Genomic DNA, 72,089 nt, shown 5'->3' with positions numbered 1-72,089 from the left:
CGAGTACATTTCTTGCCTAAAGTGAGCTCATAAATTATGATACATACTTTCCATTGTCACTTGGTTTAATGGTCAGTTTGGAAAAGGTTTCAGCCATAACATGTACATGTCAACTTCTTAACACCGTGACACTTAAAATCCCTTTATTTACAACAAACCTGTAGTCTCTTAGAAAGCGTACGAACCCTGACGTGAGCAACGCAATAATACTCTGAGCATCTATGCAGTGCAGAAGAATGAAAGCTACGCCTTACAGCTCTTTGCAATTGAATAATTGGACGCATATATTTAATAAACACATATATTAATTGGGATACTTGGCACTGCCTTTTGGTTACACTTTTAAAAAACAAAATTCTCATTTGACAGATTTCCGTGTTTTTGTCTAAAGATTAGGTGCAGTCACTGTAATACAACATGATTGTAACATTAAAATGAGTATTTTAGCTATTAACGTACTAAGCATGTTCAGAAAATGTAAGCTGTATTTAACTTTGTGTTCTTTTGAAAATCCAGCTTTGTTAAAGGAAGCCTTTTTTTGTTTTTATTAAAAAAAACAAAAAAAAAAACAATACGAAAGCAACTTTTATATGAAACACTAAGGAGGTTGATAAGAAGCCTTTTATCAGGCTGTGGAAGAATGCAGGGTTGGCTGTACTCGGGCCATAAGCGCCGTAGTCAGCTATTTGGTGGGTTGAAATGTTCAATATGATTGGATCTATGCTATTAAATTACGTTTTAATGGCAAGCTACAGGTTCTTGGCCACATCCCCCCTTATATATACTTTATTTAGTGTGTTTTCCCTATATGTGGTTTTGGGTCTTATTACTTTAACTTATATTTCATATTGGATACGTTTCACCTATAGTTATCTGCAGCTCACTACAGCTGCCACTTTAAATTGATGTACCATTCTTTGAGTCATTTCTTTTGTCTTAAAGGTGTTCATTTGGATGTTGCACTGTAGACGTTGTCTAATTGGAAAGTGATGCTTCAGCCAATTCATCTTTAATCAAACCTAAAATTCCCTTCGCCCTCGTATACTAGCATGGATGTTCTACAGCTAATGAGGTGGAAACGAACTTCAAATAATGGAATAAGTCTTAATCTCCAGCGGGGAGTAGTTTAATTCTTTCCTAAACGCAAACCTGCTTCCCAGCAACCCATAAAAATACTTTATACTCTCAGATAAGTCCAAGGTTTTTCCCGCAGTGCTGAGTTACGAATTACAGATGGTATATGTATTACAGATTAGATCAGTTGTTCTGTAACCAAGAAACTGTTTGTTAAGTACATAGTAAAATGTTATTCTTTCATTTCTCATGTGAGCCTCTTAAATTTGGAATTTTATATGTAAAATTTAAATGCTCTTTTTTTGCAGAATCCAATTATGACATCAGCAAAGTGTGCTATTTCACTCAATCACATCTGTACATTTTCTTTTACAACTAATATACTAGATGAAAGGTGTCTCAGGTACAAATATATAACAGCTTTTTTTGTTTTAATTTTGTATTTCTTATTGTTTGATGCATTTTTAGTCTTTTGAGTATGCAATACATTTCTGGATATCATTATTTATTTAAAATGCAATGCAATATGCTCAACCCACTTAATTTGTTTTGCTCACCCAAAGATAATTAGAAAATTATCAGTGTATATGTAATAAGAAATTGTAACCGTGATGGGTGCTAGACTGTGGATTGGTCGTATCTTGGCCCTTCTTTGGAGATGAGAACCACATTGCAGCCATGCTGCTTTTGTAGAAGTGCGACTGCCCCGCTGCAGGACAGGAGTCAGGGCTTGATCTGAGCCTAGGTGGGAGTATCTTGCTGGTGCCATACTCTAGAAATCACTATTTTTGTAGCTGGCAGCCTTTGAATTAAACAATTATTGGAAAATCCTAGGCTGTATTGGTCTAATTTTAGGACGTTTCCACCAAATATGTAAAAAAATTGCTTTCAGATTAATTTCTCCAACATTGGTTAGATAAACTGGTATTCATTTTATTCAGTGTCTTTGGGACCAAGTACCTTCTGTACAATAATTTATAATGTAATTGTATGATGTTAAAGCAATAAGTAGATTTCTTTACTTGTTCCATACATTTTTACAATTGTTCTTCTTAAAATTCCTTCCCGATATCTCTTTCCCAATTTGACCAAGCCTTTGGTTTAATATCATTTTCTTTGAGAAAACTAGAATATAAAATTTAGAGATTAATTTAGATTTTTGTAGATTATTTTATTTCTTTGCGTATAACCCATTTTTTTTCAATTTATATATGATGAATGCAAAATGTGAAATTATCCAGCACCTAATATCTGTGTTCTTCCCCTAATCACAAAAAAAATTCAATACATAATAAAAAATGGTGATATTGTGTGCTTTAGTAATATATCTGCTATGGATGGAAAAACAACCTTAAGACTTTCTTCCAAAATATATAATAAATTATAATAAATAAGAAAAATATATTGTGTTGTATTAAAAAAAAAAATCTTCTCTATTTGTGTCAGACAATTACAGCAGTTAAAGTGTTGACACTTTGTTGCAGTAATCAGTTTAACAGAGAAGCAAAGGGAGTTGCAACACCAGAATGTATTTCACAATGAATCCTTCCATGGTCTGTAACATCAATACATGTATATTTAGATCCAAAGTGTCTCTCCTGCCTCGTTAATATCATATTGCTTGAAAAAAGCCATCCATGTTCCAGCTTTCCATTATAAAGAACAATAAACAAATAAAGAAAACAAAATAGAAAGTACACCACAATTCAACAAAATACGGTACATGGTGACCACCCTGTGCCTCATAGAAGATCTGAACCTAGTTCTGTCTGAATCAGGACCCCTATTCACAGGAGTTGTTAGCGTTCCCCCATTTCACCGCCTCTAAACCACCCTAATTCCCACACCCTGTTGTGACTATATAATTAATTTGATGCTCTGTGAGCTGCGTATTCATATTATGGTATATCAAGCCTTTTTTGTTATTGCATACCAGATACCGACAGCGTAATGGGTTTCTATTCTCCTCCCAGTGGGGCAGACCACAAATTGCTCTGTCCCACTCCTCTGGGTCTATCTGGATCTACCACTTCTTCATATACAGTAATTTTGATACCAGCTTGTTCTGAGTGATAGCATGTTGAGGTAGTGTGTCTCAGATGAGTTTGTTTGTACAATGTTGTATTAATGGGTGAGAGAAGAGTTCTAATATGCCTGTAACAGTTTTAGTAAGATGTGCTTAACTCCGAGGTATAAGAATAAATCACCTGATGGGAGTTGATATTGAGCTCGAACATTTATGTGCTTGATCCCTTTATTCCTCTAGTGAGTTAGGCTTCTGTTGGGTGTAAAATAAAAAAGTGCAATGTGGTGATTGGCATGCGGCCTCTTAAGCCATTGCGAGTTTATGAGGGAAACTAGAGATGTATCCCAGATGATAAATGTGTCTTTAATTGCGGGTGTTAGGTTTGTCTTGGTTATAACACCGCATAAAAAAATAATTCTCTAATTCCATCCATGATTTGCTAATGTGGTTTGAATGGTCTGTGTCAGTCTTGCTGCATTGTGATAGTAAAGAATGCTTTCGCCCATGAGATACTGGAGCATATACTGTTGTCTTTGCAAATCTGGATTTGTGTTTTAGCCAAATAAATTTGTATTGTTTTAGGCTTTTCCTTATGTATGTCCAGTTTAAGCAAACGCCTTTTCTGCATCTAGTTATAACAGTAGTTTGGCTTTGTTGCTCTGTACCTTCAAGATTTATGTCAATAAATTTCCACATATTGTCCGGGGCCTATCGGCCCGTTTTAAACCGGATGTGGTCAGGGTCGATTATGGTCTATAGTAGCTGATTCAGCCCATTTTCTGGAATTTTGGAGTACAGTTTGATGTCTGAATTTAATAATGAGATCGGGCAAAAGTTCTCACGTTTAGTTGGCGATTTCCCTGGCTTTTGGATTGTGATGATGTGGGCATCTAGGATATCGCTATGTACTGTTCCCTGTGTTAAGCTGTAATTGAATAGTGTTTTTAGGTGTGGCTCTAACTAGAATTGCATCTTCTTATGAAAGACATTAGATACACCGTCCGGTCCATGGGATTTGCCAGTCTTAAGTATTTTAACAGCTGTTTGAATCTCTAGTAGTTCTATCGGTTTCAATAGGAAATCCTGTTTTCTTGCCTCTCCTTATGTTAACCCCTTAATGACAAAGCCCGTACATGTATGGGCTAAAAATGCATTGTTTTCAATGGGTTTTGGGACCGCCCATTGTCTTTAAGGGGTTAAGAGATGTGTGGATTTCCTCCCCTGTGGGTTGATGTGTGAACATGTCATGTTGCAGGTTTGTAAAGTTTGTGGTAGTATTTTGCAAACTCCTTCACTATGTTTCTAGTAGACTTGGGCGCATTCTTCGTGTTTGTTTTTTTTGCAGTTTTTTTTTGTAGAAGGGGTTAATATGGGGTTAACGCGGTACGGACTACGCAGCAGCTTTGGTGCCAGGAGTTTAAATGTTTGTGCAAGCAACTCTATTGGTCGCCTCCAGGGGCCACCTCTGCCATCAACCAATGACGTACACCTGTACTTCATTGGTTGATGGCAAACGAGCCCCCTGCTGGCGACCAATAGAGTCACTCGTATAGACTTTTGTTGTTTTTCGGGAATAGTTGTGTCGCTTGGCCTTGTTTCCACATTGGAGTTATGGCTTTTTGGCTGCTACTCTTCCATGAAGACCACTTCTGACCAGACTTCTCAATAGGTGGGCGTACCAGGATCAATACAAAGTGAAAAGGAAAGAGTGATACTCAGCGCTTAAAATGAAAATGCCAGATATCTGGTGTAATAACACAACTTAAACAAGTATAATACCTTGGTGCTGCAGAACCAACACACTGACCACAAGTGTGTAAAGGATAATACACAAAACAAAGAAATAAAGTGCTGCGCAAAATTTACAAACGACACCACAATATGTGCGGAAATTAAATAATACTTAAATTCATTAAAATGGATTCTTCAATAGGTTCATCGGTACAATAGGTACATCGGTACAAAGAAGAAACTCCATTCCCCAGAAGGGGCTCTATGGGGTTCTCAATAGAGGAACCTATTGAAGAATCCATTTTAATGAATTTAAGTATTATTTAATTTCCGCACATATCGGGTGTACCAGGATCCCAGTTTTCTGCCAATGTCACAGCTGGATGTTTTCTGATTACGAAGGGAAGTGAGCATGATGCATCTATGGACCTCAACATTGCATGTTTCTTTATGCTTCCTCAAAAGAGTTTGGACAGATCACCTAGAAAGCCCAGTCTGCCTTAAAATGTCTGCCTGGGAGAGGCCTGGCTAATGCAGTGTAACTACCTTGTGTGGATGTGTTCAGTCTTTTAATGGAGTATGAGTTCATTTTGTTAAATGATAAAAATTATGTATTTTTGAGAGCATTCTTACTTTACAGATCATCTGCCTACAACTTTTGCACAGTAGTGTATAAGTAAAATTGTAATTTGAATGGAATATACCTACTTAAATATAGAAATATTATCAGAATTGAAAGATTACATACCATACACTAAGCATGTTGATATTCCATTCACTTTTGGTGCTCGTTCCAGATGTATATAAAGCTGAGTTACTTGATTCCTGATTGTATTTTTTTTCTTTATACACTTTTCTGTAAATGCCTTTTTTGATAGCGAGTGCCTGATACTTTTACGGTAACCAAAGGCCATTAAAGTACAGCTTGTCTCCATTTAATCCAGTTCTATAGAACACTTCTGCAAATATATTTGCACTGAGAATATGCAGAATTTTATTTTGCGTTTCAAGGAAATTTGAGGGTAGAAAAAGTCATGTAATTGTTTAGCTATATTGTTTAAAGAAAAAGAGCGGGAAATTACATCCATGAAAGTGTTTTAGATAAATACGCATTTCTTTAATTAGAATCTAGTGTATCTTACATATGCAATTGCTGTATGGTCAGGGACCATCATTTTTATCAACCGTAATTGAGCTACATTTCACTATATGCAGAAGAGGTCATATACCTTCACACATTTTTAATATGAATAAAATAATTTTCTTAATGATATTAAATTTCAATAAATTCATTATTAATTCACCATTATTTTTAGCTTCAACGACATTCGATTTTAATTAACCTCGCTTACAAAATAATTTTTAAAAAAATCCATTGCGGAATATTGGCCTGCTTAGGTTTTATATTTCTTTAAGAATAAATGTGTTTAAATTAAGTGGATTACGTGTAATGTAGGACTTTAAAAATGTCAGGTGATACTTTTGCATAGTAATAAATACTCATTGTTTGTAAAACCCTTAAAACCAATAAAACGGAACAACTATGGAGTCCTGCTGTCTATTTCATATTAAAAAAGCAGCTGAAACTTGCCATGTCCCCTGAAGAACTTACATGGGCTTTGGCCAGCACATAAGGTATGCTGTTTAAGCCTTTTAATAAAACATTAAATAGAAACGTATATGCAATGCAATTCACGTATTATACATCCAGTAAGGATCATTCAAACAGCCATGACTGTGTGATCTTATCAGTCCTGAATTAACCCCTTCATACCATAAGGACTGGAGGTTTTATTTTTTTTTGTCATTTTTACCTTATGTTTGTTAAACCATTATTCCCCTTTTCCATATTTGATGAAACCTGCAAAAATTATACATCATTTTGTAATAGAGCCTTCTCTATCATAGAAATGCATAAACCCATAATTATCATATCATTAAAAAATCTATATTAAAATAGAAGAAAAATCAAATGTTTATTATCCAATTTTTATTAAATGTCTTCTGTACAGTAAGTGCCACTCATGAGCAATGACCCAATTTATGTTTGGCAGTATAACCTATTTTTCTAGAAGTCGATATACCCCTATAGAGTAGTATTTTTAATACTTCTGGCTTAAGGGGTTTAGCGGTAGTGAATGGGAAGGGGTTATACTTTTTAAATGTAGTGCCAGAGCAATGGGATGTCAGGGCTTTTTTCCCATTTTTTGTGCTGTTAGCGCTATATGGAGGGATCACTCATACATCTTATGTATGTCAGTGATTTTACGATGACATCACTAAGCTTACTGTATTGTTCAGTTTTTATTTTCCATTTTCTCCAATGACCTTCCGGTGGGTGTCAGGAGTAATAACTTATTTAACGGCGTACTGGCCGAAAGCCAGCGATGATCTCCAGCCTGATCTCTCGTGTAGGAAGGAGATGTCCCTGCCGCTGAAACAATCACCCCCCCCCCAAAAAAAATAGATTATACATTGGTATATATATATATATAGGTTCCTGTATCACCTAAGTACCATACAATCTGTAGTTTTAGTATTCACACCTAAGGAAATAAACCCACATAAATTACACATCAATATATATATATATGTTCATGCTGCTATGTGAGTAATTCACCAACTACACTTTCAGTATGCTCTGTTGCAAAAAACCTTCACTTTCCATAATGTTTGTCCTTTTGCATGCATTTTATTTGCCTGCTGTTTCCTAGGAAATATTATGCATTGTATATTAGGAATAAACGTATGCCAGTTCATTAATTTGGTGTTAGTCTTGTACCTAATGATAAAATAAACCTATCCACACTGCTATCTCCAGACGGTGACCACATGCCAGCTTGAGTGGATGGTTAATGAGAATCTTACCATACACATTTAACTTAATTTTAACCCTAATTAGCAGGAGATGAACCATATCACTGCATTCTTCTCTCATTGGGATAAAAAATGGAAACATTGTGGGTACCTCATCTAAATCGAGTTATTTCCCTAATTGGTGCCATCTGTCAAGATAATGAGTGGACATTTTCAAAACTGTTTGAATTCTAATGGTACATGGAAACATAATTGAGTTGAATTCATTCTTTTTGGACTTGGCAGATTTACAGAGTTCTACTTTAGTTGAAGTGAGTAGTTTTGTTTAAACTAGAGGAATATTTGAGACTTCACACTAGTACTTTACTCTTTTTGTAAAGTAAAAAAAAAAAAGAAAACTGAACATAAAGCATAATGGAGCAAATTATCAAAATTGACATAAACGAACGCAATTTTCAGTTTCAAGATAAAAAGAATCATTGTTACATTGTTTTCCCTAATATTTCACGCAATAAAGAATAAGTTCTGGAAGTGGTATAATGTCCCCTCTTACAGTTTTTCATGCTTTCTCACAGCTGTATGTTTAAGCCACTCATGGTTCATTAGGCACCCATCCTAAAAGAAAATATGTCAGAATGTTTGCTTTTTACTCCTGACAATCATTCTACAGAGGTCTGGACTGTGCAAACAAGCTACGCACTCTAAAGAAATTCTACAAGATTTGGGTAAGTGCGGTGTCATTTTTGATTATGGAAAGTGGTTTAGAAACACCTGGATCTGAGATTTATGAGCATGTGTAAATCCTGAAAGCCCTGAGGTTTTATGAGCCTTTAGAGGAAAGACAGGAACTACATTAACACTTGTTAGTGTAACAGTTAATGGATTGCTTACCTAAAGTTCAAAAGAGCTTAAATGAATGTCGAAAAATAAAAAGAGAAGAGAATATATTCAGAGTTTGATTCATATTTTATGGATCATGAATCAGTGTTCACACTTACTCATGTTATATTGTCATACGAATGCATGTATTTTATATATTATATGGGGAGTCATTTTTAACTTCCAAATGCTATGGTTAAGATTTTTATAAAATTTTAAGTTTAGTACTATTAATAGCTAAGGAGAGAAAATGTACTGTTATTTTATTTATTTCATGCATCCTTTGCCATTGAAACCAACGGCTGTTAAGGTTTTTTTTTAAACCTATGTTTTGGCGTTTGAGGCATCGACCTCTGAATTACTTGTGATGAACAATAAAATGTCCACCACATTGAAGACACCACATTGTAACGGTCCTTGTGAATCCATGTGTTCCCCAAGCTCCAGGTGTCTTCTCTTACATTTGAATAAGTGATTAGCTTGGTTTCAAAGCTGTTGATGGCAGCCATTCTAAGTAAGGAAAAGCCAACCATTCTAGGTTTGCAAGCTTTATTCTAATCTAAAAAGTAATCAGAGCCACTGTTCCCTTGGAAAATCCCCATTTGCAAAGGACATCCCCTTATTTACATTTAATACTTAATATTTACCTTTAATACATGTAAACATTAGTTTATAGGTTCATGACATATTAAGCACAGGTATATTATATTTCTTCATCAAATGGGCTATACAGCAATATAATCTGGTGTATGCTTCTCCTTCAAGGTGGCTTTTTTGAGGAAAATTCAGACATTTTTTATTTTTTACACGGCATTATAAAGCATAAAAACAGCTAATGAATTATTCATTAATTCCTCAAGTCACTTAACATGTTGGTTTGGTAATATTGTTGGAATAAATGACTGGGCCATAAACTATAAAATATTCCTTAAGATATCTAGGGACATAAAAGAGTGGATAGTATACATATGTACAAAATAATACATCCTCTGTATAAAGAATTCATTAAAGTAAGTTTAGTAAGATACATGGGTATCACAAATATTAGGGGGGGGTCAATCCTCAAAAAAAAAAAAAAAAAAACATTCAAATCAGGGAGCCCTCTGTTTTTATATGTATCATGATTTTTGGAATTTTATTTTGGCACTGGCCCCAAATAGCAACCATCGGCCTACTTGGCATTTCCCTGATGATTGTGCTTTATAAACCACAACCAACACCAGTAGCAACAATGTCAAACAATTCTTGGAACTCACAACTGGCCAAATGTAGATTTCACTATTTCCATTTGGAAATAAAAATCACATTTGCATCAAACTTTTTTTTTTTAGTATTATCACCCCCTATTCACACATCTACACAGTTATTACAGTCACAAAAGCTATCCACACGGCGGCTTATGTTTCGTAAAATGCATCTGGATCTTTTAAGTGAAACTTGTAATGGCTTACAACCCTTTTTTATTTATCCTATGCTTAGTTAATGAGTTTAGCGCAGTAAACTATAATGTAAGAGCCCAAGGCAAATATTAAGTCCTTAATATATTTGTGTCTTTTAACTTAAACACACACACAATGTAAACAAACAGTTTTTGGTAAAATAAAACCAACGCAACAGTGAGCTATATACTCTTTAAACAAAAAATATAACAATCAGTATGCGTTCGTTTTAGGCCTCAAAATCCCTGCTGCAGGCAAATTCCTTTAACAAGGTTGGTCACTGCTGCGCTGGTGGTCTTGTAGTTGGGTATTGTATAAATTATGAACCTTGTACGTTTCTGTTAGGCCTGTGCATTTCTCTAATAATCACCCCATTACTTAGTAGGCACCTCCAGGCCCATGGAACTACTTTCCGAAAAAAGGGCCAATTAGTTTAAAAGTAAGTGTATTAAAATATCTGACAAGTTGGCCCAATGGGGCTAAAACATGATGGGCTATAAAAGACAGCCTTTGATATAGCTGAGCATATTAAAGGGATGAGTGCAATTATGAGGCAGCTAATAGACCACCAACCCGGACCACGTCTATCTCAAATATGTTAACCAGATGATACTGTATATTCAGTAAAATGTATATTTATCGATAACCTTTATTCATTTAGTTCTAAATAAAGAGAAAAATTAATGGCAGTGTCTTTTTATTCGCCTCATTTGATGTTTTAAGTAAACAAAGATCACTCAAATTGTACAAAATTCTGTTTATATATAATATTTACAGGCTGCCCTATATAAATATAAATTTAAACATACTCTGGATTAGAATTAGGGGTAGTAGGTGATTCAAATAATCACATTATTTACAGATTATATAAAATTATTAGTTTTGTAAAGTATAGTTTCTGGGTTAGTATAAATTCACAGAAAGGTACAGAAAGGAGTTTAGTTTTTGAAAAAGTCCCAGTGATTTTTCCCAAACAAAATATTAATTTTACTAAAGATTTTTAAGCTGTAAACTTTGCAATACCTTCTCTTCCGGGAGTCCTCTAAAAAAAAAAAAAAAAAAAAAAAAAATAACCACCCCACATATGAGGTTTTTATATCACTAATGAGCTGCTGTGTCTCATTAAGTAGCTCAGTTGGAGCTTGGAGCTGTATTTCATGAGCGTGGGACAAATATAAACTTTCTGCTAGATAAAATGTAGCACTGCAATGTGGACAGAAGGCTTATGCGCTTACTATTCAAGAAAGTATAGATCATATGCTAAAACAACCTTATTTCATGTTTCTATGGTGATAAAATCTAACTATGGAACTCACAAAGTACTTTTGTACACATATTTATAATGTAAACAAATTTGTGTTCCAGTTCCGTTAAAAAATTAGGGAACAATGTTAGTTTTAACTTCAATGTTTCACTTACTCCATAACATTCATATCTGACTGATCCGGGTTAAAACGCTTATAATATAAACAATGTTAAATTATAGTAATATTATGAAGAGGTTCATCAGTGAGGGGAGAAAAGAGTGAGAGAGATTTATTATATATGTAGATAAATGCATTGATTTTCGTTAGGCCATAGCAAGACAATCTGAGTCAGATTAAGTCTGATTTAGAGATTTAAAAACTAATGTTTCAGTTTGATGGAGGGGTGAACATTTCTCTTGCAAGAAGGGCTAGTCTTGCTCTACATAAGGCATAGTTCAGGCAGTGAGACTTTCTAGATTTCTGGTCACTTTGACTATGCATTATGCAGGGCTCAGCCATTTCTGCTGGAGAGACTCACCGCAGTTGGACCCTCATATTTGGGCATTGGTTATTAGTGTTAGTATTTTAACACCTAAACTATTCCCTTTCCGGGAATCATGCAGAGTAGCAGAGACTGTGCCGTAGCTTTGGTCATTTTTGGCCTTTGGACTTCCAGAGAGTGAAGAGTGATTCATTACTCCATAGAACGTGTCTGCATTGCAGAGTACAGTGTGGTGTGTTTTCCATCACTCCTAATAACGCTTGGCATTGCGAATACTGATCTTTGGCATGTGTGCAGCTGATCAGCCATTGAAAACTCATTTAATTCCATGCAGTGCTGATGTTGCTTTCAGATGCAGTTATGAACTTTGTAGTTGTGCTGAGCTTTGTCCCCAAACAGCCCAACGTGAGCCATATTTGTCCCCAAACAGCCCACTCTGTACCATCTTTTGTCCATTAAACAACCTGCCTGTGTGCATCGCGCAGACGTTCACCAGCTGCCAGAGAGGAGGATCCCCAACAGTGCTGCAGGGGACCTGGATCCTCCTCTCGGGGAGCCAGTGGACGCCTGCGTGATGAGCGTGGACAACCTCCGCTGCTACCCGGCACTTCCGCTAGGGCTTCTGTGACGGAGCACATGACCTTCTATGACATTACCTTCCAGTGCTCAGTCATAGAAGCCCCGGCGGAAGTGTCGGGTAGCAGCAGAGATTGTCTACACACATCGTGCAGATGTCCGCCGGCTGCCCCCACTAGACACCAGGGAGTCTGAAGCATGGGGGACAAGTCTGGGGATGCATTGATAAGTCTGGGGGGGGGCAGAGTGGCATCTAGGGGGTATAAGGCATATCTGGGGGGGCAGAGTGGCATCTAGGGGGGTATAAGGCATATCTGGGGGGGAAGAGTGGCATCTAGGGAGGTATAAGGCATATCTGGGGGGCAGAGTGGCATATAGGGGGTATAAGGCATATCTGGGGGGCAGAGTGGTAAATAGGGGGGTATAAGGCATATCTGGGGGGTAGAGTGGCAAGCTGGGCAGCCGATATTACTGGGGGGGCCTCACAGTACCTGTAGCTCAGGGGCCTACAATGTCTTAATCCAGCCCTGCCTGCCTGCCTGTTTGTGTGTGTCTGGATATGCTATTGGTGTTTGTCTGTGTGGTTTGGGTGTCACATAATGGATGTGGGTGTAGTTTTGGTGGGCATAGTTTGGAGGTGTGGCAGCATATGATTCTTGGACCTCTGCCCTGATCACGAAATGACTAGGTGATACAGAAACAGTGGTATTACAAAATAACATGGATATACCTGTAGGGTATGCGGGGTTTGGAGCGTAGCGCAGTGAGACACCAGATGTGCAATAGAGGCAAACAGGCAATATCAGGAATATCAGCAGGTTTATTCCACAGAATAGAAAAAGGCATAAACTGTACCGTGTAGCAATCCTGAGGTCAAGGGCAGGTGAAGTATAGCAAAGTCCATTAAACAAGCCGAGATCAAGGGTAGGAGAAGTATATCAAAGTCCATAAACAAGCCGAGGTCAAAAGTCCAGTAAATCCAATAAAGGGGTATCAGCATACAAGTGCAGCACGGGTATCAGCAAAACAGGTAGGTAGAGGCTTGAACAATCAAGTAATGAGGCCTAGAAGCTGTGGGTTTAAATAGCCCTCTAGGAGTCAGCTCCTCCCCAACAATAACAGAGACCCCTCCCCTCCTCGGTATGTACAATGGAGTAGTGACTGTCAATCACCTTGGCGGGGGCGTGCACATGTGTTGCAGGTTCCCAAGTACGTTCTTCGGGATTGTATCCTTTCCAACTCACTAAGTATTCTAGCCTTCCGTACCTTATACGTGAGTCCAGGATGCTGTCTACCTCGTATTCCTCCGACCCCTGCACAGTGATTGGGGGTGGAGGAGTCTGTGGACTTCTATGATAGGGATCAGGAATCCATCGTTTGAGGAGCGACACATGAAAAGTAGGGTGTATGCGCCAAGTAGCGGGGAGTACAACGGAGCCGCGTGGTACGCGGACGAAGTCCCGGGCGTCCCGCGACCCCACCATCGGGTGGAAACCTGTGCCGTCGACGGGGGAGTGAGGTAGGACCCTGACAATACCCATTATTGCTGGATGTAAAGATATATTGCCAAATAGATGTATTTCAGCTCTTTGTAAAATGTGCTGAATTTCAATAGCGCAAATAACAATAAAATGTCCTTGAACACTAACCATATATATATAGTTGACATCTGTCCTATGACATCATATCCATCAACATACAATATTGTTATTAATGAAACAAAGTTTAACCATAATGTAATAATAATGTACTTGTTCATATACATCTGGCACATCCTGTTTACATTTAAAATTGATCAGGGTTAGTATTGCATGGATAGAAGGCAGGTAGATATTGAAGGTCATTTAATTATTCATTGTATGTCCATATTTCCACAACATGAATGTGCATGTACAATCAAAGTGGAGACATCTGGGTTTCATTTAGCATGCTTTAACCTACATATACCATGTATCACATTGTATGAGTAATAAGTGTTGTGTTCATCAACTTAAAACAGTGTAGCAGTGTAGCATTGTTGAGTGAGGGGCGTACCTAGACTATTTGGCACCCAGGGCAGATCCTGTATGTGGCACCCCACCACACACACATTCTAAAATGTAAAGACAGCCACAAAAAATGTATGTTGGCAAGAATATTTATTTATGTCAACTGGAATATGAAAAATAAATTAACTTATAAATGAATTTAAATAAATAACTGAACAGATATGGTACAGCATAACTCCTATCACTATATACTATATACTGAGCCAGATATTGTTGGTGGTACAGCATAATTGCTATCATTATTTACTGAGCCAGACATTGACAGTGGTACAGAATTACTCCTATCTGCTGCACTTTCCATCCTAGGCCCACCTCTAGTTGGGGATGCAGTTTCCGCTGCATATCTCATGCGGACCGCACCTTGATGTCAGGCATCACCCAGAGTCCCACAGACCGTAAGGCGTGGCCGCCCCCTTTAAGAGGCCTGACTGGACTTAAACTCACTATGTCATCACCTAGTTCTGTTATGGACTGAACCCCGCTCAGGGGTTTAAAAGATCTGCCTCGCCTCCAGCCCAGTATCTGGTTGCTGTTTTTGCTTCTGTATGTGCTGTGATTATATGCCTGATTTCCTGGACTTTGACCTTTGCTTTGATAGACCGTTTCTTAACCCTGTCTGCTGGCCCTGACCTCTGCTTACGTTTGACTCTGCTTCTGGATATCCCCTGTCTGTACCGCGTACCTGTTTTGTCCCCCGTGCACTCTCACTGCTCAAGTGATCTCTCCATACTGTCACTCTGAGCATTGTTATTTTGCAAGGGTGTGCGCCATCTCCCGCAACTGGGCTCCAGCTCCTGGTAAGTCCTGACACTTGATTTCCAACAGGCTGCATGTTGGATGCCCCTGCTCTCACTTATGACATCATGTGGTATCCCATAGATAACTTATTCATATCATAATCCTCATCATTGTTTGCATTATAACTAAGAGTACCGTATTTGCTCGATTATAAGACGACCCTGATTATAAGACGACCCCCCAAAAAAACAAAAAGCCTGAATATAAGACGACCCTATAGGAAAAAAGTTTTACTAGTAAATATTAATTCATGTAAACTAATTTTCATATTTAATAAAAGCTATGATTGAGAAAAATATATTTTTTATTTCCTTTTATTTGCCAACCTGCCCCCCCCCAGTTATGCACATCTGCCCCCAGGCTTGCCACTCTGCCCCCAGAAATGCCTTATACCCCCTATTTGCCACTCTGCCCCATGATGTGCCTTTTAACCCTCTATATGCCACTCTGCCTCCAGAAATGTCTTATACCCTCCTATATGCCACTGTGCCCCATGATATGCCTTTTAACCCCCTATATGCCCCTCTGCCCCATGATATGCCTTATACCCATATATGCCAGAGTGGCATATAGGGGTATAAGGCATATCATGGGGCAGAGGGGCATAAAAGGCATATCATGGGACAGAGGGGCATATAGGGGGTTAAAATGCATTTCTGGAGATGCTACCCCCCCCTTACACATCCATGCTATCACACACACACTCATTTACAAACATTTAAATACTCATTCATTCCATTAATCACACATACACACACACTCAAACCCCCCACCCCCTTACCTGAACTGCAGATCTCCCACTCGCAGACTTCTGCAGGGGCCCGGCTGTGCGAGCAACTTCTCTGGCCCCGCCCCCAGAGGAAGGAGGGGGGAGGTAGAGTTATGTGAGGACTGTGCTAGCTTCCTGTTTCCTGCTGCTAATAGCAGAGACGCTGCTCGCGATCAAAGCCCGGTAAGCAGCACGGCCGAAGCAGAATGAGGTCTGATTAGAAGACGACCTCGATTATAAGACGAGGGGTATTTTTCAGAGCATTTGCTCTGGAAAAAACCTTGTCTTATAATCGAGCAAATACGGTAATAGATATAGATGTGCAAGCTACACTGAAGAGACTGCTCTGCATGGAGTAAGAGGGAGGGAAGCTGTGTGAGATGATTCTGTTTCTCAAAGGCGCACATTGCCTTTTAATGTATGGGACATCCCGACCATGGGGACTGTGGGGTGCTGCCCTTGGTCAGGCCTAGAGCAGCCCCATAGTTAAATACAGCACTCGGTCTCTCAGTTGGTCTGCTACTTTCTTTGACCTCCTTGCCAAAGATTTGTGTAACTATGGTATTAAAGTGCGATCTATGTTTATCTATTTTGTAGAAAGGTAGCAGACATAACTGAACTCATTAGTTTGAAAAAAACAAAGTACTTTTACAGCACTTAGACTGCTCTTGAGAGGCTACAGAACAAATGCTACATGGATTCATTTCCAAAGCATTGTAATCAGGTAGGGCTCATAGAATAGCATTCTTGTTTGCCTCACTTTTTATTTTATCTACTCAAAATAGAGAAGCTTTTCATTGGAAGCTAATTGATTATGTTTAATCTTAAATAGAGCATTTTTTGTCAAATACATTTCCTTGTTACATCACTAGATGGCAGTATATCACTTCTTTATGGGAGTGAATCATTTCAACTGGCAAAATAAACAGGGACAAAAATACATGAATAATAGAATTTTACATCCATAGTTTCCCTTATGAGTGCTGTCTATTTGCATTTGGTGCCTTGTACGATATAATACTGATGAGACATACAGGGAACTGGTATAAACTTTATTACTAGAAATTACATGCATATTTACATAACAAAACAGGATATCTTATGTGTAGAGGCACGCACCCTGCTGTATGTCTGTACAAGTTCAAACAAAATGTTATCTGGGTACAGACTGACAGTTTGTACTGTTCCACCGGTATAGGCAAATTTTAAGACTCTCACATGAGATGTTATTTTGTAAAGGAAATGACTAAATATGTGTGTGTTAATTGATGTTAGAGATCTGACCCGGAAAAACATTTCTTAAAGGTTTTCAGAAGGGCTGAAATTATTAACATTACTATTAATATAATTGTAATTGAAAATGGAAGTCTAATAGATTGTAAGCCTGCAAGAACAGAGCCCTTTTTACTTCTGTACTAGTATTTCTTTAGTTGTGGTAATGTTGTCAATATGTATATCATCAATTTTAATTGTTAATTTTTGCTCTTCTCGATTTTCTCTTCTATTTTTTCTTTCTATTTCTATTTGATTAGCAGCACCTTTCTGTTTAATTCCTATGGAAGCAGTAAGACTGTACTTAGTTTTTCATACATGGCTTCTCCTTTTTGCCTTTATTTTTGTTAAATAAATAATGACACTGTGTAATATGTCATGTGTTGTTATTCATCTGAGGTTGTATTTACCAAAATGTTAGACCTGTTATATACCATGACATATTATGTCCTGATATGTAAAACCATAGAATTCAAAGAGGGTGTGGTTTAAAGTTCACTTACTATAAGAAACAATAGGATTCTGTTGAATTCAATTTTCATAAAAATATTTATGGACTTTTTTAACTATTACTTCAAATTTTGTACTGATGATGGGAGTTCATGTCATTTGTAACGTTCTTTCTTAACGTGGTGGAGGAATGCACTACAGATAATAACCATTATCAGACATGAGCACAGCTGCCGTGATGTTAAAGAATTTCATGATGTTTGTAAACATGTCTGTAGGGCAAGATAAACTCATAGTACTAACAGGAATACTGTTTTCATGCACCAAAATGAACTAAACAAAATATCCTTTAAATTCATATTTCTTAAGATGATTGACTTCTGCAAATAACTCTTGTGTCAATCAAATCATTCACCCTCTATCTCATTTCCCCTCAATGTTTTTAAGAGTAAGGGTTTCCTCCTCTCCAGTAGGTCACTTTTTTGTTATTTATGTATGTTGTGCACATTAACGATATTGGTCATTTTAGATCTCTCCTCTTGGAAGAGTGCTTGGAAATCTGCTGCCACTTAATAATTGTAATGTAAACTTAATAATGAATGTGTTGTTGACTTTGGCATTTTAGCACCCTTTTAAACATGCACTTTGAACTATAATTATGTTTATGGTGGAAACCAGTGTTAATGCTACTGTTCAGGCAAACTTTTTCTTTCGGGGGGGGGGGTTGATGGGCACTCCAGCATTTTCGACAAATTGGGACACCTGTGGTGGGTAATGTGGCTAGAGGTAGGGAGTGATGTGGTCAATGCAGAAGGGGACTTGCCCATCTTACATGAATAGTATTAAGAGGAGGCAAGGTGGGAGCTCTAATTGAGGGCTTTGCTGCTATAGCACTAGGTCAATCATGGGAGATCAAAGTATTTCCCAAACAACACAATGCCCACAATGTAATTTTTCCTACAAGCCTGTTTTTTCTATAATACCGACTACATGCTAATATGTTTGCTTGCCAATAGTATGTTGCTTAGATTATAACGTTTTTTTTTGCATTTTCTTAAAATAGTTTTTCTATCTACCCAACATTAAACCCCATAATTATAACTGATTCTGCCACAACGTTTGTGAACATCTGAAAAACTCTAGATAAAAAAATGTAACCCCACCCAAGAAAAGGTAAGAAGAAAAATGGTTATAACTCTCCACTGATCAAGACATATATGGAAAAGAAAATCGAAATACAAATTAGTTCCAAATAATTTATTGTTAATTCTGATGATTCTTATGATTCTTTTATTATTATTATTAATAATAATAAGATATTATTTACACTGGGGAATAACCCAGGATAAAGGAATGTAGGTAATGATTATTCCTCTGTGTATTTTAAAATCATAAAAGCACATTACAAATATACTGGTTCAGCTCATAATACCTATATACCCACGGAAGCCATAACAAAATGCTTGTGTGGATGTTTAGGCACCTAGATAATTGCTACCTTTTTGTTTTTAAGTTGCTAAGAATGTATTTAATTTCCCTTGTGCTTATCAGATATCAGATAGCAGAAGCACTGTGTGTTGGGAGCATCATGAAATGGGTTTCCATGGCTGAGCAGCTTCACACAAGCCAAAAAAATGACTGTGCGCAATTCCAAACGTCATCTGGACTGGTGTAGAGCACACTGGTACTGGACTCTGGAGCAGTGGAAATGTGTTCTTAGGAGTAATAAATCATGTTTCGCTATCTGGAAGTCTGATGGACGAATCTGGGTTTGGCAGGTGCCAGAACGCTACTTATTGGAATGCATAGTGCCCGCTGTAAAGTATGATGGAGGAAGCTTAATGGACTGGGACTGTTTTTCTGGGTTTGAGCCCCTTAGTTCTAGTCAGGGGTAATGTTACACATTTTAGATAATATATGCTATTGTTGCACCTGTTTGGAGAAGACACTTTACTGTTCCAGCATTACTGTACCCCTTTGCACAAAGTCCATACAGACATGGTATGACAAGTTTGGTGTGGAGGAATTTGAGGGGCTTGCACATAGCACTGACCCTATCCCCACTACACACCTCTGGGATGAATTGGAATGCCGATTACGGGCCAGGCCTTCTCGCTGAACACCAGTGTCTGACCTAACAAATGCTCTTGTAGACACACTCCCAGAAGAGTGAAGGATGTTGTAGCTGAAAAGGGGTAACCAAATCCATAGTAATGGTTTTGGAATAGGATGTCCAACAAGGTGATATAGGTGTGATGGTCAGGTGTCCACATACTTTTGGTCATATAGTGTATATATATATAAATATAAATATATTCATATGTGGGCTATAATTCACCCAGAACCTTCTACAAATATATGTTACTTCCCTTTAAGCACAAATCTCAATCTGTATGTGTAAAATTACTAGGCATTATGTAAAAGTACATATGCAATTAATTAGTTTTAATGGATGGGAAAACTTTAAATTAGGTGGAATGAAATAGTATGTAAGAACAATCAATTCCCTGAGTGCTGTAAGTCTTCATAAGAGTACAAAGCACATGACAATCAACGGACTTGCATATAATTTCACCAACCGTGCATTTTTTTCTGCTAGTGATATTCAATTCACTTCTAACGTCAAATGTTCTTTTCTCATTTAACTAAACAATGACTAGCTCACTTTAGTACGTCCTGAGCAGAATATGGACAGACTGTTCAATCAAAATGACGACAGCTGTCACACCCACTGCACACTAGAGGTTTTACTTCCAGATAAGTGTTTTCCCTGTTCATTTTCCTGACTTTCTTTGATAACAGACTGTTCTCGATCAAAAGTAAACATATAACACAAATTCAAAGAATGAAGGTCAACTCGAGGTCTCTTAAGGCAACAATTCCAAAAGTTTTATTTTAATCTGATCAAAGAGCAGTTTATAGGAGAAACCAATCCAAAAATAAGTTAAATTACTTTTTGAAACCATGGGAACACTGATGTTTATGTTCTAGATCAGCAACATAAGGAGTTACGCAATTAGCATTCAATTGCTATACAACCCTGTATGTCTAGGTTGAAAAAAGTCTAAGCTATGTATACAAACACCTTTTTTCATTCATTTTAGCATGGAGGCAGTGGGTAAAGTTTTTGTTTTGCCAAGCTTTGTATACACAAAAAGAGAGGTTGGAATGCAGCACTCAGCAGTGAAATGGTGCACGAGCCAGGGTACCACCAAGTCCCTCAATAAATCCAAAATAAAGAAGCAGAGGCTCAGCACTTCAAATAATAAGGTGAGTTTATTTCACACAGGCAACGTTTCGACGCACAGGTCTTTCTCAAGCCTTGAGAAAGACCTGTGCGTCGAAACGTTGCCTGTGTGAAATAAACTCACCTTATTATTTGAAGTGCTGAGCCTCTGCTTCTTTATTTAAGCTTTGTATACAGTCATTTATTAACCCCATTAAGGACTGGGAATTTGATAACTTAATGACCAGAGCTTTTTTAGCCATTTTTACCATATATTGGTTAAATCTAGGGTTTTTTTTCTGCGTTTGATATACCCACACAAATTTGACATTTTTTCAGCTTTCTTTTGAAACCATAAAAACACACAAAACATTATATTTATTAGTGACAATATGTAAAAAAAAAAATATATATATATACTTAAAATATATATTTTTTTCTACACAGAAATAACGGCGGCTGAACACAATTTATGTTCAGCTGCACTCCCTGATTACAGGAGTGCACTATAGACATATTGATTTTCTAGAAGGGAACATCCATCCAGGACCGTCTTTAACTTGTGGAGAAAAAGTAGCCTAGAAGTTGGCAAGGTGTCCATCACAATTGTGGTGTACGCTCAGGGCCGGCCCAAGACATAATGCCGCCTGGGGCGAAGTTTAAAATGCCCCCCCCCATTATCTACCCTTCCTCTGCCGCCCTCACCTATTATCTACCCTTCCTCTCCCTCCCTATTATCTACCCTTACTCTCCCTCCCTATTATCTACCCTTACTCTCCCTCCCGCCCTATTATCTACCCTACCCCCCCCTTTATACTTACCTTTCAGCAGTCCTGCGGCGAGTCTCCCTGCTCGGTCTCGGTGCCGGCTTGTAATGCTGAGTGCCGGAAATGACGTGACCGAGCTAGAGGGCTCGCAGAGGAGAGAGAGGGGCACCGGGCGGGTACTGACAACTTGGTAAGCGAAAACCACTCGGCGCCCTCTCTCTCTTCCGCTTTAAAAAAAAAAAAAAAAAAAAAAAAGGGGGGCTTGGGGCGGTCCATGGTATTTGTCAAAATGCAATAATTATGTCAAGCGTTTATATGAAATCATGCGAAATATTAGTTACTAATTCTAGGTTAAAACATTTACCGTGGCCGTGTTAGTGATTGAATGCATTCTGTTAGTTTGGATATGTGAGATAAATGCATGTTTTGCACCATTGAAGTCTTTTTGCTGTTGATCTATGAAAATCAGAATTGGCCAACAGGCAAAATTGCTCAAGTGAAGAGAGAACATTGAGTGCTCTGAGCAGATTAATCCGTTCACTGACTTTTCACTACAGAAGTTGCATGGATATGACAGATTTCTGTCAAATGATCTGTTTCTGACAAGCACAGTCATGTACTTTAGATGCAGTAGTAATTTCATAAAACGGTAATCTGTTATCACTTCACCAAAGGAAGTTTCATGACATTAAGCGGACATACTATATCGATTTTCAAATGGTAAACTTTGTTTGTTGTGACGCTGTAGGAAAAGTAGTTGATGGAGTTTTGCTAACTGGTGTGGGCTCAAGCTCCTCATTGTACTTGGCCCAGCTGGTCAGCATAGGAAGCCCAAGCTAAATTGGCTAAATGATTCTACTCATTCATTTAATGGGACCTATTATACAGGGCTGGACTGGCTCGCTGTGATACTGGTACATTTCCTGGTGAGCTGCCTGGCATGGGGATGGTCTGATAGCGTCCTCACAGGCTTTGGCCATAGGGACACACGACATAATGTGACCTCACAGGTTTGAAGCAGCCGCCTCCTGAGAAAGGGAGCACAGACAGTATTTTAGGAGGAGAAAGTGTATGTCTGAGTGCTATTATTTAATCTCTTTAATACTGTATTGAAAAATACCATCACCTATGGCAGTGAATTGCAAGCTTTTATATGTCTAGTCAGAAAAGGATAAGAGCCTTCTATAACATCTATAAATATATTACACATTCAGATAATGTAGACAATATATGACCATTATGTTAAAACCTTTTATTAATATAACATTTTAGATCTATATAAGTGATTGTTCTGCCCAGCAGGGTTTGAGAATCTTTACAGTTCACCTTTTTGCCACCTTAGACTTCTTTAGTAAATTATAGCTCCATCTAGCGGTGTTAAGTGGTATTACACCTTGTTTTTCTAGTTAAAGAATAATGCATTGTGGGTGATTGCAAGGCATTCTGGGAGGGAGGAGCCTCCATTTTACAGTCTTCAGTCACCAGGACTCATCATCAGAGCTGTTTCTGTAGGTCTCCTTCCAAAACTCCACCATCTGTGTAATAGCATATCTGGTGAGACATTTACTTCTGTTTCAGGGACATTATAGTATTCAGAGCTGTTCAGTTATTTGTATTATTACTCAGGAAAGTTAACTGTTAGACTGTTAGCTAGTCATGTCATTCTATGTATAGGCAGCCATTTTGCCATGTACTTAACTGTTATGTAATGTCATTATACATGCATTTCATGTGCCTTGTACTTATACATGTTATTTGTATCCTTATAGTTTTACCACATCACATTACCACATCACATTACATGTGTGTAATCCTGTTTTGCCATATATACTCAACAACCTGTTCACCAATAAACAAGTTAAACTACAAAGAACAGTCCTCTTATTTGGAAGACAGGAATGGTTTATACTGAATGTCAGACTGCACACTGAGTGAACGTGTAAGAAGACAGAACAGTAAAACAGATTGCTAGTCACCAGCGATAGTGGATCTGACTGTACGGAGCCGCCATCAGCAACGCAGTCCTATGTACAGGATTGCAGCGGCGGCCATACAGTCACAAGAAGCGAGAGTGCAGCCCCCAGCAAGCGCGACACGATCCAAATCACGTTGAAGTCCGTTCCTAGTCCTACCTAGACTGAGTCTGCACAGAGACATTAAGCAGCCAGCAAACAGGCACACCATGTCCACTAGCAAGGCATCAACATACGGGACAAGGTCACGAGCAAGCCGCTCTAGCAAGTCATCAATAAAAGAAATGGCTGCTCTCGCCCGTGCAGAAGCTGAGGCTGCAAAAGTAAGGTCTTCCTTTGCTGCACAAGAGATGCAACTAAAGAAACAGACAGCGTGTCTGCAGGCGTCACTGGAAAAACTTGCAGCGGAGAAAGAAGCGGCAGCCGCAATAGCCAAAGCAGAGTTCCTAGAAGCCACGGAGTTCGCTGAATCTGAGAAACACAGCCAAGTACTCGGGCCAGACCTAGATCAACAAGATCCAGCACAGCGCGTCTCAGAATATGTCCATCAGCATCCCAAGACAGATGACAACTATGATCCAGTACATCAACCAGCTTTTACAGAGTGCCAAAGATCCTACCTTGAACCACAGTACCTCGAGCAGGACGATATGCGACAAAGCGATGCTGACCACAACTACCGCCCTAAAGAACAAAAGCTACGTCCTTCGCTTCGACTTCAAGGGACACCCTTCGCGTCAGAACGGTATTATACAGACTTCCCTAAGCCAGAAATCTCAAAAAGGTATGGTGATACACCACACACTCAGCATAACAACAGCACACCGAGTAGTATTGACGCTAACCGGGCTGCCATGGACTTCGCTAAGTTCTTTGCTAAACGGGAGCTGGTTACCAAGGGACTTGTAAAGTTCACAGATCGCCCCGAGAACTACAGGGCATGGCGAGCCTCCTTCCAGAACGCCATTAGGGACTTAGATCTTTCCTGCAGTGAGGAGTTAGATCTCTTGGTAAAATGGCTTGGAAATGAGTCTGCTGAACACGCCAGAAGAATCAGAGACATTAACATAAACTATCCAAGCAAAGGCCTAAAGATGGTGTGGGAAAGACTTGATGAGTGTTATGGGTCAATAGAAGCTATAGAAAATGCTTTATATAAGAGAGTCGATAATTTTCCCAGAATAGTGGGTAAGGGTTACCAAAAGCTCAGGGAACTCAGTGACTTACTAATAGAGGTACAGGTTGCTCAAGCCAGGGCTAGCATTCCTGGACACCGCCCGAGGTGTTAATCCGATTGTTCTAAAACTCCCTTATAACCTACAGGAGAAATGGATCACGCATGGTTCTCATTATAAACAGGTTCATAATATACCATTTCCCCCCTTCAGGGTGTTTGTAGACTTTGTTGCTCAACAAGCAAGGATCAGAAATGATCCCAGTTTTGACTTTACATTGTCATGTCCCACTACCCCTGGTGTCAAATCTCATAAAACACCAGTGGCAGTCCACAAAACTAATGTTGCCTCCACAGGTTCTCCTTACAGGTCGTTTAAATCCTCTCAAGGGAACAAACTCGAAGATCTTACCAGACAATGCCCCCTGCACAAGAAACCACATTCTCTACTAAAATGCAGAGCCTTCAGAGAGAAGTCCTTAGAGGACCGCAAAGAATTCCTCAAAGAAAACAACATCTGCTTCAGATGCTGCAGTACAACATCGCACTACGCCAGGAACTGTAAGGTCAGTGTGACATGCACAGAATGCGGTAGCACAGAACACAACACGGCTTTACACCCTGGACCACCCTCTCAAACATCATCCCAAGGAGAGGGGCATGACAGAAAGCAGATAGACACTGACATAGACACCCCAGCAGTCACTTCTCAGTGTACAGAGATCTGTAAAGGACTTGCAGGAGGGAAGTCCTGCTCAAAAATCTGCCTTGTCAGAGTTTATCCGGTCGGTCACCGAGATACGGCGATCAAGGTATATGCAATCTTAGATGATCAAAGCAATAGGTCTTTAGCTAAATCCACCTTCTTCGACACCTTCAACATCGTAGGGCCCGGTTCTCCCTACTCCTTAAAGACATGTGCAGGTACCGTTGAGACGGCGGGGAGGAAAGCAACTGGGTACAGGGTAGAGTCCATAGATGGTCATACCTGCTTGTCCCTGCCAACCATACTAGAGTGCAATCACATTCCTGACAACCGGTCCGAGATACCTACACCAGATGTGGCAGCATACCACCCCCACCTGAGGCGTATAGCTCACTTGATACCGGAACTGGACCCAGAAGCCCCAATAGTCTTACTCCTTGGAAGAGACATATTACGAGTTCACAAGGCTAGAGGACAGATTAACGGCCCCCAAAACGCTCCATATGCCCAGAGACTTGACCTAGGATGGGTCATCATAGGAGACGTCTGTCTAGGAGGAGCGCACAAGCCGACCTCAGTCAACAGTATGCTCACCAACACACTTGAAAATAGACGTCCTTCTCTATTCCAGCCATGTCAGAGTAGTTTCCTGATAAAAGAATTGCCACATAGCGCTCCCGTGCCTTGTCCTTTCGTGGATCCCTCCTGTGAAGACCACGCCTGCGATGGTGAGCAAGATCACTTAGGGTGCACAGTCTTCCACAGGACAAGAGAAGACCACAGGGTCGCAATGTCCATAGAAGACAGGTTGTTCTTGGATATCATGGATCGAGGAATAGTAAAAGACAAGTCAAAAAGCTGGGTCGCACCTTTACTGTTTAAAACCCAAGACTACTCAAGTGATCTAAAAGACTTGGATCTTAGCACAGACTCCCTTCTGATGCAGCAAAGCCTCGGTTTGCTCTGGGATTTAAAGGCAGACACATTCACCTTCCAAATCAGCAAGGAAGAAAAAGCCTTCACACGCAGAGGAGTCCTGTCTACCATAAACATCTTATATGATCCTCTGGGATTCGTAACGCCTGTTACCATTCAAGGTAAAATGTTGTTAAGAGACTTCACCACAGAGACGGCTGATTGGGATGATCCGCTTCCCATGGAGAAAAAAGACCTGTGGACAGGATGGAGGAAGTCTCTCGAAGCTTTGTCCAGCCTTCGTGTGGCACAACCGTATGCTTCCGTGCCATCAACTGAAGTCAAGAAGCAAAGACTTTATATCTTCTGCGACGCTTCAGTCAAGACGATTGCAGCCGTAGCATACTTGAAGACCAGAGATGTCAAAGAACAATGCCATGTGGGTTTTGTTATGAGCCGGACTAAACTGGCGCCACTCCGCGAGCATACGATACCCAGACTGGAACTCTGTGGTGCTGTGCTTGCAGTGGAGTTGGCCGAACTTATAACAACAGGAATGAACCTGGAAATCGGGGAAGTCGAATTTTACACGGACAGTAAGGTAGTCCTAGGATATATTTGTAACGAAACGAGACGCTTTTATGTCTATGTCAGCAATCGGGTGCTAAGGATCAGGAGATCCACTTGTCCTAAACAGTGGCACTATGTGTCCACACACCATAATCCTGCGGACCATGCGACTAGATCTGTTGCAGCAAGTCACCTTAAAGACACAACATGGTTTATGGGTCCTGCATTCCTGTACCGTTCAACGTCTTGCAACATTGAACCTGACTCGTTTGGATTGGTAGACTCAGATGCCGACGAAGAAATCCGACCTGAAGTATCTGTTCTATGTACGGTGACTTCGGATCACCAACTCAAATCTCATCGTTTCGTCAGGTTCTCCACCTGGATGTCGCTTGTTCGTGCTATAGCCTGTCTAGTTCATATCGCTCAATCTTATAAGTCAACATTATCTGAGAGCCAGAAGCCCTGCAAAGGTTGGCACCACTGCAAACATGCCTTTACCGCTCCTAATTTGGAAAAGTCCAAGAACATAATAATTTGCACTATACAACGTGAATGTTATGCTGAAGAAATAGACTGCCTCACGCAGAAGACCAGCAGTCCGAGTGCTCCTCTTGGAGAATTCAACGATAAAGACCTCTACAGACGACAATGGAGGCAGGTGCAAAGTCTTTCTAATGCCTTCTGGGACAGGTGGAGGAAGCAGTATATCTCTACCCTACAGTCGAGAAGGAAGTGGCAAACTAGCAAGCCGAACATCAGACCTGGGGATGTGGTGCTCATGAAAGACAGCCAGTCGCACCGGAATGAGTGGCCACTGGGACTCATCACCAACACATTCCCAAGCAAGGATAGGAATGTACGCAAGGCTGAGGTCAAAGTATGCAGGCTTGGCGAGTGCAAGCTATTCCTCAGGCCGGTAGCGGAACTTGTTTTATTGTTTTCACCTGAGATACCTAGTAGTGGCGTCAGTTGACGCCAGACGGGGAGTGTTCTGCCCAGCAGGGTTTGAGAATCTTTACAGTTCACCTTTTTGCCACCTTAGACTTCTTTAGTAAATTATAGCTCCATCTAGCGGTGTTAAGTGGTATTACACCTTGTTTTTCTAGTTAAAGAATAATGCATTGTGGGTGATTGCAAGGCATTCTGGGAGGGAGGAGCCTCCATTTTACAGTCTTCAGTCACCAGGACTCATCATCAGAGCTGTTTCTGTATGTCTCCTTCCAAAACTCCACCATCTGTGTAATAGCATATCTGGTGAGACATTTACTTCTGTTTCAGGGACATTATAGTATTCAGAGCTGTTCAGTTATTTGTATTATTACTCAGGAAAGTTAACTGTTAGACTGTTAGCTAGTCATGTCATTCTATGTATAGGCAGCCATTTTGCCATGTACTTAACTGTTATGTAATGTCATTATACATGCATTTCATGTGCCTTGTACTTATACATGTTATTTGTATCCTTATAGTTTTACCATTACATGTGTGTAATCCTGTTTTGCCATATATACTCAACAACCTGTTCACCAATAAACAAGTTAAACTACAAAGAACAGTCCTCTTATTTGGAAGACAGGAATGGTTTATACTGAATGTCAGACTGCACACTGAGTGAACGTGTAAGAAGACAGAACAGTGATACTCAATACATTTAAACCGCAGGAACATGCAGGTAGCAAAATAATATATACTACTATTAAAGGAGTTATCATAAATTAAAAGAAGGGAATTCTTCACAGATATACAGTAGCTGTAAGGCTGCCTAGGGACATGGTGCAGGGGCCTTTTTGATGCACCTTGAAGAAGCTGAATAATAGCAGTGAAACATTTTTTTGTGATATGTCTTATTTGTTGTATTTTATTTTATGCACATAAGTGTTGAGTTGCGCAGATCACTTTCTTTTGCTTTATTTTATCTGAATCAGTACCATCATATATTTTTTTGTTGTACCTGCTGGACTGTGAAGCAAAAATAGAGGTTCAAGCTCATTCATCTCTACAAAGCAGGTCTTACGTACAAGGTACAATGCGTCCCTTGGTAGTTTATCTTGGTGAAGTCTCCCCGCTGCTTTGGCCCCACCAAGTGTCTCCAAAGCTGAACCTCACTAGAGATTTTTTTTTTTTTTTGAGAGAGAGAGGCAGTCTGGTGTGTGCGGGAGGGGGTCCCCCGAGTGACAGTGTGGTGTGTGTGGGAGGGGCTCCCCCCAAGTGACAGTGTGGTGTGTGTGGGAGGGGGTCCCCCCAAGTGACAGTGTGGCGTGTGTGGGAGGGGGTCCCCCGAGTGACAGCTCACTAGAGATTTCATTAATAAAAGCTGTTAGTTGGCCAGCTTGTTTGGTGAATAGTGAAATTGCTGAGTGTTTTAACCTGAGTAGGAGTAGAGATGGAGCCACATTTTTTAGTGTTTGGTTTGATTCATACTATAATTCAGTGGATAAACTCCTATATAAACTTACGCTTGACCTGGAGCTTGACAACAAATGTCCCCCCATTGCATCAATGGTGGATTCCTCCTTACGCAGGAAGAACCATCACAACATTCACATGGTTGCATAAACCACATTTTAGTGGATAATTATTCTATAGTATTTTATTTGAAACTGATCTTCAAATCAAATATAAATCATTTTTGATATAACTGAGCTGTCCTATAAATCCCAACATAAACACATCATATTTAGGCATGACAACTATAAAAGGATGAATCAAAACCTGCTCCAACTAAATCCTACCAGTGTCTCCTGTTATTTTGACTACAGCGTAATCCTAGTTTAAGATTTATGAGTGGGGAGCAAGAACTGTAAATTCAAACAAACAATAGTTCATAAACAACTTTTATATGAGTTCATTTTCTACAGTATGCTTCACTTTATGCCTGTGAGTCCCAGTTTTTTTTTCTTCCAGGATCAGAGCATACGTCATCAATGCATTTCATTCTTGTCATTACTTGTTTTCATGACGCTGGGTTTGCAACAAAGGAATTTAAAAATTTCTATGTGTGTTCTAGTTGCTATCTATAATTTACGTTGGTTAATTGTGGAGGCAGGTATTGCATTTGTCGGTTTTTAAACATATACGGAATCTACCTTTTTCATGGGATAAGTGATCAGCAAAGAGGCTTCACCTATTAACACTATTCATGAACCGCTTCTTATATCACAGGCAGGCCTATTAGGGGTTATTGTGAATAGGTGCTCACGAATGGATCTGGTTCTTTTTTTTTTTTTTTTTTTACATATTTGAAATTAAAATATATTTCCCCAGCCCATTAATTTATTTATGAAAATACTTTATTTTTTCTGAAGGGTGTTTTAAAAGAAGGAAAGATGTTCATAGAATAACAATTTAAGATATCAATTCATTTTAATTTCTCTTTAAATCCCATTAATCCCCCTAAATAACACACTTTATTTGATTTTGTGAAAGTGTGGATTTCATCATGTTTTGGCTTAGTGTAAGTATAAGTTAGAGTTTTTTTGTACAGCAGTAAACCTGTAATTTGTAGCCCGCAGACAGTTGCAAATACCTTTATTGTTTTAACTTTCATCCTTCTTCTACAAAAAATCTGGTTTGTCAGACCCTGTCACCAGTCTCAATCTAAGAATCCTGACAAGGAAAATGACATCAACTTGTTCCACTCTGTATGAAGGGTTAAGGTAAAGTGAAAGACGTCTTAGTTATATTTGTCCTATCGCTGCCTCAAGCCACCAACACAAAGAGAACAAAACCTAGCTGTGAGATAAACTGAGTAAAATTAATAGATTTTCTGTAAACCTATGTATTTATACCTGGATGTAGCTGAAGACACAACAGTCAGAGTTGTGTTGAGATCAAGGATTCCTGTGATATCCCAACAACAAGTACCCGTGACTCTAAAGCAGAATGGGTCACAAGTCATTTTAGACTGAGATGAGATATTGTACATACAGCATTAAGACACTAAAAGTTGTATTTAAACAGTACCAACAAGAAAATGGAAATATGGCCAGTAATGTTTGTCTTAGTCTGTCAATTCTGTCTTGTCATAGCTCTTGACTACGGTATATGTGTTATAAGAAGAGATGTGTTAATTTGTCACATTATAAGAGGTCACAATATGTAATATTATAAAAATGAGTGCTTTAAATGTTAGCAGATATGGATAAACCTATATGGTGGCCCGTTTGGAACCATAAATAGAAGGTTTTATTGGGTAGAGAGCCACAGAGGCTAAGGTGTTTGGTCTGTTGTAGATAGAGATTTAATGTTGGCTTTGAAAGAATAATAAGTGAATTTGGTGAAGATGACACCTTTATTGGCTAACTAAATTATATTAGATTGCAAGCTTTGATTTCATTTAACTCTCTTCTTTAGGCTTATTATACAGTTGAAACTGAGGTCTAAGGAATACCAATATTCATATTTATTAGTAAAGCATTAAGGAATATGGGTTATACTAACACAGGAAAATATTTAGGGATCACCTAGGTGTTTTAGAAATAAAAAGACAATCCTTTGTGAAGCAGCTCACCTACTTCAAATTAGTATGATGTGTGATCTCAGCCTTGTGGTCCAAGTCATCATTATGAGTGGTCTGGGGTAGTTGGATACACAGCCTTCTGTTTTAGTACCTTTTTTATATGAATTTAGTATTATTTGTATATTTCATCACTTAGTATGAATGTGAACAAATACTTTAATTGTACGTTTATGTAGGATTTATTTCACAGGTTAGGCGCCACTTCTGTAAATACAACAATTTATCTTCAGCAACATCCCCTTATAATAGTCATTACATGTAGTATTTTATGTCTCAGAAGACCAAAAAGCTGCTACATAGTTCTTTTATTATTTTAAAAACTTTTAGGTTGGGGCAGAGAAGTTTTTTTTTTCTATTTTATAATTTTAATGAGGGTATGAGAGGATTGGGTATCTTCTTTTCCCTTTTCTTATATCCCTAGGGTCCATGTATTTATAATTTTTATTAATATTTCATCTTTTCTGAAAAGGAAGAATCTTTTATCTATCCATTTTTATCTATCCATTTTTCTGTTTAGACAAAAAGCCGGAAACTGGGTGGTAGTGATATGGTCTAATAGAACTGTAGGAAAGAATTAAGATTATGATAGTATTTGGTATTAAATCAGCCCTGTTGCCAGTAACCCCCCCAAAAAAAACCAAACAAACAAGATGCTATATTTATTAAAAAAAAACTATTAAAAACTATTATTTTCTGCCTCAGCATGTTTTTCTTTATATAAATTATTTAGGAAGCCTGTCAGATTGAAAATCAAATGAAAAATGCCAGGGGGCTGGATCTAGCTTTATGGAAATGAATATGACCTCTGATGCTAATAAATTATTGATCAGATTCCTGTTTTTCAAATTGATGAGTTTAGTTCATTCAAAATATTTAAACCTACTTTAAATAGGGAGCACAAAAAGTCACATGTTGTGAATTGTATTTCAAATATTTTTTGCAAATTATTCTCCTGTTGCAGATCATACAAAAAAAAACATTTAATGGCTCTAGTGGCGTTTCATGCATCTTTTATAACCTGCAATAACCTTTAGCTTTAGAAATAAATAAAAGTAAAACCTAGAAAATGGAATAAACATTCTGAAGGCTTTGAAAGAACTAATAATTTTTCTTTTACTATTTCTGTCGTTCGGTTCCAGGCCTGGTATTTGTTAACGTTAATCTGGAATGTAATTCCTGCTAAATTGTTTAACATGCAGACAAAATTATCCAATAAATTGAGTCATGTTAGTTTTAGTGTTTTATTATTGCAGAGGTCATGTTCTTCTGAGGGAAAAAATAGTAACTGTATTAAGACATTTAGAGAAACAGAGGTGACCATTATTATAATGTATGTGCCATAAATAACTAAGGTTTAATCTAATTATTCCCTTTAGTTCCTCCTACACCTGCCATAGCTGTCACATTACACCATACCAGAATGAGAGTGAGTGAATGATGCCTACATCTTTCACATACCTGCCTCAACTCCTCATAGGTCATATACATTGGTTAAGCTGCTTGTAGAATAATAAGATGACCCAATTACACCCCATCATTCATAATATAGTTAGCAATTCAATTTATAGCATTTGATATTTGTACATAAAGAACTAGGTGAACCAAGTATCTTTTCTTCAGATGCTTTTATAGTATGCTATTAGATTTATGACATTTGATACTAATAGATGGAGAATTGGATGAGGAAGGCACTGCATGTTTTAAGATCACACTGTAAATTTCAACGGACCTACAAGGGTTAACAGCAAATATTCATAAATGCCAACCAAGACTGCAACGAGAAAGATCCAATTACAGTGAGAAAATTAATTTCCATAGAAACTGACATGTTTTCTAAATATGTTTATGACTATTACTGAATTTCACAATCTAGTGAGTGTTCAGGATGAATAATTAAAAGGAAGTACATTATGCGTTCATTTTTTTTCCAGGGTATAGACTTGTGCTGCACAATATTGCAATTTAGCCCAGAAAACTCATTTTGTTTTGTATAGACCAAACAGCAAAATAATATATAATACAATTTGCATTCAAGCATATATTTGATTAGGTTGGATGTTTCATTTTCTATACTTTCTATATTTAAGTAACATTGAGCTGTTTTTCAAAACTGGAAGAGCATTTTCTAAGGTTTGACAGATGCAAAAAAAAAGATATATTGAAAAATAGCATAAATAGTTATTTAATACATGGAATGACAAGAACAAAGAGAATGCAAAGGTGAATTTGATATATTAGGATGCACTAATATGGAATTCAGCTTAAATTAGCTCATTCCTTTTTAAAATAACATAGCCTCTGTCTGGCTAAGCCTGCCCATCTCTGACATTACAGATGTAACTTTAATCACACGTATCATACAGAACACCGTACTCAATCACACTCACCGGCCATCACACTCACCGGCCATCACACTCACCGGTCATCACTGTGTAAATGTGGATCTGTAAAGCTTTGCTGTTTCACATGCATGGTGGGAGTGACTGCTGTGGTGTAATACTTATGGGAGGGCTTTGGACAAATAACAAGACTTTGTTGCTAGGCAGCTGTAGTATTTCAATAAACTTTTGAGAAAAACAAATTTCTTTTTGTTCTCTCCACATGATGGAGATTTTATCTGGTGATATTTTAAAAGGCCCGCTATGTGGAACAGCACCTTCAAAGAGTAAGATTTATAACTGAATGATCTCAACGTGAATAATGTGGAGTACAAACAAGAGGGGTATTATGAAACATTTAAATATTTAAAAGGGTTAAACAATGTATCAGAGGGGCATATATTTAAGGTGGATACATTCTAGGGCAGGGAGGCTTAGTATATAATTAGACTGTCAGGGTCTTCGATACCTCTGTAGGCTTTATATCTTGTCTGAAAAATTAACTAAAATAGCTGCAAAAATGTAAATGTATATAAAAGTATACCTGTAGATCGAAGGTGGACTGGGAGCAATTAGCTCAGAGATAATGGCCAGCCAATTGACCCAGTAATATAACATACTAAAAAACATTTGGCCAATAACATGCTTTGTGTACATTATCTAGTCCTGTCTAAGATAAATTCACCAAAAAGGACTACATAGGAAACCATGTAGGAGCACGGAATTGGGTTGGGTATAATGTTTACTTGAGAGAAAGGAGAGAGGAAAGAGGAGGAGCCATGTGAAGGAAAGGTATTATGGAGCGAAAAAATAAATGACTACGCTGCCAAATCCACTGGGTCAATTGTTGCCCCAATTGTTGAGGTATATGATTTTGGTCAAACCAATGGCAGCACAATACTGTACAATCAATAATGGCTGTAGTAATGAGGCTCTGTTGAAGAGGACTGAAGCTTTTTACAGGAGATCCGTAGTCTATAAGATCAATCTTTATCAATATTAGAAATGTTGTTGGAAAGGGAAGGATCAACACAATAGGTAGATTTTTGCCACCTTATAATGGCTATAGTGTGTTTATGGGATGTGTAGTACGCATGTCCATAGTGGAGGTTGGCAGGCAGGCAGGCAGGCAGGCAGGCCGGTGACACAGCATGAGTCAATCTGTGGCCGAGCTGGCTTCACACACAATCCATGCCAGGTGCTGGGAGAAGTGGTCTTAACATATAAGTAGATCTGAAATTTCAAAGCAAACATGTGCATAAACACTATGTTTGTTAGTTTAGATATAATTGTCCTTTTTTTATAACTTGCCGAAATGGGGCACCTCTAAATCTTTTTTGTTATTATGACTAAAATCCTACAGTTTCCCCTACACCCAGGCTTTTCGAGCATTAAGGATGTGTGGCTGTCAAATATATCTAAATTTGTAGCGAGCGAAAGATCATGCACGACGATTATATGTCCATGATAATTTGGAACGTTATACGTTACCAGTTATTGTTGTTTCTTACTAATATGCTGATGCAGGCATCTGTCTTGTCTTGTGAAATAGTATGGCTATTTTATTCATATACCTTGTAAATCATATATGATACTTTTGGCATCACGCATAATAGAAAAACTAGTGATGTGAATGTCTGGCAAAGATTTGACCTTAGGTAAGCAAAAAAAGTTGCTTTTCTCAAGAAAACTCAAAACACCATTCTGTTTTGCTAGTTTCAGCTTGTTGAGCAGACCCAAAACTGAGGAAGGTGAAAGCATAACCTAAATACACAACTTCTTACTGATGTACCATTATTTGCCTACTTTTCCAAAAAAAATAATTGTAACAAATGTTCATGTAAATATAAAACCAGTAATCTTGTCTAACGCTGGAAAGTAATTAAGACCCTTTATAAGTTATTCTATATGTTTTTATAAATGTAAGCCAGTGCTTCTGATCTCCAGAATATGATACTGTTATATAAATCAATAAATAATGACTATAAACCTTACTACTTTAGCCTATTTTACACATTATGTTAAATTATATGTTTAAATAAAAGTAATAAACCACACATAGACCCCACCTTTAGTGATGTCCTGAGGTTAAACAGTGCAAATTGTTTTACAACTGTAGCATCCATTTATTTCTAGGGCTAGCAGGCTTTGGGGTAAAGGTAAGGAGGCTCATGATTGTGCTCTGGATTCCTTTTCCTAGACTTGTCATCACCTTTCTTTCTTGCATCTTCTTCCAACCATCTCCAAAGCAGCAGTATTTTACTAAGATCTCCCTGTTCTATCTAAACTAATCACTTAAATGCATGCAGGGCAGGTCCTCAATCAAACGGTGCCTTCAGTGCCCCACCCTACAAGTCCTGTGTCTTTTATATATCTATATCTATCTATATATCTATATATCTATCTATATATATGGAATGCTAATGTAGGCATAGATCTCTTGTTCACGTCCATCTGTATTGTGGAAGCTTGCATTGGTTTATCCTGTGGCTGTTGGTACCCCTGTGGTCAAGACACCAAAGGCAGCTGTCTGAGTCGCCTTGCGCTAACAAGAAGACATGGCTGATGAAATATATACATGTTCATACATCTTCAGTTTCTCAAGTCTCGTTATGCAGGATTCTAATATGTGCTCCTACCAGAAATTATATTCCATGACGTTCATCTAGTATGTTGTTAATATATGGTACATAGCGAAATGGTCCTCGCTATAGTAATATGGGTTTATGGCACTTAAGTAACATCACCATCAGGGGTTTATGATATCATTATCATCTAGCTGATCTATGCTTATTTCATCTAATTATGTCATGAAATAGTTGCCTTAAACATCACAGGAGAGCAATAAATATGTTTTCCACACTGTATGTGCAAAGCCAAGGTGGTATACAAAAGGGTTGCGCAATTTTGTGCTTTGGAGATATTCTTGGAACAGTCATGTATAGTTTTTATAATAATCTATGTAAGGTTCTGTATGTCATCGTCTTATATAATTCTCCTTTATGCGAGCTAGAAGCCATGCCTGAAATTACAACTGTCTGTAAATATGAGCCTTTTGTTTCAAATGCTTATAGTATCCTGACAGCAGTAAAACATTAAATGGTCATCATTAGAACATCTGCTTTTAGTAAGTATATCCAAGAACAAAAAGTCCATTATATTTACATTTCTATTTATGTATCCGATTATGATCAGCCCTTGATTATGCTTACGACACATGAGGAAATAATAATTTTATTAAAAAAAAGATTTTTATATTTTGTCCAAGTCTCCTTCTATGTTTATTTCCTTTGTAGAAATGTTGCTTGGATTTCAGTATTAATGTGTATTTTGTGTTTAACTTTCACTGAAGCGTAATCCAAGGACATTGTTTAAACCAGAGTGTAATTATACTCTATGGAGTGAGTAACGTACAAGCAAGAGGTTTGGCCGAAGAGATTAAAAGAAATCTGACAGCTGTTGGCATGCCATTGTTTTTGTAAAATATTATCTCAGGGTTCAGTGAATTCCACTGAAATTATACCAAGAATTGGAAGCGCTAGTGCTGTTTTACGGAATGGAATGCCAGATGAGACTCAGTAAACCTTTGGTTACATTTTAATGAACAGAGCATTGAGTAATATTTTAAAGGAAAAACTACACAGAAAAAATATACCTTGTTTACTAGATAGCAACACAGTTACCATGAGACCAAACTTGTTGAAAGCCCAGGCCTTTCCTAGAAACTATTCTTAAATTGTTTATAGTTGTCTGGTGTACTTTTTATGCGATACACTAGCAGGTACTTTAGTTCAGATGAGAATGGGCACCATTTACCTTGCTCTAAGCTGAGTGCTCATTCAATAGTTTCACATTTTAGCTCACATTTGCCATTACAGAGGAACATTTGCCACCAGCATATCACTGTACCCCCCCCCCCACAAGGGACAGTCTAGAACCTTATACCTATACATTGGACCTCTTAATGTATATGTTGTTTCCATAGAAACTGAAAAAAAAATTCTACTTTTACTCTGTTGTTTTCAGGTGATTAAACATATAATACAATTATAGTTGGTATAATAGCACCTTTAATAACAAAGACTATTTCTATTTGAAAAGACAAGAATTAACACCCAATAGTTAGTACTCAACATGCAATAGACCAGGCTGTCCACTTGGCAGCAAGGGTTTCACACTCACAGCAGCGATAATGTTTTGTTTTAGAATCCAAGAAACAGAAACAGCTCTGTGTGTAAGCACTAGCTTGATATAATCTGCCTCTTTTTATCTTGGCATGTTATGAGTGATGGGGACAGGTCAGATTGTGCTGTTTTCCACTAATGGAGAAGCATTGATCTCTCTTAAAGGTCAACAAATTATCTTATCTAGTACTCAGAGCACTTGGAGACCCCAGACTTCAAATCTTCTTTGGCATTGTTCTCTCTTAATTTTACACATGGGGTGAGTTTATTGTGACTCTAATATAATCCAACAAATGATAATACAAACAAATGAGGCTCACCATGACACTTAACCCATGTAATACCGTATTTGCTCGATTATAAGACGACCCTGATTATAAGACGACCCCCCAAAATCTGAATATTAACTTAGGAAAAAAAGAAAAAGCCTGAATATAAGACGACCCTAAAGGAAAAAAGTTTTACCAGTAAATTCATGTAAACTATTTTTTTTAATAAAAGCTATGATTGAGAAAAATATTTTTTTTTTGTTTTTATTTCTTGTATTTTCCAACCTGTCCCCCAGTTACGCACATCTGCCCCCAGGCTTGCCACACCAATATGGCACTGTGGCCCATGATATGCCTTTTAACCCTCTATATGCCACTGTGCCCCATGGTATGCCTTTTGACCCCCTATGTGCCACTCTGCCTCCAGAAATGCCTTATACCCCTATATCCCATTCTGGCATTTAGGGGGTTAAAATGCATATTATGGGGCAGAGTGGCATATAGGGAGGTATAAGGCATTCCAGGAGGCAGAGTGGCATTAAGGGAGTTAAAAGGCATTATATAGAGCACTCTGCCTCCAGAAATGCCTTATACCCCTATATGCCACTCTGGCATTTAGGGGGTTAAAAGGCATATTATGGGGCAGAGTGGCATATAGGGAGGTATAAGGCATTTCAGGAGGCAGAGTGCACTATTAAATGCCCCCTTAACGCCACTCTGCCTCCTGAAATGCCTTATACCTCCCTATATGCCACTCTGCCCCATAATATGCCTTTTAACCCCCTAAGTGCCAGAGTGGCATATAGGGGTGTAAGGCATTCCAGAAATGCCCTACACACACACACACACAACACACACACACACACACACACACACACACACACACACACACACACACACACACACACACACACACACACACACACACACACACACTTACCGGTGCTTCCAATTTCCTGCTGTATTGCCGGGGCAGCGGGTTGACGTCTCATTCCGCGGCAGCCGGAAGGAGGTGGAGTTGGCAGCGGGGGTTTGTATGCGTCCGTCGCAAATACCTTCCCCGGCTGTCAGAGATCAGGAACTCTTGAAGTCTGATCTCTGACAGTCGGGGAAGGTATTTGCGACGGACGCATACAAACCCCCGCTGCCAACTTCACCTCCGGAAGCACCGGTAAGTGTGTGTGGGGGGGTGGGGGGCGACGACAGGAGGATCCAGGTCCCCTGCAGCGGTGCGGGGGATCTGGATCTTAGTCTCCTAATCAGACCTCTATTTGAGGTCTGATTAGAAGACGACCCCGATTATAAGACGAGGGGTATTTTTCAGAGCATTTGCTCTGAAAAAAACCTCGTCTTATAATCGAGCAAATACGGTATATTTGGTAACATATAGAATGTGTAGCAAAAAACATGTAATTTCAAAACATGATGACCATGGTGTGGTCCTATAGCCCTGACCATTATCATCGACGTGAAATGTATAGGCCATTCTCCATTTATTAACACCAATACTATGGAATCATTTAATCAACTGGTTGGAGAGGTGCCAGAGCTGGAGTAAACCTATTGCAAACGCTGAGAATGTTCCTCCTCGTTCTAGAGCAAAATATTTGACCTCCTCACCCAAATTATTTATATGAATATAATGGAAAATATATTTTGTGTAAAAAATGATTAACAATGAACACTCTGTTAATTAACTGCAATTGCTAGTTCTGGAGATTTTTGAATGAATTACCGTAATAAGCACCACGGATAATTACTGCTTAGCTTATGTCAAGACGGATTCAACGCAGGTTTTAGTAAATAGGCCCAATATATTAAAATTCATGGTAGGAGGCCTTTATTATTATTTTTTTTAAATACATGTGAAGTTTGATTCACAAAAGTTAAAAACTCTTTAATTATGTGATGGGTATTCTGTTTAAAGGAAAAGCAAAACTCTGCTGTTGAAATGAATATTTTTATGATGAAGATAAAACCAGAGATGACATCTTTGCTGTTTTTCATTTTCTCACGTTCACTCCTGCTCTGAAAGCTCTACACAGTTTTGAAATGTTTGGATAAATAGATATATTAGTCTGGCAACTTTTTGGGCTATTTGCCCTTACTTGTCTGCTTTTGCTCTGCTTAGTATTTAATTGAAACTGAACAGTTGATATTATTAGATTCATTTAAGACATATGTGAAATGTAATATTATCCAACAAGGAGTCCAGACTGTCAGATATATTAGAATTTTTATTTGTACTGTGGAAATATTTGGATATATAAAAAAATGAAACCGAGGAAAACCAACCCAACTGAACTGTTGACAATACAAAGGATCATCATGTTGTTGAACAACATAGATCAGAAAATTGTTTTTTGTTCTGTTTCATGACTCCATCATTAACATTAATTGATTAACTTGTTTGGGGGCTCATTAGCATCTAGCTTGGGGGCTCATAAAGCCCCGTGACTATAATGAGTACATATATACACTTTAAACTAGTCTGCAAATTGCTAGTCTAGTCTGGGATTTATACTTTTTTTATGCCTGTAGCTGACAATGTAGTGATAACAGCAAAATTCTATTACTCAGGATGAATTTTTTTTTTTTTTATCAGTATTAGGCCTGGAGTAGCCATTTGGAAAACCTGTACCAGATAGCCTTGGGCCACTTAGCTTTACTACACCTTGTGCAACAGATCTGGACTGTGCATATACCTGGGAACTCTCCAGGTTTGACCCGGAGAACTCCGGACCACCACAGGTTCTCCGGGTCAACACCTGAATCCTCTGGGCCGTGGGTCTTGTCATGCCCCATTTCCCCTTTAAATGGGGGTGGTTCCCGTGATGTCAGGGGGAAGCCCTCTATGTCAGCATGACCGCCCACTGATGTCACTGGGACCACCCACTGACCTCAGCAGGACCTGCATCCCGTAAGGGAAGGCTCAGGATAGCCGGAGCCCAGAAGTTTCCAGGTATGGCTGTGCAGCCACAGGCCAGATACTCACAGCCACGGGCCAAATACTCACAACCACACACTATGTGATTAGAAGAGCATGATTTGTGGCTGCAGGTATCCAGCCATTGCACAAACATTTAGCAGCCGTTGGCTTTAAAGCTTTTCTTCCCCAGTTTGGCCCTGATCTGTACTTTTACTATCCTATTATATCGGCTGAAAAAGTGACACCGTCTTCCTGGAGATAATTTATCTTTCTGTGAATACTTATCTAGCATGAGTTCTCTTTTTTGAGCATGTTTGTCACTGGCTCCGTTAAATCAAAAGTTTCATTTTCTTTTTCCATCTTTATCACTTTGCTGTTTAATGCAAAGTCAGAATTATAATTGCAAATCCTTGACAGCTTTGTTTTCTGTGAAGTTAAATAATGCAAATGTGTCACTTACATAATTATTTTATTTCATAGTTTGGCAATCAGTATTTCACATTTTGTTATAAAAATACAAATTTTAAGATTTTATTATACAAATTAGGAACAAAACTCACAAATCATGATGTAATCTGACAAACATAAAGAATATAATTTAACATCTGTACAAAATTAACTACAATATTCAACAACAAATATATATCCAAGTTTTACTAATTCGCATTGGTGTGCATGCCAGTTACTACCAGCATTGGGTAGAAGAATCTATTAGTACAAAAAGAATATCCTTTTCTTAGAGATGATTATTCTAGATGAACAATTGCATTTATGTTCTCCAGTTCTATTTAAGTCTTTGCAATTGTTTGTTGGAAGTATGTATATACATTATTATGCTTTCGTACATAACAACCCAGCCTTTTATCACTGTGTATATTTAAACATTTGTTAAGGTGAATATTTAGTCAGCTGGGGAATGAGCTTCATATGACTACTGCCCTAAACTTTTGTCTTTTGATGTGCATCAAATTCTTCAAAGTGGATGCCTCGGGACGTCGTGATTTTCATTACAGCTCCATTGAAGGAATCATCTTCTATGAGGTCAATCAATCCTTTGGCGATTAGCGAGGGGCTAAAACATAAAAAAACAGAGGATGAATACGAAGTAAACTATCTAACTAGAGTATTTTAATAACAAATAATGCGTTATAGATACTCCCCGAGCATCCATACCATTACAAGAGGTCTATGAATCTACTAATGAACAAGATGGGATAACATCTTAGAAAGTGTAGTTGCATATTTTGTTGAATATTTGGCCTCACTAAAACCCAGAAACAGAAAAGGAATTAGGATTTAGTTATTCAGTTCTACAAGTACAACTATTCTCATCAGTCTCCTTACATAGGGCTGGAATACCATAAATGAAAAAACGGAAACATAACAACTCAACACATATAACAAACATAAATGATGCACAAAAAGTTGTAACAAGGAAAAGCCTATAGGAACCAGAGAACATGATACAGTTTATTGAGTCAACACAGAAAAAAATGGAGAGTCACATTAGCTTTCAGGATTTACAAGGTTCGTTGTTCAGAAAATTTATGTACAACCTCACTCTCTAAGCAAAGGGCAGAGTACTTTTTGAACACAGCTGGCTCCTATACGTTTAGAGACTGACTTCTACAATGATGAGCAGGGTTAGGACAACAGAAGGCAGTATTGGCGGATAAACTAAACGCTCAAGTAGACAATTCTCCAAACATTACTTTTTGTTTCTCTAACTTGTTGTTAAGACCTAAAAAAAAAGCTTTATCCCGCTTTAGCAGGCAAAGTTTAGACATATTCCAAATCAATGCCTGTTGCTGTCCTGTTCATGAATGGCTAAACCCCCCTCCAACGACTTGATTAATTGCAGAATTTCATATTCTTCAGTATTATCTTAAGTCATATTTTTATAAACTTAGCAGGGATTTAATATTGTATAAAGTGTTTATGTAATGTTTGATGTTCATCCAAGCTGGGTTTCATCAAAGTGCTGTAAAAAATAGGTTTATTTAATATGGTGTAAATGCAAAAGGGCTTAGTTTCAGGACAAGGCAAAGACTTAGTGAGATCTCATTTAGCACTAAAGCTTCCAACCCATTATGATCCTCACAGGCAAAAGCCTGAGTTTTTAAGATGAAAGCATATAAAAGTTTTTTGGCAATATGAAGGGGAAGGCTAGCATTATCTGGCCCAAGGGCAAGCCCAGCTAGGTGGACCATTAACACAACAGATCATATCTGGGATAATACACAAGGCCATCAGAAGGGGACTACATATTACATTGGCCCTAATGGGAGCATTGGAGGGATCCAGACATTGTGTAAATGCTGCATAAAATCCTTTTTAATTTAGACTTGTGTGTAGAACTATAAATAAAATATAGAACAAGGATTCTGACAGCGACCCAAATGAGAGCAACCTAGGGGTCAAAACTGGAATAGTCGGTAAGCAAAACAGTTGAAGACCTGGGACGGTTATGCGATAAATGATTTAAATGCAGCAGCCAATCGGTAGCAAGTATCGCAATGCAGCAGCCAATCGGTAGTGAGTATCGCACTGATCATGAAGGAGGAGAGCAGGTATGCCTTTTATTTTTTTCAATGTTTGAAGAATACATAGTACTTTAATATGCATTCTTCCTTAGTGTGGGTGTCGGGGACAACAGACAGCCCCTTTAATAACGCAAGTGGTTATTTTATTGGAATGTATACTTTTTCAAGCTGGACTAAAAAGCTCTTGCTCTATATACAATTTATTTTCAAACTAGTCCTCTTAGTAGCAGAAAACCCCATTGTGGTGGAAAGCTGTACTACAAAAGGAGTCCTGCGGGAGGAAATACCAATTGTTTTTACAGGCTGAAATGTAACCAAATTACTTCATTTACAAGTAACCCGCTTGCCAGCTAAATAATGAGAAATGATTACGCTTACAGAGCTAGAATTGTTATTATAAACTATAAACAACTGCTTCAAATGTGCTGGTATGCAAGCTATAGAATATGCAGTCAGCAATGCTTCTGGCCCGCGTGGCAAGTATCTCAATTCCTGACGCTGCAAATATTACTGCTCTGGGGTCATTATGTTATTATTATAATCTTTTATTCATAAACCATGCCCTACCCTACAATGCTGTGCTGTGCTGTGTATTTCACATCAGTATGGAATTCATTGTTACACATTTTCCAGGGAATTGTTTTTGACACTGAAAATGACGAGTCCACAATACAGTATTGCAACCACCCTGTCGCATAGCACTTTTTTTTATACTAAAACTTGCATCATAGCCGAATTGTTTGTTAGAAAAAACTACAAATTAAATATGAAATAATGGCTTATCTAAACATCTATTTTGCATAGGATTGCTGACAACAGGAAAACATAATTTATTATTATTAATACATATTTTTTTTCTTCTAATGCCTGCCAAGATTATCTTTTTCACTAGAAAGCTTGTGCAATGAAATTTATACCAAATTTATTTTTGTGACTCCAAATAAAAAAATGCTCCTTGTCGGTTTTACTATATTTCCATTTACACTGTCATAATTAATAATTGAAAAGGGAACTATGGATTTGTTTTATTTGATAAAAAATATACAATATCAAAATAAAGTAAGACAAAAAGGGCAGATACACCACAGGGATGCTGAGAAAACTGTAGGCGATATAAAGTACATCAACCTCCTGCCAGCTTATAACTAATATCATCAAAATATTGTAATTCTATATATTAGCAGTTCAACCCATTCTGTACCGTATTTGTAATGTATGTTACGGTTATGGTTAGTTTTATTTGTCCCGGCAGGCCCCCTTTGCCTGCTGCAGTCATTGGTATACCGTTATCCCTAAATCAGTGTTTCTTGTTAGACAATATTGCTAGTTTTTCCTGTAGGAGTATGGCCCAAAAGTAGGTATCAGGTTAAATCAATTACATGCCCACACATACATGCCACTGTGTGTCAGTGTGTATGTGTGAGAGAGATGGTGCATACGATGCTAAATATTGAAACTCCGAGAAGCCAATGGCTTCATCGTCCAGGAGCAAAGAATCACCTAAAATCTCCTGCCACGCTGTTAACAGCTGGTAGATCTACGGCGCAAAGAACCATACGACAGGGGTAAGCATTGCGGACAGCAGCGCCTTCCAATCCCGTTTCATTGACTGGACTTCTGGTTTGCTAACTCCTGGCTTCAATTAGTTGAAGTCATTTGCCTAGGCGTTCACACACTTTTTCCAACCCACACTGTGAATGTTTCAATTATGTATTCAATATAGACAAGAACAATACAAGAACGTGTGTCATTAGTTAAAACATTATTTTTGTTCATTATTGTAACTTAGATGAAGATCATATATTTTAAGACACATTCAATACATAAATTCTGATAATCCTAAACTGTTCCATTACATCTTCTTGCCAATGTATGTATGTATATATATATATATATTGGCACATTGTGTTAACTAAGCCAGGTATAAGTTTAAAAGGTTAATTGATCATTAGAACACACTTTTGCAGCCAAGAGACCCCAAACCTTTGAACAACAGTGTATGTATAAAGAGAGAGAGAGCTGTATATGAAGCCAACATAATACCCACTATAATAGATATAAAACAGTATTCATTCTATATTTCATTTATCACCTTGTTTCTTCAGCTTAAACAATGTGAAGCACAAAATACAGCAGCAATAAATAAGCCATAAATCGCTAAATGTAACATCTACAATAAATCCACATCAGCAACTTTTGCAAAAAGACTCATAAACAGCACAAAATGATTTCTTTCAATACATTCTTACGTGTAAAGTGTTGTTCTCAAGATTTGGCTTGAATAAATCTTACAGACAGTTGTCATTATTTAACCAATGGTTGATATAGAATGTGATAAAACCCCAACATCAGTGTGATATTTTGCTCAATGTTTTAAGCTCTTTGGTATATTAATGAAAATGTGCTTATTGTGCAGAATTTCCAAGATGTTTACAACTGCTTTAAAATCTCAATTTGTTTGCAAGTAGGATTTGCTTGCAGATGAGTTCACCATTGCAAGGAACATACTTCTATGAGCGGCCCTTGTGGGTTGAAGTCTACCTGCCTACACTTGCAATGTCTAGTAAGCCTAATAGTAAAGTGAGTGAAGGCCTGACTACTATTAAACATACTCCATATTGTAGATATACTCTACTCATAATGCTGGTTGTTTAGTTCCAAATCCAACAAGGCCAATGGGTCTGAAAACACTTCATAAAACCATAAGTTTTATAGAAACAAAAGCTATTTGACACATATTATACCAGCTTTCTTATACACAAATCATACCCATGCGTCTTTTGGCTTAGTGCAACAAAGTGAATGCATGGGCTGGGATTATTGTTTAATGGCAATATAATTCCCAATGCAGGGCACAAGAACTAAATAGTACCACACCGATACCTTATTGTTTTCTCACTGACTAGTGGACATCTCATATAATTGACGGCAAACTAGATACAGAATTTTTAAACATGTTCGCCCAACGTATAATAAAGTACTCCATTTCTATATATAGAGCTATGTAAATTAGGTACATATATACTTACTCTAATACTCCAAAGGACTTCATCATATCTTTTATGTTGTCTTTGTATTTAAAAAATTCCCCCATGTTTTCTTCTTTTTCAATAGATTCCAGAAGTGGTGTGTCAACAAATGCTGGGCACACTGTATTTATCCGTACGCCGTAGTTACCAATAGATGAGAGAGCCTATGGAGAAAAAGAAAATTCTCAAATGTATGACAACACATTTAAAATGCATCGGAGAAACCTGAGTTTCTTAAAAAATAAAAAAAACACCTCAAGATAAATCATGTACAAAAATGGGCATGTTTTACCCGACAGGTGATCGAGTTAAAAATGTCAAAACCACCAACTGGAAGAATGTGCTGATTGTTACTGTTGTAGAGTTCCAAATTTTGAAGATCATATCAGAACCCAACAGTCAAAAATTTTCTGTATTTGACCTTGTGTTTCAAGATGTGTCAGATGATTGTCCGGAATTGGGGTGCACTGCCTTGTTTTGTAGACAATGGAGTGGAGTATAGACCAGGTCACTGCCACCATATTAAACTTCTCACAATCCAGGTTACCTGTTTAACAGACCCTTTCCTTTCCATTCTAAGATCTACGATCCTACAAATACAATTTACTTTCCACTTTCTAAATAAAACGTCAAGACCTAGGTAATTTGACATTGTTTTCCTATCACAATGTGGCTTTCAGAATCATTAAAGCAATTTTATAAGGCTTTGATCCTTCAGTCGAGCTTTGGATTGTTGAAAACCAACATTTAAGTGCTGTTCTCAAACGACATTTATTTGAGGATACATTAGAAAGCTGGTTTCTTGTTATTTATGTTCCGTTTGTCCATTGAAAAGACATGCTCACAAACTCAATACCTCATTAACCCCTTAATGACAAAGCCCGTACATGTACGGGCTCAAAATGCATTGTTTTCAGTGGGTTTAGAGACCGCCCATTGTCCTTAAGGGGTTAAAAGTAAAGAAATATAAGAAACAATGGCCGGTAAAGGAACATTTCTGATGCTAAAATGGAACGGTCAAGAGCAGTCTACTTTATCGACACTCAATCCAGATTTACAAGTTTGGCCCAGGATCGATCTATATACAATGACAAGAGTGCCCAATTGTGTTAAATAACCTATAAATTACCGAATATCATATGAAAGGAAGTACAGACTGAAAAACCATGCACCATTTAGCCTTCTGTATGACAATGATGTCATATTTTCCTAAAAGAAATGAACTAATTATGTATTATGAGGCATAGATTGACTATAAGTATGATAGATATGACATCAGCGGTACTGTACATCCCATACTTGTCATGATCTGAAATAGTGCAATGTATACTCACAGCTATTGATCTTGTGAATCCAATTACCCCATGCTTTGAAGCAGAGTACACAGGTTGATAGGCAGCTGGTGTCAAACCTTGATAATAAAAATAAAGGATAATGTCATCAGTCTCCGTTAGTCAGAGAACTATATCTAGTCACATTTATTTAATGAGAATGCAGCTTTATGGACCAACAATGTCCCAATGGCCTGTGTGGACCCCATCATCTGTTATTACTTTTAGGTATGTGATCAACAAACTTACAGAACTCGTATTTATGGAAGGCTCATTACAAACAATTCATTAATCATAAACATTAAATAATTCTGAAATCATCCTTCAAATTATCTCCAAGATGGTTCACTGATCCCTATCTCATAACGATCCGAACACTCAGTGAGAAATGTTATTTCGTAAGGTATTTGGCAGCCGTTTCCTGCCAGCTCTTCTGTCAGGAAGTCCAGGTATGTGTATATCCGACCCAACAAGTATGTCATGAGGATCCATCATCGTTGTGAATAAAAGGAACATGTGACATTGTCCTGCTAGCGGAAGAGGTTCACAAGCTATGTGTTTAGAAACAGAGAAGGGCTTTTTACATTAAGTTTATGGGGTTCATTTAATTTACCTGTGTTCAAGCAGACAATTTCATCTATGAGAGTGCTTATATCTGTGTATAGGGTCAGCTTCAGATGGCGTGATAGATTTTATGCCTTTTACAAGGGAAATGGGCACATTTCCCAAATGTCAAAAAGGACTACAAGTGTAAAAAAACATAATTTTTCAAAAAACATTTTTGTACGTTCTAGTTACATGGAAAACAGTAACCCAAAAACATCCAGAATTTTCATCCCATATGTAACGTATGACCTTTCTATTTAGGAGCATTCTTAATGGCGGCATTGGAATGTTTTTTTTACAGTCATAAACAGCCTCCCTATAGCTCTCTTTCGAAACGATTTAATTAGAAGGACATCCAGTGACTAAAACCTCATCTGCATTTACAGGCGGTAGAAAGTACTAACAGCAGAATCTGTTCTTAGGAACAACATACCAATCCCAGCTGTGTTTAATAAAGTCTTTAGCAATGCCCCAAACATTGTAAAGTCAATTCGTTTCTAGATCAGACAAAAAAAAAACATTCTAAGAAATCTAGCCATGGATTTAGAAAGGATGTAGTTTTCCAAAGTATAACATCTTAGGAAGGAAAGGCTATTTGGGTTTGAAACGTGCATTGAGGGCCCTTGTAGGAAGTGTTGCTGCAGCTGATAAGACATCACCCGTACCAGCGATGCATTTTAGCTGGTAACTCCAAAGCTTATTAGAAAGTTACAAATGGAAATGTTCTAACTACACATCCTTGCGACTAATTTCTACCGTGATTACAAGTCATGCCAAGCTTCTTGGAGCCTCTAGATTGGAAGCTTGCGGGCAGAGCCCACTTCCCCTGATGTCATTGTTCTTCGTCGTCTGTCAACACTAGTTTTGCCATCGTTTTTAAAAGTATGTAAAGATTTGTACTGTAGGTAAGCGTAAATTGTTCCATAAAGAAAATGAAAATATGTATTACTGCCTCTTACATGGTTCCATGATTAAAAAAATGAAAGTCACTTGCATATCATTAGAGCCTATTAAAGGGGAGGGTATGTCTCCTTTTTTGAGCGGATCAATGGAGAACAGTAACGTTGCATTTTACAGAATACCTTCCTTTGAGTAAAAATTCACAAGCGTATTATAGCAATGTAGAATAGAGGGTAGCATGTTGCGGCGCTTGTAAGCCATTCTTTGCTATCTACAGAAATTGGAAAACTGCAAATTGCTGTGAGTGAGCATTATCATCCCAAATCAGCCCTCTGCCGGCATTCTCCTATATCAAACGTGCCCTTAAGTAACAAAATGTTAATACAGCTTTGAATGAATAATTCTACTACGAAAATCAGTCGGTAGAATAATGAATACAAAGTGCTCCATGACACACGCAATAATTCAGCTTACGTCAAGGGCAGTGAAACAGAAACACTTGCAATTATCAGCGTAATTTTTATTCAGGGCTAGCCGCAGAGTACAACGTTCTTCCTTATCACTAAAAAGACTACTGAGGAACCTGAGGTCAATCTAAAACTGTTTAGGAAGCATTTGAATGTCATTCAATAAATGAGTAACGCTTTCTATTAGAATTTATTTGGCCAGCTTCTACGCGCAGGAAAAAGAAGTGGAAAAACCTACTTCACAACCCAAAAGTGTAGCCAAGTGCTTGTGAATGTGCCATTAGATTGTTTGCCTTCGGTTACATTTTTGCTCATAGAAATGTCGTTGTAAAAAGGGGATTTTAATTTATAATCTATATATTTTTTAGAGCGTTTTTGTGCTTATCACACATCTATACACCAACGTACTAGCTATGTAAATATGCCCTCGGATCTTGCATGTAGTTACGGTCCCAAAAGTTGAATCCTGTTTACAAACCATCTACCATCCTGAAATAAAGTGTATTAATTTGTTCAGCAAGGAGAGTTTGAGCAAAGTGGGCCATGATGCAACTGCCGATCTGATACGAAAATTTGACTTCATAATTATATTATACAATATCATATAATTATACTGTATATAATATTATAAAAATATAATATATAAACATAGTAAAACGGAAAATCCACCTTTTATCTGTAGTCGGTTTGCTAGTAAGTAGGTAGGATTGGGCAGTGTTTCTCAATTGCATTAACTCATTAATTAAAGACGCTGTTCCCAAAATTCTTAGAATGTATTACTTTTAGTCTCTGTTGGCCTCAGCAGATTAGTGGTTCAGTTAAAGAGTACAGAATGGTTGCACAATACTACCGTGTTTAAACAAACATGTTTATGATATACTTTGAAGGTAGGTTCGTATGTCTTTCCAGAGAAGTTCATGTGGCTACCTAGAAAATGTGTAAATATTACCAAACTGGCCTCTGACTAAAAACCAATTATATTATTCCTTTATAATATTTTTAATTTTCTTCATAAAAATTACAATTAAACAGATTAGTTCTTCTTGGCTATTCTTGGACATACCAGAAAACCTTTATTTTTTTCCTATTGCACCATTTTTACCGCGCAATGTTTCAAACAATTAATACCCTTGTTTTATTCAGCAGTACACAAGTCATACTTGCTAAGGCAGAAAAAATAAATATTTGTTTCTTAAATTCCAGACTGGAGTTTTCCTCCAGAACGGAAAGAACCCAGTCTTTAAAGACAACACTTCCTTATCTGATGACAATTTAGGATTCCATTTCATAAAGATGGATTTTTTTTCTCGTAATTACGTTTGTTCCAAACTTGTACAGACAGGGAGGTAAAATCAGTGTAAAGATACTGAAAACACTTTAGTTGGAAATACAGAATGTTCTTGGATTTGTCTGTGATTTCATATGTTCAGCGGACATTCCAGACATCATTGTCATGTTGTGTTAATTCAGCAGCCATCCAGATAACTACTTTTTGCTTGGTTTATAATTCTAATTTCACAATGTATTATTTATTAACCTTTATAGTCCAGTTAATCAAGCTATACGAAACTTAACAATGGGACCACATGTTTTGACATGCCATGAACAAGCATACAAAGCAATAAATTATTAGCATTCGTCACTTTATAAACAAAGTGACACCGGAGAATCTTAAAACATTAACCCTTATCAAGTGTATGTTAACCTATTCACAAATCAAAATTATTATTAAAACATAATATTTAGCATTATTTTTGTGCCAAACGCAACAGTGTACCAAGTTTCGAAAATTGAGTTCATGTAATTCTACATACTTGTAGGTAGCACTTGAAGCCCATGTTGGTGACAATACCTATCCTAGAATAGGCACACATAAGGATTATATGCCAAAATTAAACCAGAAAATTACAATCATGGCATCAAATATTATTGGGTTCCATCTTGGAAATTGCCCTAATCCATCATTCTGGATGAGCGTCACGGAAGCGAGAGTCCGCAAGAAATCAGGCGCGCTGTTTATTTTAAAATATATATATATATATATATATATATAATATGTATGGGATGTGCTTTGACATGTGGCACAATATCACCAGTAGGGATTTCAACTTTGACGTACCAGTAAGAAGTCAGATATTGTTAAACTGTAATTAAATCTGAGCAACAAGTCAACTCTATACTGTCTGACCCGGAGAATGTGCCCATTAGCTCTGACACTGGTGTTCAAACCTTAAGATGCCGGGTCAAACCCCGAGAGCTCCCACAAAAACACAATACCCTTCAACCAACATACACAAAAGAGAAATAACCTTGTCCCGCTATTATGACAAACAGTTCGTCTTGAGGACAAGAGAAGTTGGGTTTCACTTGAAAGAGAGCAGAGCCGTAGTCTTGCAGCACAATTTATGCAATGTCTGTCATCATTTTTGAATGAACATAGAATTGTGAACATTCTTTGTTTTGATATTCTAATTTCATTAACTGCATGTCAGACAGATAACATTCGTGTTATATTTATTGCACTACAGCAATGCAATAAACTATCGGTGGCCCGTGTGATGAATCTTATCTTTTAATTGCGAGCAGTGAAGCCGTAAGAATGAGAACTGGTTTTGTTTAACAGTCACTGGATGTTGAGTGACATTCAATGAACTTTAAAAACATTGTGCTGATTAAAAGAAACTAATCATGAATGTGCCAGATTACATATTATTACAAAACTCATGAAGGTTACTAAAAACCTCCGAAATATTATATATTATTTAAATTCTCAATATGTTAATACGTTTTAGTGAGTTTAAAATACTAGCTATCTCCATGAAAACGCATTAAAAAAAATCTCACTTGGGTCACAACAATTCCTGGGCCAATAATGAGATAAAAGTTTAGCTCATATATATATGTACGGAAATAAAGAGTTGACTTACAGGTGGTAGTGCAATATCACTGGTAGAGTAATGATTAAGATGCGCATTTATCATACAATGTATTGCTCAACTCATTAAACTAAGGCTTACATTTAGTATGATGTAATATTGCCTTAAAAAATAATAATTTAAAAAAATACAGTACTGTGACAAAGTGTTTGCCTTTTCCCAATTTCTTCTATTTTTTCTTATTTGTGGCATTTAAATGTTTAAGATCACTAATTTGTGAAATGCAGCTTTTAAACGATCACTTCATTTATTGAAGTAAATATTTCATCAAAACCTCTATCACATGTGATATCACATGTGTCACCCCCTAAACAAATTGTTTAATTAATAATGACTGGTTGTGCCTTGGCAGCAACAACTATAATCAAATGTTTGTGGTAACTAAGTCTTTTACATTGGTCAGAAATTGCGGCTAAATTTTGACCCTCTCTTTTTGGCAAAGTTTTCTTAATTAAGCCACATTGGAGCGTTTTCAAGCATGAACTGCCTTTTTAAAGTCATGCCACAGGATCTCATTGGTATTCAAGTTAGGGGCTATGACTAGGCCCCTCATTTTGTTTCTTTTGAGCCATCCAGAGGTGGACTTGCATGAGTGCTTCGGATCATTGTCCTGCTGTATAACCCATCTGATCTTGAGCTTTAGGTCACAAACTGTTGGCAGAACATTCAGGATTTTCTAATAGAGAGCAGAATCTATGGTTCCATCAATTATGACAAGTCGCCAGGTCCTGAAGAGGCAAAGCAGTCTCAGACCATCACACTACCACCACTGTTTGAATGTTGATATGATGTGTTACCTTTACGTCCAATGTAACGGGACCCATGTCTTTCAAAAGGTTCCACTTCTGACTCATCAGTCCATAGAATATTATCCAAAAAGTCTTGGGGGTCATCAAGATGTGGGAAGTTGTGCCCACCTGCAAATGTGAGACGAGCCTTTGTGTTCGTTTTAGTCAGCTATGGTTTTTGCCTTGCAACTTTTTTGCACAGTCTCTTTCTTATTATGGAATTGTGAACACTGACCTCAATCGAGGCGAGCAAGGCCTGCAGTTCTTTACAGGTTAGTCTGGGTCCTTTTGTGACCTCTTGGATGAGTCATTAATGTGTTTTTGGAGGAATTTTGGTAGGCCGGCCACTCCTCTGAAGTGTTCACCACGTCTTGAGTTTTCTTCATTTTTCTTCATAATGGTTGTCACCGTGGTACACTGGAGCCCCAAGGCATTAGAAATGCTAATAGACTAATAGATGTCAATAACTTTGTTTCTTATATGTTCTTGAACTTCTTTAGATTATGGCATCATGCACTGCTTTTTGCGAACTTTTGAAACTACTCCTCTTTGCAAGACACTTTCTTTAATTGCCATACAGACGGAACAGAGGCAGTAACATACCTGGGGGTATCTAGTGAATTTAAACCCAATTCCTTTTTTTTACATAGGGCCAGGTATTGTTGGATAGTTTGTTTCCTTCTGTACATGAAATCATCATTTAAAAACAGCATTTTGTGTTTATTCAGGTTATCTTTGTCTATTATTAAAATGAGTTGGATGATCTGAAACTTTTTGTGTGATAAATATGCAAAAAATAAACTAAATCAGGAAGGGTACAAATACTTTTTCACAGCACTGCGTAGGTTTATCCCGATCATGAAAAGAAAGCATAACTAGTGGATGGGGGCTATAATCAATAATGTCGTTCAGTCCGAGGACACAGGCTTGGTGATCATGTTTCTATATGGTAGTTTCTATATTTAACATGTGGTAGAAACCACTAGCAAGAATGGGTCTAAATGAAATCCATCAAGGACACATTATTTACCCAGCAAACGCGAGTTAAGGTTGAAAAAAGATGGCGACATACAAGTCATGAAGGTTCAGATAATTAGGCCACCCTATGTAATTTAAAGCCTGCATAATGCAAGTGTTTCGAGATTCTGTCTCACTAACAAATTGCACAAAGCCCTGCAATTCATTGAGCCTTGCTGCATAGCTACACAAACACGTGCCCGCAAGATTTATTAATCACAATGTATTATACCGCACAGGAGTCATAGACAACATCCACCCAGTTGTAACTAGTCCATAACATATAATGTTAAAGGCACTGCAAGCTAATCAATGTAATTTGTCATTGTGACAGGCAGCCGTTTCAGCCATGGTGTTCAAGACCAAACGTGACCCATGTCTGAAGCTCCTGCGGTATTCGGGTTATTTCTAACGGGAGGAGACTGCTACAAAATAACAGCTGATTTAGACACTAATTTCAGCAGAGCTACGCAATCTGGTAATGAAAGTCACTGTATAGGCTAGTTTCTATGGGGAACTATCATAAAATATCACGTTATGTGTTTCTGATATTACAAGTATTGTTAAGAATGGAATTGCAGTCGCAACATAAAATGTTTGTTCTTCATGTGATACTAGTTCTTAGTATTGCACAGCATGTAAGTGAAAAAGTTTATGTGCTTTATAATTTGCAAACAGGGAAAAGAAAAAATGTCGGTGCGCTAAGCTAGTCACAGGCTCAAATAATATAAATGTGTAATACGAGGCCTACCAAACAGGTGTAAGCATGCTGCAAGAAACAGTGTATTGGCTGTACAATGTATACAAAAAGCAAAAACTGTCTGCACTTTATAATTTGCAATTGCCCAAAATATACTAATATTCATACTGTAGATTCCAGGGGACGGCTAGCAAGGGAGCAAGAACACCCTGGGCTGCTCTCATTTGAACATTCTGGGCCACTACGAGAAGCCTTTTTGTGTATTTTACTTGTATTACACACAAAAGTATCTGTATTGACAAGAATTTTATGCAGTGTTTACACCATGTCTGGATCATTTCTGGATTAAGAACGTTCTCTTTTGCGTGCCTTAATTGTAGTATGTGATCCAATCAGACAGATTTAGTTTCCCGAGTATTTTGTAGTATTACCGTTAAATCAAAAGGAAGCAATGCAGATATATGAACTAGTTCACACTACCATGTTGTGTATAAGGCACATTTTGTATACCCCATCGTATTTATATGCAGCACAACAGCACAGCTTACCAGCTAGAGATGAGATGTTGATTATAACTCCTCCGTGACCTCCATTCTTTTTGTTCATAAGTTCCAAACCAATATAGGTCCCTCTAATAACTGAAATCTGGAATAGAAAGCACAGAAACTGGAAATGAGAAATCCTTTTATTACCTCTGAAAAAATTGGATTTAGAAAGAAAGGCCATATATTAGATCAACATTCACAGCTGAAGCTGGAAATACCTTGGCATAGTCTATCTACTTTCTATTACTCCTAAGAAAAGAATTTTATAATCGGACCAAGGGGAGTTTATAATAAGGCATATGAGATATAAACTGGTTATTGAAACCAGCAGCAGGGGAGGCGATGGTTCCAAATATAAACCAAGTCTCACACAGTAATGGTCCATCTAAGATTACAAACCAATAAGGGCCACTAAAGAGGTTAGTTAACCCCTTAGTGACAAAGCCCGTACATGTACGGGCTCAAAATGCATTGTTTTCAATGGGTTTAGGGGCCGCCCATTGTCCTTAAGGGGTTAATTTCCGTACATAAGAGTTATCTTTTGGAGATGTTGTGTATCAATCAGCTGATCCTACGAAAAAACACCTATATGTAACACGTAGTTAACACAGGATCATATACACTATGGTATATGCTATTGACCCCAAATGGGTTACGCTGCCATTTTTGTTTCAATTGAAATAAGATACACTGATGTAGAGACACGATCCTATAATCCAAGTAAAATTCTAGATTAATAACTCGTGGATGTTGGAAGGGGGCCTGGGAGGGCCAAATGATTTCTGACAGCAGTCCTCCAACAAGGCTGCATGAATATGGTGTTAACCAACATGAGATGTAGTTATTCCATCTATGAAAAATACAGTTACTAGAAATCATTCAAAAGAGTCAGTCCGACAATGGCTGCTCAGAAATGCAAATACCTTTCATGTCTGAACAAAACATGTGTTAGCTTTGTACCTTTTGTTGATACTGTGGTTTATGCATTTCATACACGTGATGACAGCAGGCAGAACATTCTTTTTTATTTCCTTTTGGGAGCACTGTTTAAATATGCCAAAGGTCAATAAAGGATAGAATATATTTCACATGTTTTTCCCTGGATGATTGCCCGCGTTTCTTTAAGCAACAAACTAGTTACTTGAGGAACTATTATTTGTAATAGCAGCAAATTGAAAAGTGAAATAATGTATAATCACCAATAGCCACGCAAACTGTAGATATCGTTTCTTTAGTTGGTGCAGAATAAGATGCACCTGCTATTTGTAACTTCCAGGGACGGCACCAGGAATATTAACCCCTTAATGACAAAGCCCGTACATGTACGGGCTCAAAATGCATTGTTTTCAATGGGTTTAGGGACCGCCCATTGTCCTTAAGGGGTTTAGAAGGGCACTAGGTAGAGCAAGGCATTATGGCACACCAACTGCTCTACCCTACATCTACCATCATCTTCAGCCAAACAGCGACTTTCCAGCACTGTGGACTGACATTGGTGCTGGTTGTTCTTACACCAGTCAGATGACTAGAGGTCCCCTAATGCAGGGTTTACTGACCGTTTATCAGCAAGCATATTTTGTTGTCATGAAGCAGTATATAAATATCTCCGTATTTCTCACAACATAATGAGGAATCATTATGGGCATAGCGAATGTACATCACAATGTAGGAACTCTCTGGGCCTCGGAGTCTCTGAGCCTAGAGCTGCTTCCCTGAGTCTCCAGGTCACTAATTTTTTTCTGTGAGACAGGGGAGAGGCATTAAAGTTCCCAACCAATTCAATGCTATCTGAGGCTGGCTCTGTCCGTATCCACAGATATCCCACCAATCTCATGACCAACCATGCCCCTTATGTGACTAGCCATGTCCCCTTGTGAAGCCAATCCCTCATAAGAGGAGAGCTCTTGGTAGCCTGCCCTGGGAAATCCACAGGCATCAATATGAACCAGAATTAAATAACAAACATATACTAAATAACCACTGGAACTTTTTTTAAATGTTTTTGTTGTTACAATTTCCCTTGCCAGTAGGAACTGTGGATGAAGCTTTAAGGAATAAGACACCGGATGATGTTAATGAAATTTCCAGTCTGTATATAAATATCTTTTTTTTTTCAGGTATATCTTTTCTGCTTGTAAAAATAACAGCATACCGTATGAAAATGCTATACTCGGCTCTCAAGATATAAGCAAACACCAAATATTATATAAAACCTGTAAGTATTATGTAAACTTTTTTTCCCATAACTTGCTATAATCCCTTCTATTATGTGAAAGTTTTATGCAAAAAAATCTGTATGCTACCCAAAGCAGAATTACACATGCAGCTAACAGGAATATACCAACTAATTAATTTTTTTTTTCTTTAAAGCTTTTAAACTGTGACAGGCATTCACTGGATTACCGAGAACTATAAATATGATTTAATACTCTGTAAAAGAGGGAGGAACCCAAGTAAGCAGAAATGTAATCCATTTTCTACAAGGGATGGGCATATTTACACTAGCTAAGAAGTGATAACAAGTTTCTAACAAATGGACCATCTGACATTGATGGATAATGTATGTACAAATCACACGAAGTGTGCAAAATCAAGTAGCTGGTTACTAGAAAAATGTTGCAGGCGGATTCTGAAACCATTTTATTTTTAATTTAATGCCTGTAGGATTAGGGGAAAACATTGTACCAAATGTAAGGAGGGCTAGTAGATGCTTTCAATGGTCCTTTATATCCCATAAAACACAACAAACGTGTTCAAGTTCTGTTTCCGCCAACTTTTATAGGTGTATTTTGTCATTGGCATGGGCTTCTCAACAAAAAAAAAAAAAGGTTTTAGTAGATGTTGATGCCACTGGGCCAACATAAGAAAAGGGACAAAGTTACACAAGTTTTCATGGCTTTAAAAGATTCTTTTAGTGAAAAGCCTTACGTGTTCTCCATTTTTCTTATTAATAAAAAAACAACTTTAATTTGTAATTCAAGGTGATTTCTTGCTAGAAGATGGGAAAGAAGGCCTCTAATGTCCATTTATACCAATAAACACTGCACTCAAGGAATGTTAAGTAGTTTTAGATAAGTGCAAGAAAAGGACTGAATGGTGATTGACTAAGAGGTCAATATAAAAAGTGTGGAAGGTGTCAGTAATAGCTATGCAGACATGCCCAGTGTGTGCCCAAGGCTATATTAATGATTAAAGGAATAGTAGGTAGCTGGGTGCATCAGCACCTGACAGCAAGAAGCCCTTTACAAACCATTAACCTACTAGTACAGCTGGAGATGACACAGTCAGCAAGGCACCATTTCCCTACATATCTACATATCTTACACACTCCCTTCCCCCACCCAAAGAAGAAACATTGAAATGAGCTTTTATATATAGAAAGAAATTAAGTAAAAGAGGGTTTGATTAATATAAATATGATTGTGGTGGTGGTGTTACCCAGTGTAAAGCAAAGGGTTGCACCCATCAGTGATTTCACCTACAAGAAAATATTGTATATTATATTTGTATCCCTTGCTCCATCAGGGTAGTAAACACAATAAAACAGAATAGAAAATTAACATTCGAGAGTTAATGCTACAGTTTTTTATATAATCCAATACGTGATTCTGGAAGTTTATAATTCAACCTGAAATGTTTAAATGGACTGGGTAAACAAGTCAGCTATATGCTTTTGCCAGAATTATCTCATCTTTTCTGAAGAAAAGGTTTGTTTGTTCTTGGAGCTAGAATATGTTTAGATATTTCTCTGTTGACGTCTTGAAACTGCTTGTTGCAATGAGCTTTTGTCTTGCCAAGCAATTACTGCATCTCTTTGAATGTGTACAGAATTCAGCCACATACAGGTACATCTCCAGAGAAATTCTAGTTCTTGCGGTAGGACCATGAACGATTTACATTCTCCAAAACAAGCAATATACTGAATTAGCAATATAACTTACCAAGTTAACTTCAATTGTTTTTTGCCAGTCCTTTTCATTGTTCACGCCAGCATTGTTAACCAATATGTCCAACTTTCCAAAATGCTCTACTGTTTTTTGAAATGCATCTAAAAAAGTCAAGTATTAAGATCATGACATATGTTATAAAATCATACAGAAAAATTATTTTGTTGCTAAAAAGTAACACAAACCATTACTATTTTTAATATAACTGACTGTTCCCCATTTGCTTACAGCAAGAAGGGGACTGAAACGAGCAGAAACAGGTAAATTCACCCTGGGCTGCTCACACGTGACCATTTTGGTTGACATCCAAAAGTTGTTCTTGCTATTGGTGTGTTTTTCTTGCAGGGTCTAGAGTAGCAAGAGCTTTGGTAAAGTATTTACACCACAACTTGATAATTTCTATGCTCTAAATGGGGTTTCTATATCACCTGTTTTGGTCAGTGTCTGTCAGACTGGGTTGAACTGGTAAGTCAATTGGCTTTTGGCTGCATTACTAGACTATTTGGCTTGGCATTCACTCATCACCAACTGAAAGTTGGCAGTCCTCTCATGCATAGAACATGTTTGATCAGAATGTAACTTATGTTGAAGTTATGAGTTATGTCTCATATGTGTTTATCCATGTTATTTGGTACAATAATTTATACAGCAAGCATTGCGTATGTGAGGCAATTATGGATGACTGTTCCACGACAATATCAATCATCCAATTGCAGCAGATCATGCCATAAATCCTCATAAATGTAATTTAGTTAGTAAAGTACATTCTAATTGCAAAAGGATAATTACAGTGGATTATTATATTACAGCTCATACAGCCATGCAATCTTTTATGCAGGTGCTACTGTATTGTTCAATGATTGTATTGTTATTGTGATTAAAAAACTGCACACAATGGAAGAGGCTTAGATATTTTAATGATTCTTTGTGTCATAGGAATGTTCAAAGAGTTGCTCACCCCTTGGATGCTCAAAGGTTTAATTCTATCCACCTCCACGTTACCTTTAAGCTGCTTCTCGTCTGTAACATCACACTGAATAAACAAGGTCCTGTGACTTCCAAATTCTTCATCCAGCGAAGCTTTACACTGCTCACCCGCTATGCGATTTAGGTCCACCAGGACCAGCTGTACAGAAAGGACAACCGGTAAATCATGCTTATCCGAAATCAGTGATAATATTCACAGGTGAAAACAGGGTATAAAAAATGGTCGATATGACCACGTAAATTACATATATTTCAATGTAATGTAAATGCAAAGAAAGAAGCATTTCTTTAACAAGAGGTGGTGGGTAAGTGTGGTTACCTTCGGGACATATAGGTAAGGTTTAACACAAGAAGGACATTTAATTTTCAACCAAACACACCCCCTGCATGGCATTTACCTGGGGGAGTGGGGAAAAGGGGCAAATGCATTTGCAAAATGGACAGCACAACATTTTAAAGGGACCACACAGCTACAATAGGCAATAAGCAATAATAATAGGCGATAATGTGCACATGACAAAGAGGTATTACATGTTTTCCTCTTTGTTCAGTCCTAGTTCTTCAAAGTGTTATTTTCTATGAAATGTTCAATACTAATGTATCCTCAAAAACTGGTCACTTCAATATTCATATTTTTTGTCAACTGTAAAGTAACACCTTTAGTAAAGTAACACTGTAAAGTGTGTCATGTACTGAACTGGCTATCGTTTGCTTTTTCCAGCAAACTTCCATTTTTTTATGGGCAAACCAACATAGTGTACCGTGTTAGAGAGGTGAGACATATTGTGGCTTTCTTCCTGTACCCTATATCAACGCATACAGATACATCCATAGCAAGGTTTTTGTATAATTCTTATTTGCCTGTACAAATCAGGATTAGTCACAAAAGGCATGACTTAAGTATAGCAAAGCCCAACCATATGTAAAATTTGCCCAAGACTTTGTATTGGAAGTTGCTTCACAGTACAACATAATTAGCTCCTTCCCTGGATGGGTATTTTAATACATATAACAAGGGCCACGAGTGACTCTTTCCTGAAAGCCTTTTTGTCAGGGGCCAGCTCAGCCCTTCTTGCAGAAGAAACTGCTGGATAAACTGAAAAAAGTCCTTCTGAACACATAGGAATGTTAAGATGCTACTCTCCTGCATAGTCCCAGCTTGGTGAATAAACCCCCACACCTGAACGTTACTGCCTTCAATGAGGTTACCTGTATTCCTCAGACGCGACAGATAGCAGATAAAATAAATAAGTCATATTTTAGGTGTATGTAAGACACACAGGTTTATACATATGCAGTATGTCTGCAATGAAGGCAGATGTTACATTTTCAGTTTATTGTTAAACTAATAATCTGATGCACTCAAATCCAATACATTTCTCTGGAACATCTTAATCATCTCTCTCCTTAAAAACCAGATTATGTCTGTGGACTGTTTACACCGTGTTTTGCCTCTTGCCCACCTATCTTGTCCAGGCACTACCTATTTCCACAGATGCCCCCAAACCTATAATTTTTTTTAAATAGAAACATTGGAGGAATGCGTGTACACCTAGGGGAGACTGGTCTGGAACCCAGATTATGATGTCAGTAAACTCAGGGAACAGAGACATTCTTGTAGTACATGCTGTATGGAAACAGCAGTGACCTCACCCTTCCCTAGCACTAGCCAGTCAGCAGAAACAAATGAAAACACAAATCGTTTTATAAACCATAAACAGCTTGTTAACATAAACAAACGTTTTTGTTGCAGGATAAATAATGAATGGGATGCCAAGAACAGAACTGGGAACTCTGGGCTCTCAGAAATGAGAATTTGGACCTTCCATGTTCTTCTTACTGCTGAGAACCAGCTGCAGGCGGACCGACTTTGATGTTGGTGGGGAGCTGCCCATTGCATTCTGAGCAGATACTTAAGATAGCAGATAGTCCACCCATATGTCAGGGGACCACAGATATGTGCTGGAGGGCGAGTTACAGTAATGGTATGAGAGAGGGCTGAAGTGGGTGATAAAGCATAGTAAAGAGCAAACATGCAGAGTGGGAGAAAGATAAATGCAGATCAAGAGCAAGGAAGAGAATATCCGTGAGCTCCTAGTGGTCATCAGATAGATACAACGAGTCATTAAAGGGACTAGATGGACTCAGTAGGACTCCTATTATAGGAGTCAAACTGAAGACTCAGAGGCACACGTCAGATCTTTGAGATTTAGGGTTACTTAAAACCGATAAAACCTTTCCAGAAAGGCAACGCTCAAAAAGCCATTCAGTGTTACTGGACCTAGGTACCTTGGCTTGATTTAAGAATGAATGCCCAAAATATGGAAGCGTTTTGTAAATACTGCATCGCAGAGTTATGTAAAGAATGTAATACTGAATCCTTAATACTATAAGGGGTTGGCTTAATACAACATATAACACTGATTTTATACAAGGGTGGAAAACAGCAGAAGTCAAACTATTTTAAAACAGAAACATAGAATTTGACAGCAGATAAGGACAATTTGGCCAACTAATTCTCTGTTTTTTTGTTCCTGCTTTAAAGACTTAAACATTATTCAGTACTTGGTCTCATCTTAGAGAATACATGCTTAAATTCCCTTACTGTGTTAAGCTGTACCACTTCTGCAGGGAGGCTGATTCATGTATCTCCCACCCTCTTAGTAAAGTAATTACATAACATCTAAGCCTCTGACCCTCTAGTTTTAGGTTATGACCACTTCTCCTCCTAACTTCCCTCTTGTGGTTTGTTAAATCCATTCACGTATTTAAATGAGGCATGTGTGTCTTTAAATGCTGGTGCCAGAAGACCTGTCTACCTTCTGCTGAAACAAGTTTGTATTTGACAGCAATTGCTTCCAGGCGTGCAGAAAGCAGTGTGTGTGAGTTCATGATATTCTAGCCATTGGTGCTATTGAGTACCCAGCTTCTGATCATAGAGCACTCTATTCTAATGAAAACTCCTTGATGTCTAGCTGTAAGCAAACAACCAGAACATACCCTGTTATGCGACTTTGCACAGTGTAATCCTAAATATTATTTCATAATGATATCTTACAATGATATCTAAAAGTTTTGCACAGTGTAATCCTAAATATTTCATATTTATATCTTACAATGATATCTAAACGTTTAACTTGAAATTCCAATCTTTAGAACTTTATAGATTACCTTTATAGGGTCATTCAGTTTACCAATGGAATACAGAATTAATATTTATTTGCTCATATGATATCACTTTTAGATACACCAGTTGTTTGAATAAACATACTCATTGTATTTATACATGCTATATACTGCTGGCTACTAGTTGCGATGCACATGGATAAATAATAAATAATTCAGAATAGTTGAAATATTTATTGATTTCCTTAGCACCAACATATTCTGCAGCACGGGACGTTTGGCATTGTTTACCAAGGCACTCAGAGGGTTAACCCGGTTTGTGCCTAGTAGGCTTGCACATGTTATATTTCATAGTAAATTACATACTGTTTATATGGAAGAAGAAACTGCACTGGAAAAATAGGATTTATGCATAAATCTGTCTTCAGCAACTGGTTTGATCCTAATAACGGAAGCATTTGTCATCTTCCCCGTATCTGTAACTATCCCAGACTATGACAATTTGCTGCACTGCACCTTTAACTTTAAGAAGCTTAAGGCATCTATAGTCCTTAGAAAAAGTCATCATGGGGATATTTTTTTTTTTTACTAGACTTTTAAAACTATAGACAAAATAATGCAGATTATAAAATGATAAATTTGATTTAGAATCCAGCTAACTTTGCATTGTTAGTACTAGATCCCTGTTTTAGAGTTGCCTTTATATATATCGCAAGTCCCTGTCCAATAACACTGTTACTGTGCAATTGTTTCTGTGTGATTGACAGGTATAGATGGACGGTGCATCCTTACCGCAGCTCCCTTGTGAAGAAGTTCCACCACCATCGCTCTGCCGATGCCCTGGGCTGCCCCGGTCACAAAAGCCACTTTTCCATTTAGGTACATGGTAAATGAGTTGTGTCCACCGATGCCTTGAAATGACTTTGATTCCTCAAGTGAGTCAAACTTTCAAGCTCACACGCCAGCACTGCAGGCGCTTTAAGCTCAGAGCCCTGCTGTCCCCTTCCAAGCTGTATGTGTGTGAGTGTGTGTGTGTGTGTGACCAGGCTGTTCTCTGTCAGCTTCTGTGCCTGTCCTCCCCCTTCCCTTGGAGTCGGTAGTGTGTGTTATCTGTCTGTTTTCCTCGACTTCAGTTTCTCCAGCAGTGGGCGGGAATAAACTGAGCTCAATACCAAATGCGTGTTATAGGTAATCAGTTTCTGCAGTGATCTTACCTGCCCTTTAACTCTTTCATCACTAAGGTGTGAGCACACTAAGATAAAGAAAGGAAAAATCCTAATTACTTTTCTGCGTGTTTGCCTGCGTCATGTTCTGTGTCCTTTACTTAAGTGCTCATTCATTTTTCTGTTTGCCAACTTAATAACACTTCGGTACTTCCCTTTCATTCATGTGCTTGGTTATTTTTTTTTTATCTCTGTGTCGCGTTGTGCTGGTTCCATTATCCCGCTGAGGATTCGTTCCCGTTTTTGCATACATTTACTTTAAAGAGGAAGGCAGTAATAGAACTGTGTTTCTTTAGATATATTTAGCAACAGTGAGATTAAGTTAATAAAATAACTAGCGCAATGTTTTAAAATGGTCCATTCATAATAGGACATTAGCAGGGACAATCCACTGGTTGCTATAGTGATAAGACTTTTTAAACTTTTCATCAGAATCACTTTTTTTTTTTATAAAGCTTCTAATGTGCACGAAGTAGCATGTGCTTATACTTAATTACCCTTTGCAGGACAGTAAATGATCACCAGAAATGATTTTGGTACAATGTTCTATTTTATTGGTTGCCAAGGTAATGCATTTTGAAAACTTTGATCAGTATTACTGTTTCTACACGACCATCTAGGTTTATTTTCACACGCTCATTATTTGGTGCTTGGTCCAGGCCCCTGGTAAATAGCGTAGCTGAATGCAAATGGCACACGTATGAGTGTGAGTGAGTGCTGTATGTTTGGTGTATGCAATTTGGGGGTGGGGGTCCCAAGAGGATAAAGGATGCCCTTTTGGTGACCTAGGTCAGTGCCACTTTTGTAAGATGACCAACAATCATGTACTTTCCGCCCTCCCCATATTTAAAAAAATAAAGATCTAATAATTTTGCTTTTCTTTCCCTGTCACAGCAGGCGGTTGGTGTGTCCTTGCTGGTCAAACGAGTTGTAAGTTACGGAGATCGTGCTGGTGTTAAGGAAGGTAAGTTGGGCTCAATCCTCCCCTGACCTCTGTTATGGTGTGGTCAATGACCTTGGACGTGCCCGCCGAGGTTAAGGTTGGCTGGTGGTTGGCATTGGAGGAAGCTGAGTATTATTTGACGAGGGGGGAGGTGAGTACCTTCTTCTTGTGTTGTGGTAACCGGAGTTAGAAGGGGCCAGAAAAGACGATGTTAGTTTTGTACTAAAGTTATTACTTGGGATGTCTTTTATATTGTTTTATATTTGTTATGTATTATTCATGTATTGTTTTGTTTGTTTGTTTGTTTGTTTTTGATACAGGTACTAACACAGTGCATACTCACGTTTGTTTAATAAAGCTGTGGCCTGTTCCAAGAAAGTTGTTGTGTGGTTCTTGGTGGGTTAATTTGAGTTCAGCACGGTCCCCACTACCTTCATACATGTCTTGTGTACATGATAACCTTTTCTTGAAAGACAAAAACCCTTTAGACTATGGTGTCTTTCCCTGTTTCCCTTCTTTTAAAATATAGATACATCTGCTTTGTTGAACCACTCTCTCATACCCCTATCATGTGTTTCCTAGAACGATATGTATTTTATTCTTTCCTGTTGTTTATTTTGTTAACTTTACAACATTTTGATTGCTCTTCTTTTAACTCCAGAAAATCTGTCCTTGTGTAGGTGGACTTATCAGTAATATACGCAACGCTCTAGGCGACTTCTGTAAAGTAGGGTGCCAACCGCCATCTTTTGCTACCGATGTCTCTGTCTATGCAATGCAACTTACTGCTTGCATGTCCCCTTGCTTTGCTACATTGCCTGCCTACCTTTATATAATCAAGTATACTCAGAGAAATGCATAAGAGGAATGACCGTCGGAGCGCCCCATGAATAAAACAGCCTAAACACATTTGGCACAAAACACACGCCATGTGCACGATCCAGTCTAGTAAACACATTTACAGAAAAAGAATGTATAGAAAACCAATAAAAGGAGCAAGAAAAAAAGATCCATCACTTCAGACAGATTCTTCAAAATTCTTCAATCAGCCCAAGGGGCCCTTGCCAGTCTTCCCCTGCCTGCAGCCAAACAAACCTGCAGACATCAAATCCACACAGACCGACTGCATAGAAGCCAAAACAAACTCACTGTAGCCTTGATTCATTGTATTGTTTGGATCAGTATAATCAGGGTTACATCGTCGCACAACATCATTTCACAGGCTACACAATCAAAGCACACTGGGTGTGCAGCAGTATGTTGGCTGGGTGAAGTGCACCTATGGCACGTGTCTCGGGGCAGCCCCAAGCAAATCTGTGTGGTTTAGGGTTTTTGAAAAAAAAAATATTTATTTTAAAATACCTATTTTGCTGAGTAATACCTATTGTGAAACAAAAGTATATTAAGGGATAATGACACAATATCACTATTTGATTACAGTAGTTACAATGTCATGTTGTAGTCTCAAATGCACCTAAAACTAGAATAAAATGTATAAAATTTAAAAAAACTATTTTTGAGTTGTTAAATAGATTTATTTCCATGGTTAGATTCTCTTATTAGAATGCATAAAGTAAATGTTTCAAAAAAGATTTAGAAAGATTTAGGAAATACTTCATAAAAAAAAAAAGTTGCCTTCTCTTTGACGATTTTAGGAGGCTTTCCGAACTAGAACAGTGTTTTTTTCCCCGTGAAGTGACACCTTTATTATAAGTGATGATTTGCATTCCTTTCCTGTTTAAAAAGCTCCAGGGCATTACTTTTCAAGCTGAGCAAAAAAAAAAGTTAAACATGACCAACCTCTTTGACTCATTTAATTGTGCTAGCTTTAATTGCTACTAAAAATCAAGCTAGAACGTAAGATTTTCAGTCCTAACTAATGATATGGGAATATTGCCATAAACTCCTCCTATACCAGTTATTCAAGCACTGTCAGAAGAACACCTGCCTGAATTTAGAACAAATTGGGGGTTACTCATAAAGGATTTAAGTTCACCAGTATCACTTGGATATATTTTTTCCAAATTGCTATCCTGCAATATTGTATTAACTCACAGAAAGGAATCGGTTTTCAGTTTTATATATATATATATATATATATATATATATATATATATATATATATATATATATATACTGGTCTGCAACATGTGAAATGCACGTGGCCTAGAAAAAATGGACAATGTCGTTACCCTAGGTTAGGACACATGGATGAGGTGGAACTGTAATGGCTAGAATATGTGTATATTATAGCAATTCCAACAACGTTGGATTGATGCTTATATATGAACCTCTACGCATCTGTCTTCTCTTTAATGTTCATATTTGGTTGGTTACTTAGATAGTTGAATTGAGATAAATTGTTAAAAAAAAATAGCATTATCACAATTTGGTTTGTCATCTGCAATCGTTCTCTCACTTTTTGACTTTGTTGTGAAGAAATGTAATTTTCATTGGAGCATAACTTAATTTTAAAATTAAGTGGAATTATAGCCATTCACAACAAACTATTACAGTCAACTGATGTGGCTCAAATGACCAGTGTGACGTAAATGTGTTTTTTTTTTTTATATACCAGTACAGTTGAGATCAAGTTGTCTGACATCACTGGGTCCATGTTGATAGATGAATTGCAATAGGGCTCTTAACTGTGTCAGCACACCTGAGGAAGCCTAGCTGTTGACGAAACGTGGTGCGTGCTTTGTACCTTAAACAAAAACTATTGCTAATTCAGACCATCCTGTGACTAAAGATTGCCATTTCAGAGCATGGAATTACACGTTTCAATGTAAGATTGAATTTATTATTAAAACTTTTCTCAGATACTGTTGGTTCAGAAAATTCTTCTTTTTAGGCCTATCGTGCATAATGAACTGCTCCTAAAATGCTCCTGTAGAGTACCCTGTTAACTGCGGCTTTAGTGACTAAACCCCAGAGAGAGAGAGAAGCCAGGTAATGAGAATTACTGCAAGCTGCTTTCCCTCAGTATATACATTGAATTTCTACTTCAGTGTTCCCTAATGAGGGTACAGTCATTGCATTACTGATTATGTCTTATTTACACCTATGTGTTGTAGGTGAGATGTAACATTTTACTTAGGTATTTTCTAAAAGACCAACTGGTGGTTTTCCTTGCTCTGATCAGCTGAGCAATGATTTATCAAAGTAGTGATACATCATTAAAGATGGATCTACGCATTAAACAACATAATACTTTCTTGCTGGGGTTTTTTTTTCTCCAACTCCCATACATTATATTGGCTAATGATCTTTTTGTTTATATTTAAAATATGCGACAGAATAGCAATCAGTACATTATTTACAATCATTCATTATAAATTAAAAATGGGGAAATTATATATATTAAAAAAAAAAATCCAGGTATTCTATACCAGCATTCATAAATACGGGGAGGCTTTGTTAATCATGATCATGACTTAAAGATTTCACAATCTATTGGTTTGTAACCAAACTGTGATTCACAAATGACTGGTTTGGTTTATGTAATTTCTGTTTTTTTTTAATGTTCTTTTTATTTTTTGCTTCTCTTCTTTTTATATTAATTTTTGTAGCTTGTTTAATAATACACAATAGCAGATGTTTTATTCTTGAGAAAAAAACATACACTTATACTTTAAAATTAACCTTAGACTGTATTGTTAAATTGTAAAGTTGGTGTTCTACCTGATCTGTTAGATTTAAAGCTGTTATTCACGATAAAACTTAGAAACACAATTCCTGGCACTGAATGTTCAAAACTTTCATAGATGGATAGATAGTGACTTCAGAAAGAAAGTGCACATTCAGCAATTAAAACTTGGAGTGCATTCCCTTTTAAAAATATAGGGTGCTACTTGCATGGCAGGGACATAGAGACCATTCCCTCGAGGTACCCGCCACTAGCACTCCAACGAATGGAACTGCTTTCTACTCAACTGTGAGTCGGACTGCTGTTTAATATAGTCATTTCTGTTTCCTCTATCTCTTGACTTTGTTAGAGAGGAGACAGTTTTAGTCTTTCCTGGTATTTTTTTATAGCAAGGCCTACATCCAATTGTAGTAGCTCTTTTTTGAATTCTCTCTATTTATCTTTCTGAAAGCTGGAACTAATATTCTAAAATGAGGTCTCCCTAGTGATCTGTAAAGCGGCAGTAGGACATCTTTGTATCCTGCTACTGATACCTCTGCCAATACGATCTAGCATTATACTGGCTTCTGCTGTTTAACTGCCTGTTCACCTTCAAATCTTTTAAAATAACAACTCCCAAGTCCATGTCTTCTCAATTAATTGTCAAATATGTTTTCCTTGAAATAATTATTTAGCTTCCAAAAAAGAATTGTCCTTTTGGATCATGAGGGTGACATAGAACATCATATCTTCTGACAATTAGCAAACCAAAACCAGAACTCTCCTGCCAACCTCTGCTTCAGTCAACCGCGGGACACCATGACAACAGAGACCTCGCAGGGTCTATACAGACACTGATCACACAGGATGTGATTCACAAAGCAGAGAGATCAAAGAAGAGATCAATAAAGTGAAAAATGAAAAGTAATTGGAAAAAAAATAAAATCTAAAAGGAAGAGCAAATATAGGCCTTAGTGATATCAGAAAGATCACTGGGTTCAGCAAAGACCCCAAGACAACCTTTAGTCATATGGCACTGTTCTCTGATGAGGGCAAAAAAGTAAAATAATAATAAAGCAAAACATAACAACCAAAAACTTGAAGGGCCTTGCAAACAACTCTATTGGTCCTCTGCAAGGGCCTCCTCTGGAATCAATCACTTGATTGATGCTAAAGGAGGCCCCTGCCAGCAACCAATAAAGTTTGTTTCCCTAGCAAAAGTACAAAAAATGCCTTGTTTCAATCTAAAAAATCTAAAAAAATGTAAAACAGAATTGCTCTTAAAAGGTTTATACATTTAAAATGTGCACTGTTCGTAGTGTCACCTGAGCCAAGATGTGGGAGTATGGGCTTGAAAGGGCTAAACGCCAACCAGACTTCCGGTGTTTTCCCTGCAAGGCACGCAACCACCATAAACGCCAAATGTTCACCCCCAAAACTCCCAGTGTCAAAACAAGCTGCCACCACCAAGAACTTTAAAACCGGACTAAGATATCTATATAGATAATCCCTTAGTAACATGATAATATAAAAAGGCTATCTCTAGGCTGAACTTGATAAGTGAACAAAAGACAGTATAAAGTACACAGTACTGGTACACAAAAATGCATATAAAAAGAGACTTAAGCATAAAAGCAAATATATAAACAGTTCAAGATAAAAAGGATAAAACAAAGTATCATACGATATTTGTGAACCATGGAGCCTTGAAAGGGAAAACATCTAGTTTTAGTTAGAGATTATTTATGTGCAAGTGCAAAAAGTACAATAATATTTAACTAGAAACATTGGTAACAATAAAGTGCGCTAAACACATTAAATATAGGCAATTGGGCCCCCCTCCACGCTCCCTAGACTCCAATCACTCCCTCTGCTCCCACATCAAAAAAATATTTGCCACACTGACTGCAGATTAGGGGAAGACTGTGAGAGTCAGTGCAGTTAACACATTATGTGCCAAGCCCAAGCATGCAGTGGCATGACATGTAGGTTATGTCATGTGGCACAAAAGCAGGCAATGAAGAATAAATCTACTGTGGTGCATTTGCTTTACATACCTGAGAATGTTTTCTAGGCGGAACAGCACTTCTAATATCTTTATCGGATGATTTCTGTTTCTGATGGCATACCTT

General features: G+C 37.8%; 1 protein-coding gene and 1 long non-coding RNA gene across 2 annotated transcripts; one reads left to right on the top strand and one right to left on the bottom strand.

The window, feature by feature from the left end:
- Positions 1-23,133: 23,133 nt before the first annotated feature.
- LOC128483477 (uncharacterized) lies at positions 23,134-23,494 on the top strand. The gene is made up of 2 exons (XR_008351075.1): positions 23,134-23,175; positions 23,391-23,494. It is a non-coding gene; the product is annotated as an uncharacterized LOC128483477 (long non-coding RNA).
- Positions 23,495-41,693: 18,199 nt separating this feature from the next.
- On the bottom strand, positions 41,694-65,223 carry HPGD (15-hydroxyprostaglandin dehydrogenase). Its single transcript, XM_053459682.1, has 7 exons — positions 64,956-65,223; positions 61,053-61,176; positions 60,045-60,151; positions 56,107-56,203; positions 48,148-48,224; positions 46,814-46,977; positions 41,694-42,313 (listed from the first exon to the last, which is right to left on the bottom strand). The coding sequence occupies exons 1-7, from the start codon at positions 65,046-65,048 to the stop codon at positions 42,181-42,183; spliced, it is 795 nt and encodes a 264-aa protein (XP_053315657.1). The 5' UTR covers positions 65,049-65,223; the 3' UTR covers positions 41,694-42,180.
- Between the last annotated feature and the right edge of the window lie 6,866 nt (positions 65,224-72,089).

This window comes from Spea bombifrons, chromosome 1 (genome assembly GCF_027358695.1).
Source record: "Spea bombifrons isolate aSpeBom1 chromosome 1, aSpeBom1.2.pri, whole genome shotgun sequence".
Classification (NCBI taxonomy): domain Eukaryota; kingdom Metazoa; phylum Chordata; class Amphibia; order Anura; family Pelobatidae; genus Spea; species Spea bombifrons.
The sequence above is the reverse complement of the archived record's forward strand: the minus strand, read 5'-3'. Positions and strand labels throughout refer to the sequence as shown.

Bases quoted from the DNA above. Each gene is read 5' to 3' on its own strand.
- HPGD (XM_053459682.1), bottom strand. From the start codon at position 65,048: ATGTACCTAAATGGAAAAGTGGCTTTTGTGACCGGGGCAGCCCAGGGC. The intron at 60,152-61,052 runs GTAACGTGGAGG...TGACTTTTTTAG, and splicing joins AGACGAGAAGCAGCTTAAAG to ATGCATTTCAAAAAACAGTA. The intron at 46,978-48,147 runs GTGAGTATACAT...TTTTCTCCATAG, and splicing joins GATTCACAAGATCAATAGCT to GCTCTCTCATCTATTGGTAA.